Raw genomic sequence first — 70,773 nt, 5'->3', positions numbered from 1 at the left:
GAGATGCAAGACGAGCCTGCATTCAAGTCACTGCAGGGATATCCGGCCTTATTTCGAGTCAGGGCATCGCAATGTCCATTACACTTGAGGCCGCAAACTCAGGGTCACTCTCACATACCTAGAGCTGCGAGAAGCCTCCTCTTGAGGTGCTTGTGGTTAGGTTGTATTCCTCTGGAGTCGAAGCCAGGGACTAACCTCTCATCTCGAGTTGATTTTTGCTCCACGGAGCTCTTTCGTGTTGCTACAGTGACCTCAGGATCGCTCTAGCCTTGAAACAGTGTTCTTGGGGTTTCTCTGGAGTGCCATCAAGGAAATCAAGACTCCTTTCATGTGTGATGTGCAACACGGAATTACTCTGCACGCAGTGCAGGGGAATCGGGCCTCATCTCGCGGCGAGGGGGAAGTCTCATGGTTTTTCTCGAGTTGCGGAGGGAAACTGGGGTATATTCTCGAGTTACGACGGGGATGGCCCTTACAGCCACGTGTGTGTTCAGCGACGTCAGGACTCCTGCCTAGTTGCGAGGGACATCTCGGGATTTTCCTCGAGGCTTGGCAGGGCAATTGGGACCCTTCTCCAGCTGAGGCGGGAGACCAAGGGTCCCTTTCCCCGTGCCACAGGAATCCTGGGACTCCTATCAAGTTTCACGAGGAGTCAGGCATCGTCTCCTTTGGAGGCACTGATCTCCGGGTACCTCTGGAGTTTTCAAAGGATGTGAGGCCTCCGGTCGCGATGAGGTGGGGAACTAGGTCTTTCTCTGTGGTCTCCACAGGGGATTCAGACAGCCTTTCGTTTTGGGATATGCAAGACGAGCCTGCATTTAAGTCAGTGCAGGGATATCCGGCCTTATTTCGAGTCAGGGCATTGCAATGTCTATTCCACTTGAGCCCGCAAACTCAGGGTCCCTCTCACATAGCTAGAGCTGAGAGAAGCCTCCTCTTGAGGTGCTTGTGGTAAGGTTGTATTCCTCTGGAGTCGAAGCCAGGGACTAACCTCTCATCTCGAGTTGATTTTTGGTCCACGGAGCTCTTTCGTGTTGCTACAGTGACCTCAGGATCGCTCTAGCCTTAAAACAGTGTTCATGGGGATTCTCTGGAGTGCCATCAAGGAAATCAAGACTCCTTTCACGTGTGATGTGCAACACGGAATTGCTCTGCACGCAGGGCAGGGTAATCGGGCCTCATCTCGCGGCGAGGGGGAAGTCTCATGGTTTTTCTCGAGTTGCGGCGGGAACCTGGGGTATAACTCGAGTTACAACCGGGATGGCCCTTCCAGCCACGTGTTTGTTCAGCGACGTCAGGACTCCTGCCTAGTTGCGAGGGAAAACTCGGGATTCTCCTCGAGGCTTGGCAGGGCAATTGGGACGCTTCACCAGCTGAGGCGGAAGACCAAGGGTCCCTTTCCTCGTGCCACAGGAATCCTGGGACTCCTATGAAGTTTCACGAGGAGTCAGGCATCGTGTCCTTTGTAGGCACTGATCTCCGCATACCTCTGGAATTTCAAAGGATGTGAGGCCTCCGGTCGCGATGAGGTGGGGAACTAGGTCTTTCTCTGTGGTCTCCACAGGGGATGCAGACATCCTTTCCTCTTGGGAGATGCAAGACGAGCCTGCATTCAAGTCACTGCAGGGATATCCGGCCTTATTTCGAGTCAGGGCATCTCGGTGTCCATTCCACTTGAGGCCGCAAACTCAGGGTCCCTCTCACATACCTAGAGCTGAGAGAAGCCTCCTCTTGAGGTGCTGGTGGTAAGGTGGTATTCCTCTGGAGTCGAAGCCAGGGACTCACCTCTCATCTCGAGTTGATTTTTGGTCCACGGAGCTTTTTCGTGTTGCTACAGTGACCTCAGGATCGCTCTAGCCTTGAAACAGTGTTCTTGGGGTTTCTCTGGAGTGCCATCAAGGAAATCAAGGCTCCTTTCACGTGTGATGTGCAACACGGAATTGCTCTGCACGCATTGCAGGGGAATCGGGCCTCATCTCACGGCGAGGGGGAAGTCTCATGGTTTCTCTCGAGTTGCCGCGGGAACCTGGGGTATATTCTCGAGTTACGACGGGGATGGTCCTTCCACCCACGTGTTTGTTCAGCGACGTCAGGACCCCTGCCTAGTTGCGAGGGACAACTCGGGATTCTCCTCGAGGCTTGGCAGGGCAATTGGGACCCCTCTCCAGGTGAGGCGGTAGGCCAAGGGTCCCTTTCCACGTGCCACAGGAATCCTGGGACTCCTATCAAGTTTCACGAGGAGTCAGGCATCCTCTCCTTTGGAGGCACTGATCTCCGCGTACCTCTGGAGTTTTCAAAGGATGTGAGGCCTCCGGTCGCCATGAGGGGGGAACTAGGCTTTTCTCTGTGTTCTCCACAGGGGATTCAGACATCCTTTCATCTTGGGAGATGCAAGACGAGCCTGCATTCAAGTCACTGCAGGGATATCCGGCCTTATTTCGCGTAAGGGCATCGCAGTGTCCATTCCACTTGAGGCCGCAAAATCAGGGTCCCTCTCACATACCTAGAGCTGAGAGAAGCTTCCTCTTGAGGTGCTTGTGGTAAGGTGGTATTCCTCTGGAGTCGAAGCCAGGGACTAACCTCTCATCTCGAATTGATTTTTGGGCCACGGAGCTCTGTCGTGTTGCTACAGTGACCTCAGGATCCCTCTAGCCTTGAAACAGTGTTCTTGGGGTTTCTCTGGAGTGCCATCAAGGAAATCAAGGCTCCTTTCATGTGTGATGTGCAACACGGAATTGCTCTGCAAGCAGTGCAGGGGAATCGCGCCTCATCTCGCGGCGAGGGGGAAGTCTCATGGTTTCTCTCGAGTTGCGGCGGGAACCTTGGGTATATTCTCGAGTTACGACGGAGATGGCCCTTCCACCCACGTGTTTGTTCAGCAACGTCAGGACTCCTGCCTAGTTGCGAGGGACAACTCGGGATTCTCCTCGAGGCTTGGCAGGGCAATTGGGACACCTCTCCAGCTGAGCCGGGAGACCAAGAGTACCTTTCCATGTGCCACAGGAATCTTGGGACTCCTATCAAGTTTCACGAGGAGTCAGGCATCGTCTCCTTTGGAGGCACTGATCTACGCGTACCTCTGGAGTTTTCAAAGGATGTGAGGCCTCCGGTCGCGATGAGGTGGGGAACTAGGTCTTTCTCTGTGGTCTCCACAGGGGATTCAGACATCCTTTCGTCTTGGGAGATGCAAGACGAGCCTGCATTCAAGTCACTGCAGGGATATCCGGCCTTATTTCAAATCAGGGCATCGCGGTGTCCATTCCACTTGAGGCCACAAACTCAGGGTCCCTCTCACATACCTAGAGCTGAGAGAAGCCTCCTCTTGAGGTGCTTGTGGTAAGGTGGTATTCCTCTGGAGTCGAAGCCAGGGACTAACCTCTCATCTCGAGTTGATTTTTGGTCCACGGAGCTCTTTCGTGTTGCTACAGTGACCTCAGGATCCCTCTAGCCTTGAAACAGTGTTCTTGGGGTTTCTCTGGAGTGCCATTAAGGAAATCAAGGCTCCTTTCTTGTGTGATGTGCAACACGGAATTGCTCTGCACGCAGTGCAGGGGAATCGGTCCTCATCTCGCGGCGAGGTGGAAGTCTCATGGTTTTTCTCGAGTTGCGGTGGGAACCTGGGGTATATTCTCGAGTTACGACGGAGATGGCCCTTCCACCCACGTGTTTGTTCAGCGACGTCAGGACGCCTGCCTAGTTGTGAGGGACAACTCGGGATTCTCCTCGAGGCTTGGCAGGGCAATTGGGACGCCTCTCCAGCTGAGGCGGGAGAACAAGTGTCCCTTTCCACGTACCACAGGAATCCTGGGACTCCTATCAAGTTTCACGAGGAGTCAGGCATCGTCTCCTTTGGAGGCACTGATTTCTGCATACCTCTGGAGTTTTCAAAGGATGTGAGGCCCCCTGTCGCGATGAGGTGGGGAACTAGGTCTTTCTCTGTGGTCTCCACAGGGGATTCAGACATCCTTTCGTCTTGGGAGATGCAAGACGAGCCTGCATTCAAGTCACTGCAGGGATATCCGGCCTTATTTCGAGTCAGGGCATCGCGGTGTCCATTCCACTTGAGGCCGCAAACTCAGGGTCCCTCTCACATACCTAGAGCTGAGAGAAGCCTCCTCTTGAGGTGCTTGTGGTAAGGTGGTATTCCTCTGGAGTCGAAGCCAGGGACTAACCTCTCATCTCGAGTTGATTTTTGGTCCACGGAGCTCTTTCGTGTTACTACAGTGACCTCAGGATCGCTCTAGCCTTGAAACAGTGTTCTTGGGGTTTCTCTGGAGTGCCATCAAGGAAATCAAGACTTCTTTCATGTGTGATGTGCAACACGGAATTGCTCTGCACGCAGTGCAGGGGAATCGGGCCTCATCTCGCGGCGAGGTGGAAGTCTCATGGTTTTTCTCGAGTTGCGGCGGGAACCTGGGTTATATTCTCGAGTTACGACGGGGATGGCCCTTCCAGCCACGTGTTTGTTCAGCGACGTCAGGACTCCTGCCTAGTTGCGAGGGACAACTCGGGATTCTCCTCGAGGCTTGGCAGAGCAATTGGGACGCCTCTCCAGCTGAGGCGGGAGACCAAGGGTCCCTTTCCACGTGCCACAGGAATCGTGGGACTCCTATCAAGTTTCACGAGGAGTCAGGCATCGTTTCCTTTGGAGGCACTGATCTCCACGTACCTCTGGAGTTTTCAAAGGATGTGAGGCCTCCGGTCGCGATGAGGTGGGGAACTAGGCTTTTCTCTGTGGTCTCCACAGGGGATTCAGACATCCTTTCGTCTTGGGAGATGCAAGACGAGCCTGCATTCAAGTCACTGCAGGGATATCCGGCCTTATTTCGAGTCAGGGCATCGCAGTGTCGATTCCATTTGAGGCTGCAAACTCAGGTTCCCTCTCACATAGCTAGAGCTGAGAGAAGCCTCCTCTTGAGGTGCTTGTGGTAAGGTTGTATTCCTCTGGAGTCGAAGCCAGGGACTAACCTCTCATCTCGAGTTGATTTTTGCTCCACGGAGCTCTTTCGTGTTGCTACAGTGACCTCAGGATCGCTCTAGCCTTGAAACAGTGTTCTTGGGGTTTCTCTGGAGTGCCATCAAGGAAATCAAGACTCCTTTCATGTGTGATGTGCAACACGGAATTGCTCTGCACGCAGTGCAGGGGAATCGGGCCTCATCTCGCGGTGAGGGGGAAGTCTCATGGTTTTTCTCGAGTTGCGGCGGGAACCTGGGGTATATTCTCGAGTTACGACGGGGATGGTCCTTCCAGCCACGTGTTTGTTCAGCGACGTAAGGACTCCTGCCTAGTTGCGAGGGACAACTCGGGATTCTCCTCGAGGCTTGGCAGAGCAATTGGGACGCCTCTCCAGCTGAGGCGGGAGACCATAGGTCTCTTTCCACGTGCCACAGGAATCCTGGGACTCCTATCAAGTTTCACGAGGAGTCAGGCATCGTCTCCTTTGGAGGCACTGATCTCCGCGTACCTCTGGAGTTTTCAAAGGATGTGAGGCCTCCGGTCGCCATGAGGGGGGAACTAGGCTTTTCTCTGTGGTCTCCACATGGGATTCAGACATCCTTTCATCTTGGGAGATGCAAGACGAGCCTGCATTCAAGTCACTGCAGGGATATCCGGCCTTATTTCGCGTAAGGGCATCGCAGTGTCCATTCCACTTGAGGCCGCAAAATCAGGGTCCCTCTCACATACCTAGAGCTGAGAGAAGCTTCCTCTTGAGGTGCTTGTGGTAAGGTGGTATTCCTCTGGAGTCGAAGCCAGGGACTAACCTCTCATCTCGAATTGATTTTTGGGCCACGGAGCTCTTTCGTGTTGCTACAGTGACCTCAGGATCCCTCTAGCCTTGAAACAGTGTTCTTGGGGTTTCTCTGGAGTGCCATCAAGGAAATCAAGGCTCCTTTCATGTGTGATGTGCAACACGGAATTGCTCTGCACGCACTGCAGGGGAATCGCGCCTCATCTCGCGGCGAGGGGGAAGTCTCATGGTTTCTCTCGAGTTGCGGCGGGAACCTGGGGTATATTCTCGAGTTACGACGGAGATGGCCCTTCCACCCACGTGTTTGTTCAGCAACGTCAGGACTCCTGCCTAGTTGCGAGGGACAACTCGGGATTCTCCTCGAGGCTTGGCAGGGGAATTGGGACACCTCTCCAGCTGAGCCGGGAGACCAAGAGTACCTTTCCATGTGCCACAGGAATCTTGGGACTCCTATCAAGTTTCACGAGGAGTCAGGCATCGTCTCCTTTGGAGGCACTGATCTACGCGTACCTCTGGAGTTTTCAAAGGATGTGAGGCCTCCGGTCGCGATGAGGTGGGGAACTAGGTCTTTCTCTGTGGTCTCCACAGGAGATTCAGACATCCTTTCGTCTTGGGAGATGCAATACGAGCCTGCATTCAAGTCACTGCAGGAATATCCGGCCTTATTTCGAGTCAGGGCATCGCGGTGTCCATTCCACTTGAGGCCACAAACTCAGGGTCCCTCTCACATACCTAGAGCTGAGAGAAGCCTCCTCTTGAGGTGCTTGTGGTAAGGTGGTATTCCTCTGGAGTCGAAGCCAGGGACTAACCTCTCATCTCGAGTTGATATTTGGTCCACGGAGCTCTTTCGTGTTGCTACAGTGACCTCAGGATCCCTCTAGCCTTGAAACAGTGTTCTTGGGGTTTCTCTGGAGTGCCATCAAGGAAATCAAGGCTCCTTTCATGTGTGATGTGCAACACGGAATTGCTCTGCACGCAGTGCAGGGGAATCGGGCCTCATCTCCCGGCGAGTGTGAAGTCCCATGGTTTTCCTCGAGTTGCGGCGGGAACCTGGGGTATATTCTCGAGTTACAACGGGAATGGCCCTTTCACCCACGTGTTTGTTCAGCGACGTCAGGACTCCTGCCTAGTTGCGAGGGACAACTCGGGATTCTCCTCGAGGCTTGGCAGGGCAATTGGGACGCCTCTCCAGCTGAGGCGGGAGACCAAGGGTCCCTTTTCACGTGCCACAGGAATCCTGGGACTCCTATCAAGTTTCACAAGAAGTCAGGCATCGTCTCCTTTGGAGGCACTGATCTCCACGTACCTCTGGAGTTTTCAAAGGATGTGAGGCCTCCGGTCGCGAAGAGGTGGAGAACTAGGCTTTTCTCTGTGGTCTCCACAGGGGATTCAGACATCCTTTCGTCTTGGGAGATGCAAGACGAGCATGCATTCAAGTCACTGCAGGGATATCCGGCCTTATTTCGAGTCAGGGCATCGCAATGTCCATTCCACTTGAGGCCGCAAACTCAGGGTCCCTCTCACATAGCTAGAGCTGAGAGACGCCTCCTCTTGAGGTGCTTGTGGTAAGGTTGTATTCCTCTGGAGTCGAAGCCAGGGACTAACCTCTCATCTCGAGTTGATTTTTGGTCCACGGAGCTCTTTCGTGTGGCTACAGTGACCTCAGGATCCCCTAGCCTTGAAACAGTGTTCTTTGGGTTTCTCTGGAGTGCCATCAAGGAAATCAAGACTCCTTTCATGTGTGATGTGCAACCCGGAATTGCTCTGCACGCAGTGCAGGGGAATCGGGCCTCATCTCGCGGCGAGGGGGAAGTCTCATGGTTTTTCTCGAGTTGAGGCGGGAACCTGGGGTATATTCTCGAGTTACGACGGGGATGGCCCTTCCAGCCACGTGTGTGTTCAGCGACGTCAGGACTCCTGCCTAGTTGCGAGGGACAACTCGGGATTCTCCTCGAGGCTTGGCCGGGCAATTGGGACCCCTCTCCAGGTGAGGCGGGAGGCCAAGGGTCCCTTTCCACATGCCACAGGAATCCTGGGACTCCTATCAAGTTTCACGAGGAGTCAGGCATCGTCTCCTTTGGAGGCACTGATCTCCGCGTACCTCTGGAGTTTTCAAAGGATGTGAGGCCTCCGGTCGCCATGAGGGGGGAACTAGGTCTTTCTCTGTGGTCTCCACAGGGGATGCAGACATCCTTTCGTCTTGGGAGATGCAAGACAAGCCTGCATTCAAGTCACTGCAGGGATATCCGGCCTTATTTCGCGTCAGGGCATCGCAGTGTCGATTCCACTTGAGGCCGCAAAATCAGGGTCCCTCTCACATACCTAGAGCTGAGAGATGCCTCCTCTTGAGGTGCTTGTGGTAAGGTGGTATTCCTCTGGAGTAGAAGCCAGGGACTAACCTCTCATCTCGAGTTGATTTTTGTCCACGGAGCACTTTCGTGTTGCTACAGTGACCTCAGGAACCCTCTAGCCTTGAAACAGTGTTCTTGGGGTTTCTCTGGAGTGCCATTAAGGAAATCAAGGCTCCTTTCATGTGTGATGTGCAAAACGGAATTGCTCTGCACACAGTGCAGGGGAATCGGGCCTCATCTCGCGGCGAGGGGGAAGTCTCATGGTTTTTCTCGATTTGCGGTTGGAACCTGGGGTATATTCTCGAGTTACGACGGGGATGGCCCTTCCACCCACGTGTTTGTTCAGCGACGTCAGGATTCCTGCCTAGTTGCGAGGGAAACTCGGGATTCTCCTCGAGGCTTGGCAGGGCAATTGGGACGCCTCTCCAGATGAGGCGGGAGACCAAGGGTCCCTTTCCACATGCCACAGGAATCCTGGGACTCCTATCAAGTTTCACGAGGAGTCAGGCATCGTCTCCTTTGGAGGCACTGATCTCCACGTACCTCTGGAGTTTTCAAAGGATGTGAGGCCTCCAGTCGCGATGAGGTGGGGAACTAGGTCTTTCTCTGTGGTCTCCACAGGGGATTCAGACATCCTTTCGTCTTGGGATATGCAAGACGAGCCTGCATTTAAGTCAGTGCAGGGATATCCGGCCTTATTTCGAGTCAGGGCATTGCAATGTCTATTCCACTTGAGGCCGCAAACTCAGGGTCCCTCTCACATACATAGAGCTGCGAGAAGCCTCCTCTTGAGGTGCTTGTGGTAAGGTTGTATTCCTCTGGAGTCGAAGCCAGGGACTAACCTGTCATCTCGAGTTGATTTTTCGTCCACGGAGCTCTTTCGTGTTGCTACAGTGACCTCAGGATCGCTCTAGCCTTAAAACAGTTTTCTTGGGGATTCTCTGGAGTGCCATCAAGGAAATCAAGACTCTTTTCACGTGTGATGTGCAACACAGAATTGCTCTGCACGCAGTGCAGGAGAATCGGGCCTCATCTTGCGGCGAGGGGGAAGTCTCATGGTTTTTCTCGAGTTGAGGCGGGAACCTGGGGTATATTCTCGAGTTACGACGGGGATGGCCCTTCCACACACGTGTTTGTTCAGCAACATCAGGACTCCTACCTAGTTGCGAGGGACAACTCGGGATTCTCCTCGAGGCTTGGCAGGGAAATTGGGACGACTCTCCAGCTGAGGCGGGAGACCAAGGGTCCCTTTCCACGTGCCACAGGAATCCTGGGACTCCTATCAAGTTTCACGAGGAGTCAGGCATCGTCTCCTTTGGAGGCACTGATCTCCACGTACCTCTGGAGTTTTCAAAGGATTTGAGGCCTCCGGTCGCGATGAGGTGGGGAACTAGGCTTTTCTCTGTGGTCTCCACAGGGGATTCAGACATCCTTTCGTCTTGCGAGATGCAAGACGAGCCTGCATTCAAGTCACTGCAGGGATATCCGGCCTTATTTCGAGTCAGGGCATCGCAGTGTCGATTCCACTTGAGGCCGCAAACTCAGGGTCCCTCTCACATACCTAGAGCTGAGAGAAGCCTCCTCTTGAGGTGCTTGTGGTAAGGTTGTATTCCTCTGGAGTCGAAGCCAGGGACTAACCTCTCATCTCGAGTTGATTTTTGGTTCCCGGAGCTCTTTCGTGTTGCTACAGTGACCTCAGGATCGCTCTAGCCTTAAAACAGTGTTCTTGCGGTTTCTCTGGAGTGCCATCAAGGAAATCAAGACTCCTTTAATGTGTGATGTGCAACACGGAATTGCTCTGCATGCAGTGCAGGGGAATCGGGCCTCATCTCGCGGCGAGGGGGAAGTCTCATGGTTTTTCTCGACTTGCGGCGGGAACCTGGGGTATATTCTCGAGTTACAACGGGGATGGCCCTTCCAGCCACGTGTTTGTTCAGCGACGTCAGGACTCCTGCCTAGTTGCGAGGGACAACTCGGGATTCTCCTCGAGGCTTGGCAGGGCAATTGGGACGCTTCACCAGCTGAGGCGGAAGAACAAGGGACACTTTCCTCGTGCCACAGGAATCCTGGGACTCCTATGAAGTTTCACGAGGAGTCAGGCATCGTGTCCTTTGGAGGCACTGATCTCCGGGTACCCCTGGAGTTTCAAAGGATGTGAGGCCTCCCGTCCCGATGAGTTGGGGAACTAGGTCTTTCTCTGTGGTCTCCACAGGGGATTCAGACATCCTTTCGTCTTGGGAGATGCAAGACGAGCCTGCATTCAAGTCACTGCAGGGATATCCGGCCTTATTTCGAGTCAGGGCATCGCGGTGTCCATTCCACTTGAGGCCGCAAACTCAGGGTCCCTCTCACATACCTAGAGTTGAGAGAAGCCTCCTCTTGAGGTGCTTGTGGTAAGGTGGTATTCCACTGGAGTCGAAGCGAGGGACTAACCTCTCATCTCGAGTTGATTTTTGGTCCACGGAGCTCTTTCGTGTGGCTACAGTGACCTCAGGATGCCTCTAGCCATGAAACTGTGTTCTTGGGGTTTCTCTGGAGTGCCATCAAGGAAATCAAGACTCCTTTCATGTGTGATGTGCAACCCGGAATTGCTCTGCACGCAGTGCAGGGGAATCGGGCCTCATCTCGCGGCGAGGGGGAAGTCTCATGGTTTTTCTCGAGTTGCGGCGGGAACCTGGGGTATATTCTCGAGTTACGACGGGGATGGCCCTTCCAGCCACGTGTGTGTTCAGCGACGTCAGGACTCCTGCCTAGTTGCGAGGGACAACTCGGGATTCTCCTCGAGGCTTGGCCGGGCAATTGGGACCCCTCTCCAGGTGAGGCGGGAGGCCAAGGGTCCCTTTCCACGTGCCACAGGAATCCTGGGACTCCTATCAAGTTTCACGAGGAGTCAGGCATCGTCTCCTTTGGAGGCACTGATCTCCGCGTACCTCTGGAGTTTTCAAAGGATGTGAGGCCTCCGTTCGCGATGAGGGGGGAACTAGGTCTTTCTCTGTGGTCTCCACAGGGGATGCAGACATCCTTTCGTCTTGGGAGATGCAAGGAAAGCCTGCATTCAAGTCACTGCAGGGATATCCGGCCTTATTTCGCGTCAGGGCATCGCAGTGCCGATTCCACTTGAGGCCGCAAAATCAGGGTCCCTCTCACATACCTAGAGCTGAGAGATGCCTCCTCTTGAGGTGCTTGTGGTAAGGTGGTATTCCTCTGGAGTTGAAGCCAGGGACTAACCTCTCATCTCGAGTTGATTTTTGTCCACGGAGCACTTTCGTGTTGCTACAGTGACCTCATGAACCCTCTAGCCTTGAAACAGTGTTCTTGGGGTTTCTCTGGAGTGCCATCAAGGAAATCAAGGCTCCTTTCACGTGTGATGTGCAACACGGAATTGCTCTGCACACATTGCAGGGGAATCGGGCCTCATCTCGCGGCGAGGGGGAAGTCTCATGGTTTTTCTCGAGTTGCGGCGGGAACCTGGGGTATATTCTCGAGTTACGACGGGGATGGCCCTTCCACATACGTGTTTGTTCAGCGACGTCAGGACTCCTGCCTAGTTGTGAGGGAAACTCGGGATTCTCCTCGAGGCTTGGCAGGGCAATTGGGACGCCTCTCCAGCTGAGGCGGGAGACCAAGGGTCCCTTTCCATGTGCCACAGGAATCCTGGGACTCCTATCAAGTTTCACAAGGAGTCAGGCATCGTCTCCTTTGGAGGCACTGATCTCCGCGTACCTCTGGAGTTTTCAAAGGATGTGAGGCCTCCGGTCGCGATGAGGTGGGGAACTAGGTCTTTCTCTGTGGTCTCCACAGGGGATTCAGACATCCTTTCGTCTTGGGAGATGCAAGACGAGCCTGCATTCAAGTCACTGCAGGGATATCCGGCCTTACTTCGAGTCAGGGCATCGCAGTGTCCATTCCACTTGAGGCCGCAAACTCAGGGTCCCTCTCACATACCTAGAGCTGAGAGAAGCTTCCTCTTGAGGTGCTTGTGGTAAGGTGGTATTCCTCTGGAGTCGAAGCCAGGGACTACCCTCTCATCTCGAGTTGATTTTTGGGCCACGGAGCTCTTTCGTGTTGCTACAGTGACCTCAGGATCCCTTTAGCCTTGAAACAGTGTTCTTGGGGTTTCTCTGGAGTGCCATCAAGGAAATCAAGTCTCCTTTCATGTGTGATGTGCAACACGGAATTGCTCTGAACGCAGTGCAGGGGAATCGCGCCTCATCTCGCGGCGAGGGGGAAGTCTCATGGTTTTTCTCGAGTTGCGGCGGGAACCTGGGGTATATTCTCGAGTTACGACGGGGATGGCCCTTCCAGCCACATGTGTGTTCAGCGACGTCAGGACTCCTGCCTAGTTGCGAGGGACAACTCGGGATTCTCATCGAGGCTTGGCAGGGCAATTGGGACGCCTCTCCAGCTGAGGCGGGAGACCATGGTTCCCTTTCCACGTGCCACAGGAATCCTGGGACTCCTATCAAATTTCACGAGGAGTCAGGCATCGTCTCCTTTGGAGACACTGATCTCCGCGTACCTCTGGAGTTTTCAAAGGATGTGAGGCCTCCGGTCGCGATGAGGTGGGGAACTAGGTCTTTCTCTGTGGTCTCCACAGGGGATTCAGACATCCTTTCGTCTTGGGAGATGCAAGACGAGCCTGCATTCAAGTCACTGCAGGGATATCCGGCCTTATTTTGAGTCAGGGCATCGCAATGTCCATTCCACTTGAGGCCGCAAACTCAGGGTCCCTCTCACATAGCTAGAGCTGAGAGAAGCCTCCTCTTGAGGTGCTTGTGGTAAGGTGGTATTCCTCTGGAGTCGAAGCCAGGGACTAACCTCTCATCTCGAGTTGATTTTTGGTCCACGGAGCACTTTCGTGTTGCTACAGTGACCTCAGGATCGCTCTAGCCTTGAAACAGTGTTCTTGGGGATTCTCTGGAGTGCCATCAAGGAAATCAAGACTCCTTTCATGTGTGATGTGCAACACGGAATTGCTCTGCACGCAGTGCAGGGGAATCGGGCCTCATCTCCCGGCGAGTGTGAAGTCCCATGGTTTTTCTCGAGTTGCGGCGGGAACCTGGGGTATATTCTCGAGTTACAACGGGAATGGCCCTTCCAGCCACGTGTGTGTTCAGCGACGTCAGGACTCCTGCCTAGTTGCGAGGGACAACTCGGGATTCTCCTCGAGGCTTGGCAGGGCAATTGGGACGCCTCTCAGCTGAGGCGGGAGACCAAGGGTCCCTTTCCACGTGCCACAGGAATCCTGGGACTCCTATCAAGGTTCACGAGGAGTCAGGCATCGTCTCCTTTGGAGGCACTGATCTCCACGTACCTCTGGAGTTTTCAAAGGATGTGAGGCCTCCGGTCGCCATGTGGTGGGGAACTAGGTCTTTCTCTGTGGTCTCCACAGGGGATTCAGACATCCTTTCGTCTTGGGAGATGCAAGACGAGCCTGCATTCAAGTCACTGCAGGGATATCCGGCCTTATTTCGAGTCAGGGCATCGCAATGTCCATTCCACTTGAGGCCGCAAACTCAGGGTCCCTCTCACATACCTAGAGCTGAGAGAAGCCTCCTCTTGAGGTGCTTGTGGTAAGGTGGTATTCCTCTGGAGTCGAAGCCAGGGACTAACCTCTCATCTCGAGTTGATTTTTGGTCCACGGAGCACTTTCGTGTTGCTACAGTGACCTCAGGATCCCTCTAGCCTTGAAACAGTGTTCTTGGGGTTTCTCTGGAGTGCCATCAAGGAAATCAAGACTCCTTTCATGTGTGATGTGCAACACGGAATTGCTCTGCACGCAGTGCAGGGGAATCGGGCCTCATCTCGCGGCGAGGGGGAAGTCTCATGGTTTTTCTCGAGTTGGGTCGGGAACCTGGGGTATATTCTCGAGTTGCGACGGGGATGGCCCTTCCAGCCACGTGTTTGTTCAGCGACGTCAGGACTCCTGCCTAGTTGCGAGGGACAACTCGGGATTCTCCTCGAGGCTTGGCAGGGCAATTGGGACGCTTCACCAGCTGAGACGGAAGAACAAGGGACCCTTTCCTCGTGCCACAGGAATCCTGGGACTCCTATGAAGTTTCACGAGGAGTCAGGCATCGTGTCCTTTGGAGGCACTGATCTCCGGGTACCTCTGGAGTTTCAAAGGATGTGAGGCCTCCCGTCGCGATGAGTTGGGGAACTAGGTCTTTCTCTGTGGTCTCCACAGGGGATTCAGACATCCTTTCGTCTTGGGAGATGCAAGACGAGCCTGCATTCAAGTCACTGCAGGGATATCCGGCCTTATTTCGAGTCAGGGCATCGCGGTGTCCATTCCACTTGAGGCCGCAAACTCAGGGTCCCTCTCACATACCTAGAGTTGAGAGAAGCCTCCTCTTGAGGTGCTTGTGGTAAGGTGGTATTCCACTGGAGTCGAAGCGAGGGACTAACCTCTCATCTCGAGTTGATTTTTGGTCCACGGAGCTCTTTCGTGTGGCTACAGTGACCTCAGGATGCCTCTAGCCATGAAACTGTGTTCTTGGGGTTTCTCTGGAGTGCCATCAAGGAAATCAAGACTCCTTTCATGTGTGATGTGCAACCCGGAATTGCTCTGCACGCAGTGCAGGGGAATCGGGCCTCATCTCGTGGCGAGGGGGAAGTCTCATGGTTTTTCTCGAGTTGCGGCGGGAACCTGGGGTATATTCTCGAGTTACGACGGGGATGGCCCTTCCAGCCACGTGTGTGTTCAGCGACGTCAGGACTCCTGCCTAGTTGCGAGGGACAACTCGGGATTCTCCTCGAGGCTTGGCCGGGCAATTGGGACCCCTCTCCAGGTGAGGCGGGAGGCCAAGGGTCCCTTTCCACGTGCCACAGGAATCCTGGGACTCCTATCAAGTTTCACGAGGAGTCAGGCATCGTCTCCTTTGGAGGCACTGATCTCCGCGTACCTCTGGAGTTTTCAAAGGATGTGAGGCCTCCGGTCGCCATGAGGGGGAAACTAGGTCTTTCTCTGTGGTCTCCACAGGGGATGCAGACATCCTTTCGTCTTGGGAGATGCAAGACAAGCCTGCATTCAAGTCACTGCAGGGATATCCGGCCTTATTTCGCGTCAGGGCATCGCAGTGTCGATTCCACTTGAGGCCGCAAAATCAGGGTCCCTCTCACATACCTAGAGCTGAGAGATGCCTCCTCTTGAGGTGCTTGTGGTAAGGTGGTATTCCTCTGGAGTAGAAGCCAGGGACTAACCTCTCATCTCGAGTTGATTTTTGTCCACGGAGCACTTTCGTGTTGCTACAGTGACCTCAGGAACCCTCTAGCCTTGAAACAGTGTTCTTGGGGTTTCTCTGGAGTGCCATCAAGGAAATCAAGGCTCCTTTCACGTGTGATGTGCAACACGGAATTGCTCTGCACACAGTGCAGGGGAATCGGGCCTCATCTCGCGGCGAGGGGGAAGTCTCATGGTTTTTCTCGAGTTGCGGCGGGAACCTGGGGTATATTCTCGAGTTACGACGGGGATGGCCCTTCCAGCCACGTGTGTGTTCAGCGACGTCAGGACTCATGCCTAGTTGCGAGGGACAACTCGGGATTCTCCTCGAGGCTTGGCCGGGCAATTGGGACCCCTCTCCAGGTGAGGCGGGAGGCCAAGGGTCCCTTTCCACGTGCCACAGGAATCCTGGGACTCCTATCAAGTTTCACGAGGAGTCAGGCATCGTCTCCTTTGGAGGCACTGATCTCCGCGTACCTCTGGAGTTTTCAAAGGATGTGAGGCCTCCGGTCGCCATGAGGGGGGAACTAGGTCTTTCTCTGTGGTCTCCACAGGGGATGCAGACATCCTTTCTTCTTGGGAGATGCAAGACAAGCCTGCATTCAAGTCACTGCAGGGATATCCGGCCTTATTTCACGTCAGGGCATCGCAGTGTCGATTCCACTTGAGGCCGCAAAATCAGGGTCCCTCTCACATACCTAGAGCTGAGAAATGCCTCCTCTTGAGGTGCTTGTGGTAAGGTGGTATTCCTCTGGAGTAGAAGCCAGGGACTAACCTCTCATCTCGAGTTGATTTTTGTCCACGGAGCACTTTCGTGTTGCTACAGTGACCTCAGGAACCCTCTAGCCTTGAAACAGTGTTCTTGGGGTTTCTCTGGAGTGCCACCAAGGAAATCAAGGCTTCTTTCACGTGTGATGTGCAACACGGAATTGCTCTGCACGCAGTGCAGGGGAATCGGGCCTCATCTCCCGGCCAGTGTGAAGTCCCATGGTTTTTCTCGAGTTGCGGCGGGAACCTGGGGTATATTCTCGAGTTACAACGGGAATGGCCCTTCCAGCCACGTGTGTGTTCAGCGACGTCAGGACTCCTGCCTAGTTGCGAGGGACAACTCGGGATTCTCCTTGAGGCTTGGCAGGGCAATTGGGACGCCTCTCCAGCTGAGGCGGGAGACCAAGGGTCCCTTTCCACGTGCCACAGGAATCCTGGGACTCCTATCAAGGTTCACGAGGAGTCAGGCATCGTCTCCTTTGGAGGCACTGATCTCCACGTACCTCTGGAGTTTTCAAAGGATGTGAGGCCTCCGGTCGCCATGTGGTGGGGAACTAGGTCTTTCTCTGTGGTCTCCACAGGGGATTCAGACATCCTTTCGTCTTGGGAGATGCAAGACGAGCCTGCATTCAAGTCACTGCAGGGATATCCGGCCTTATTTCGAGTCAGGGCATCGCAATGTCCATTCCACTTGAGGCCGCAAACTCAGGGTCCCTCTCACATACCTAGAGCTGAGAGAAGCCTCCTCTTGAGGTGCTTGTGGTAAGGTGGTATTCCTCTGGAGTCGAAGCCAGGGACTAACCTCTCATCTCGAGTTGATTTTTGGTCCACGGAGCACTTTCGTGTTGCTACAGTGACCTCAGGATCCCTCTAGCCTTGAAACAGTGTTCTTGGGGTTTCTCTGGAGTGCCATCAAAGAAATCAAGACTCCTTTCATGTGTGATGTGCAACACGGAATTGCTCTGCACGCAGTGCAGGGGAATCGGGCCTCATCTCGCGGCGAGGGGGAAGTCTCATGGTTTTTCTCGAGTTGGGTCGGGAACCTGGGGTATATTCTCGAGTTACGACGGGGATGGCCCTTCCAGCCACGTGTTTGTTCAGCGACGTCAGGACTCCTGCCTAGTTGCGAGGGACAACTCGGGATTCTCCTCGAGGCTTGGCAGGGCAATTGGGACGCCTCTCCAGCTGAGGTGGGAGACCAAGGGTCCCTTTCCACGTGCCACTGGAATCCTGGGACTCCTATCAACTTTCACGAGGAGTCAGGCATCGTCTCCTTTGGAGGCACTGATCTCCACGCACCTCTGGAGTTTTCAAAGGATGTGAGCCCTCCGGTCGCGATGAGGTGGGGAACTAGGCTTTTCTCTGTGGTCTCCACAGGGGATTCAGACATCCTTTCGTCTTGGGAGATGCAAGACGAGCATGCATTCAAGTCACTGCAGGGATATCCGGCCTTATTTCGAGTCAGGGCATCGCAATGTCCATTCCACTTGAGGCCGCAAACTCAGGGTCCCTCTCACATACCTAGAGCTGAGAGATGCCTCCTCTTGAGGTGCTTGTGGTAAGGTTGTATTCCTCTGGAGTCGAAGCCAGGGACTAACCTCTCATCTCGAGTTGATTTTTGGTCCACGGAGCTCTTTCTTGTTGCTACAGTGACCTCAGGATCGCTCTAGCCTTAAAGCAGTATTCTTGGGGTTTCTCTGGAGTGCCATCAAGGAAATCAAGACTCCTTTAATGTGTGATGTGCAACAGGGAATTGCTCTGCACGCAGTGCAGGGGAATCGGGCCTCATCTCGCGGCGAGGGGGAAGTCTCATGGTTTTTCTCGAGTTGCGGCGGGAACCTGGTGTATATTCTCGAGTTACGACGGGGATGGCCCTTCCAGCCACGTGTGTGTTCAGCGACGTCAGGACTCCTGCCTAGTTGCGAGGGACAACTCGGGATTCTCCTCGAGGCTTGGCCGGGCAATTGGGACCCCTCTCCAGGTGAGGCGGGAGGCCAAGGGTCCCTTTCCACGTGCCACAGGAATCCTGGGACTCCTATCAAGTTTCACGAGGAGTCAGGCATCGTCTCCTTTGGAGGCACTGATCTCCGCGTACCTCTGGAGTTTTCAAAGGATGTGAGGCCTCCGGTCGCGATGAGGGGGGAACTAGGTCTTTCTCTGTGGTCTCCACAGGGGATGCAGACATCCTTTCGTCTTGGGAGATGCAAGACAAGCCTGCATTCAAGTCACTGCAGGGATATCCGGCCTTATTTCGAGTCAGGGCATCGCAGTGCCGATTCCACTTGAGGCCGCAAAATCAGGGTCTCTCTCACATACCTAGAGCTGAGAGATGCCTCCTCTTGAGGTGCTTGTGGTAAGGTGGTATTCCTCTGGAGTTGAAGCCAGGGACTAACCTCTCATCTCGAGTTGATTTTTGTCCACGGAGCACTTTCGTGTTGCTACAGTGACCTCAGGAACCCTCTAGCCTTGAAACAGTGTTCTTGGGGTTTCTCTGGAGTGCCATCAAGGAAATCAAGGCTCCTTTCACGTGTGATGTCCAACACGGAATTGCTCTGCACACAGTGCAGGGGAATCGGGCCTCATCTCGCGGCGAGGGGGAAGTCTCATGGTTTTTCTCGACTTGCGGCGGGAACCTGGGGTATATTCTCGAGTTACGACGGGGATGGCCCTTCCACATACGTGTTTGTTCAGCGACGTCAGGACTCCTGCCTAGTTGCGAGGGAAACTCGGGATTCTCCTCGAGGCTTGGCAGGGCAATTGGGACGCCTCTCCAGCTGAGGCGGGAGACCAAGGGTCCCTTTCCATGTGCCACAGGAATCCTGGGACTCCTATCCAGTTTCACGAGGAGTCAGGCATCGTCTCCTTTGGAGGCACTGATCTCCGCGTACCTCTGGAGTTTTCAAAGGATGTGAGGCCTCCGGTCGCCATGAGGTGGGGGACTAGGTCTTTCTCTGTGGTCTCCCCAGGGGATTCAGACATCCTTTCGTCTTGGGAGATGCAAGACGAGCCTGCATTCAAGTCACTGCAGGGATATCCGGCCTTACTTCGAGTCAGGGCATCGCAGTGTCCATTCCACTTGAGGCCGCAAACTCAGGGTCCCTCTCACATACCTAGAGCTGAGAGAAGCCTCCTCTTGAGGTGCTTTTGGTAAGGTGGTATTCCTCTGCAGTCGAAGCCAGGGACTAACCTCTCATCTCGAGTTGATTTTTGGTCCACAGAACTCTTACGTGTTGCTCCAGTGACCTCAGGATCGCTCTAGCCTTGAAACAGTATTCTTGGGGTTTCTCTGGAGTGCCATCAAGGAAATCAAGGCTCCTTTCATGTGTGATGTGCAACACGGAATTGCTTTGCACGCAGTGCAGGGGAATCGGGCCTCATCTCGCGGCGAGGGGGAAGTCTCATGGTTTTTCTCGAGTTGCGGCGGGAACCTGGGGTATATTCTCGAGTTACGACGGGGATGGCCCTTCCAGCCACGTGTGTGTTCAGCGACGTCAGGACTCCTGCCTAGTTGCGAGGGACAACTCGGGATTCTCCTCGAGGCTTGGCAGGGCAATTGGGACGCCTCTCCAGCTGAGGCGGGAGACCAAGGGTCCCTTTCCACGTGCCACAGGAATCCTGGGACTCCTATCAAGTTTCACGAGGAGTCAGGCATCGTCTCCTTTGGAGGCACTGATCTCCGCGTACCTCTGGAGTTTTCAAAGGATGTGAGGCCTCCGGTCGCCATGAGGTGGGGAACTAGGCTTTTCTCTGTGGTCTCCACAGGGGATTCAGACATCCTTTCGTCTTGGGAGATGCAAGACGAGCCTGCATTCAAGTCACTGCAGGGATATCCGGCCTTATTTCGAGTCAGGGCATCGCAATGTCCATTCCACTTGAGGCCGCAAACTCAGGGTCCCTCTCACATAACTAGAGCTGAGAGAAGCCTTCTCTTGAGGTGCTTGTGGTAAGGTTGTATTCCTCTGGAGTCGAAGCCAGGGACTAACCTCTCATCTCGAGTTGATTTTTGGTCCACGGAGCACTTTCGTGTTGCTACAGTGACCTCAGGATCGCTCTAGCCTTGAAACAGTGTTCTTGGGGATTCTCTGGAGTGCCATCAAGGAAATCAAGACTCCTTTCATGTGTGATGTGCAACACGGAATTGCTCTGCACGCAGTGCAGGGTAATCGGGCCTCATCTCCCGGCGAGTGTGAAGTCCCATGGTTTTTCTCGAGTTGCGGCGGGAGCCTGGGGTGTATTCTCGAGTTACGACGGGAATGGCCCTTCCAGCCACGTGTGTGTTCAGCGACGTCAGGACTCCTGCCTCGTTGCGAGGGACAACTCGGGATTCTCCTCGAGGCTTGGCAGGGCAATTGGGACGCCTCTCCAGCTGAGGCGGGAGACCAAGGGTCCCTTTCCACGTGCCACAGGAATCCTGGGACTCCTATCAAGGTTCACGAGGAGTCAGGCATCGTCTCCTTTGGAGGCACTCATCTCAGTGTACCTCTGGAGTTTTCAAAGGATGTGAGGCCTCCGGTCGCCATGTGGTGGGGAACTAGGTCTTTCTCTGTGGTCTCCACAGGGGATTCAGACATCCTTTCGTCTTGGGAGATGCAAGACGAGCCTGCATTCAAGTCACTGCAGGGATATCCGGCCTTATTTCGAGTCAGGGCATCGCAATGTCCATTCCACTTGAGGCCGCAAACTCAGGGTCCCTCTCACATAGCTAGAGCTGAGAGAAGCCTCCTCTTGAGGTGCTTGTGGCAAGGTTGTATTCCTCTGGAGTCGAAGCCAGGGACTAACCTCTCATCTCGAGTTGATTTTTGGTCCACGGAGCACTTTCGTGTTGCTACAGTGACCTCAGGATCCCTCTAGCCTTGAAACAGTGTTCTTGGGGTTTCTCTGGAGTGCAATCAAGGAAATCAAGACTCCTTTCATGTGTGATGTGCAACACGGAATTGCTCTGCACGCAGTGCAGGGGAATCGGGCCTCATCTCGCGGCGAGGGGGAAGTCTCATGGTTTTTCTCGAGTTGGGTCGGGAACCTGGGGTATATTCTCGAGTTACGACGGGGATGGCCCTTCCACACACGTGTTTGTTCAGCGACGTCAGGACTCCTGCCTAGTTGCGAGGGACAACTCGGGATTCTCCTCGAGGCTTGGCAGGGCAATTGGTACGCCTCTCCAGCTGTGGCGGGAGACCAAGGGTCCCTTTCCACGTGCCACTGGAATCCTGGGACTCCTATCAAGTTTCACGAGGAGTCAGGCATCGTCTCCTTTGGAGGCACTGATCTCCACGTACCTCTGGAGTTTTCAAAGGATGTGAGCCCTCCGGTCGCGATGAGGTGGGGAACTAGGCTTTTCTCTGTGGTCTCCACAGGGGATGCAGACATCCTTTCGTCTTGGGAGATGCAAGACGAGCCTGCATTCAAGTCACTGCAGGGATATCCGGCCTTATTTCGCGTCAGGGCATCGCGGTGTCCATTCCACTTGAGGCCGCAAACTCAGGGTCACTCTCACATACCTAGAGCTGAGAGAAGCCTCCTCTTGAGGTGCTTGTGGTAAGGTGGTATTCCTCTGGAGTCGAAGCCAGGGACTAACCTCTCATCTCGAGTTGATTTTTGGTCCACGGAGCTCTTTCGTGTGGCTACAGTGACCTCAGGATCCCTCTAGCCTTGAAACAGTGTTCTTGGGGTTTCTCTGGAGTGCCATCAAGGAAATCAAGACTCCTTTCATGTGTGATGTGCAACCCGGAATTGCTCTGCACGCAGTGCAGGGGAATCGGGCCTCATCTCGCGGCGAGGGGGAAGTCTCATGGTTTTTCTCGAGTTGCGGCGGGAACCTGGGGTATATTCTCGAGTTACGACGGGGATGGCCCTTCCACACACGTGTGTGTTCAACGACGTCAGGACTCCTGCCTAGTTGCGAGGGACAACTCGGGATTCTCCTCGAGGCTTGGCCGGGCAATTGGGACCCCTCTCCAGGTGAGGCGGGAGGCCAAGGGTCCCTTTCCACGTGCCACAGGAATCCTGGGACTCCTATCAAGTTTCACGAGGAGTCAGGCATCGTCTCCTTTGGAGGCACTGATCTCCGCGTACCTCTGGAGTTTTCAAAGGATGTGAGGCCTCCGGTCGCCATGAGGGGGAAACTAGGTCTTTCTCTGTGGTCTCCAAAGGGGATGCAGACATCCTTTCGTCTTGGGAGATGCAAGACAAGCCTGCATTCAAGTCACTGCAGGGATATCCGGCCTTATTTCGAGTCAGGGCATCGCAGTGTCGATTCCACTTGAGGCCGCAAAATCAGGGTCCCTCTCACATACCTAGAGCTGAGAGATGCCTCCTCTTGAGGTGCTTGTGGTAAGGTGGTATTCCTCTGGAGTAGAAGCCAGGGACTAACCTCTCATCTCGAGTTGATTTTTGTCCACGGAGCACTTTCGTGTTGCTACAGTGACCTCAGGAACCCTCTAGCCTTGAAACAGTGTTCTTGGGGTTTCTCTGGAGTGCCATCAAGGAAATCAAGGCTCCTTTCACGTGTGATGTGCAACACGGAATTGCTCTGCACACAGTGCAGGGGAATCGAGCCTCATCTCGCGGCGAGGGGGAAGTCTCATGGTTTTTCTCGAGTTGCGGCGGTAACCTGGGGTATATTCTCGAGTTACGACGGGGATGGCCCTTCCACACACGTGTTTGTTCAGCGACGTCAGGACTCCTGCCTAGTTGCGTGGGAAACTCGGGATTCTCCTCGAGGCTTGGCAGGGCAATTGGGACGCCTCTTCAGATGAGGCGGGAGACCAAGGGTCCCTTTCCATGTGCCACAGGAATCTTGGGACTCCTATCAAGTTTCACGAGGAGTCAGGCATCGTCTCCTTTGGAGGCACTGATCTCCGCGTACCTCTGGAGTTTTCAAAGGATGTGAGGCCTCCGGTCACGATGAGGTGGGGAACTAGGTCTTTCTCTGTGGTCTCGACAGGGGATTCAGACATCCTTTCGTCTTGGGAGATGCAAGACGAGCCTGCATTCAAGTCACTGCAGGGATATCCGGCCTTACTTCGCGTCAGGGCATCGCAGTGTCCATTCCACTTGAGGCCGCAAACTCAGGGTCCCTCTCACATACCTAGAGCTGAGAGAAGCCTCCTCTTGAGGTGCTGGTGGTAAGGTGGTATTCCTCTGGAGTCGAAGCCAGGGACTAACCTCTCATCTCGAGTTGATTTTTGGTCCACGGAGCTCTTTCGTGTGGCTACAGTGACCTCAGGATCCCTCTAGCCTTGAAACAGTGTTCTTGGGGTTTCTCTGGAGTGTCATTAAGGAAATCAAGGCTCCTTTCATGTGTGATGTGCAACACGGAATTGCTCTGCACGCAGTGCAGGGGAATCGGGCCTCATCTCGCGGCGAGGGGGAAGTCTCATGGTTTTTCTCGAGTTGCGGCGGGAACCTGGGGTATATTCTCGAGTTACGACGGGGATGGCCCTTCCACACACGTGTGTGTTCAACGACGTCAGGACTCCTGCCCAGTTGCGAGGGACAACTCGGGATTCTCCTCGAGGCTTGGCCGGGCAATTGGGACCCCTCTCCAGGTGAGGCGGGAGGCCAAGTGTCCCTTTCCACGTGCCACAGGAATCCTGGGACTCCTATCAAGTTTCACGAGGAGTCAGGCATCGTCTCCTTTGGAGGCACTGATCTCCGCGTACCTCTGGAGTTTTCAAAGGATGTGAGGCCTCCGGTCGCCATGAGGGGGAAACTAGGTCTTTCTCTGTGGTCTCCAAAGGGGATGCAGACATCCTTTCGTCTTGGGAGATGCAAGACAAGCCTGCATTCAAGTCACTGCAGGGATATCCGGCCTTATTTCGAGTCAGGGCATCGCAGTGTCGATTCCACTTGAGGCCGCAAAATCAGGGTCCCTCTCACATACCTAGAGCTGAGAGATGCCTCCTCTTGAGGTGCTTGTGGTAAGGTGGTATTCCTCTGGAGTAGAAGCCAGGGACTAACCTCTCATCTCGAGTTGATTTTTGTCCACGGAGCACTTTCGTGTTGCTACAGTGACCTCAGGAACCCTCTAGCCTTGAAACAGTGTTCTTGGGGTTTCTCTGGAGTGCCATCAAGGAAATCAAGGCTCCTTTCACGTGTGATGTGCAACACGGAATTGCTCTGCACACAGTGCAGGGGAATTGGGCCTCATCTCGCGGCGAGGGGGAAGTCTCATGGTTTTTCTCGAGTTGCGGCGGGAACCTGGGGTATATTCTCGAGTTACGACGGGGATGGCCCTTCCACACACGTGTTTGTTCAGCGACGTCAGGACTCCTGTCTAGTTGCGTGGGAAACTCGGGATTCTCCTCGAGGCTTGGCAGGGCAATTGGGACGCCTCTTCAGATGAGGCGGGAGACCAAGGGTCCCTTTCCATGTGCCACAGGAATCTTGGGACTCCTATCAAGTTTCACGAGGAGTCAGGCATCGTCTCCTTTGGAGGCACTGATCTCCGCGTACCTCTGGAGTTTTCAAAGGATGTGAGGCCTCCGGTCACGATGAGGTGGGGAACTAGGTCTTTCTCTGTGGTCTCGACAGGGGATTCAGACATCCTTTCATCTTGGGAGATGCAAGACGAGCCTGCATTCAAGTCACTGCAGGGATATCCGGCCTTACTTCGCGTCAGGGCATCGCAGTGTCCATTCCACTTGAGGCCGCAAACTCAGGGTCCCTCTCACATACCTAGAGCTGAGAGAAGCCTCCTCTTGAGGTGCTGGTGGTAAGGTGGTATTCCTCTGGAGTCGAAGCCAGGGACTAACCTCTCATCTCGAGTTGATTTTTGGTCCACGGAGCTCTTTCGTGTGGCTACAGTGACCTCAGGATCCCTCTAGCCTTGAAACAGTGTTCTTGGGGTTTCTCTGGAGTGTCATTAAGGAAATCAAGGCTCCTTTCATGTGTGATGTGCAACACGGAATTGCTCTGCACGCAGTGCAGGGGAATCGGGCCTCATCTCGCGGCGAGGGGGAAGTCTCATGGTTTTTCTCGATTTGCGGTTGGAACCTGGGGTATATTCTCGAGTTACGACGGGGATGGCCCTTCCACCCACGTGTTTGTTCAGCGACGTCAGGACTCCTGCCTAGTTGCGAGGGACAACTCGGGATTCTCCTCGAGGCTTGGCAGGGAAATTGGGACGCCTCTCCAGCTGAGGCGGGAGACCAAGTGTCCCTTTCCACGTGCCACAGGAATCCTGGGACTCCTATCAAGTTTCACGAGGAGTCAGGCATCGTCTCCTTTGGAGGCACTGATCTCCACGTACCTCTGGAGTTTTCAAAGGATGTGAGGCCTCCGGTCGCGATGAGGTGGGGAACTAGGTCTTTCTCTGTGGTCTCCACAGGGGATTCAGACAGCCTTTCGTTTTGGGATATGCAAGACGAGCCTGCATTTAAGTCAGTGCAGGGATATCCGGCCTTATTTCGAGTCAGGGCATTGCAATGTCTATTCCACTTGAGGCCGCAAACTCAGGGTCCCTCTCACATATCTAGAGCTGAGAGAAGCCTCCTCTTGAGGTGCTTGTGGTAAGGTTGTATTCCTCTGGAGTCGAAGCCAGGGACTAACCTCTCATCTCGAGTTGATTTTTGGTTCCCGGAGCTCTTTCGTGTTGCTACAGTGACCTCAGGATCCCTCTTGCCTTAAAACAGTGTTCTTGCGGTTTCTCTGGAGTGCCATCAAGGAAATCAAGACTCCTTTAATGTGTGATGTGCAACACGGAATTGCTCTGCATGCAGTGCAGGGGAATCGGGCCTCATCTCGCGGCAAGGGGGAAGTCTCATGGTTTTTCTCGACTTGCGGCGGGAACCTGGGGTATATTCTCGAGTTACAACGGGGATGGCCCTTCCAGCCACGTGTTTGTTCAGCGACGTCAGGACTCCTGCCTAGTTGCGAGGGACAACTCGGGATTCTCCTCGAGGCTTGGCAGGGCAATTGGGACGCTTCACCAGCTGAGGCGGAAGAACAAGGGACCCTTTCCTCGTGCCACAGGAATCCTGGGACTCCTATGAAGTTTCACGAGGAGTCAGGCATCGTGTCCTTTGGAGGCACTGATCTCCGCGTACCTCTGGAGTTTCAAAGGATGTGAGGCCTCCGGTCGCAATGAGGTGGGGAACTAAGTCTTTCTCTGTGGTCTCCACAGGGGATGCAGACATCCTTTCGTCTTGGGAGATGCAAGACGAGCCTGCATTCAAGTCACTGCAGGGATATCCGGCCTTATTTCGAGTCAGGGCATCGCGGTGTCCATTCCACTTGAGGCCGCAAACTCAGGGTCCCTCTCACATACCTAGAGCTGAGAGAAGCCTCCTCTTGAGGTGCTTGTGGTAAGGTGGTATTCCACTGGAGTCGAAGCCAGTGACTAACGTCTCATCTCGAGTTGATTTTTGGTCCACGGAGCTCTTTCTTGTGGCTACAGTGACCTCAGGATGCCTCTAGCCTTGAAACAGTGTTCTTTGGGTTTCTCTGGAGTGCCATCAAGGAAATCAAGACTCCTTTCATGTGTGATATGCAACCCGGAATTGCTCTGCACGCAGTGCAGGGGAATCGGGCCTCATCTCGCGGCGAGGGGGAAGTCTCATGGTTTTTCTCGAGTTGCGGCGGGAACCTGGGGTATATTCTCGAGTTACGACGGGGATGGCCCTTCCAGCCACGTGTGTGTTCAGCGATGTCAGGACTCCTGCCTAGTTGCGAGGGACAACTCGGGATTCTCCTCGAGGCTTGGCCGGGCAATTGGGACCCCTCTCCAGGTGAGGCGGGAGGCCAAGGGTCCCTTTCCACGTGCCACAGGAATCCTGGGACTCCTATCAAGTTTCACAAGGAGTCAGGCATCGTCTCCTTTGGAGGCACTGATCTCCGCGTACCTCTGGAGTTTTCAAAGGATGTGAGGCCTCCGGTCGCCATGAGGGGGCAACTAGGTCTTTCTCTGTGGTCTCCACAGGGGATTCAGACATCCTTTCGCCTTGGGAGATGCAAGACGAGCCTGCATTCAAGTCACTGCAGGGATATCCGGCCTTATTTCGAGTCAGGGCATCGCAATGTCCATTCCACTTGAGGCCGCAAACTCAGGGTCCCTCTCACATACCTGGAGCTGAGAGAAGCCTCCTCTTGAGGTGCTGGTGGTAAGGTGGTATTCCTCTGGAGTCGAAGCCAGGGACTAACCTCTCATCTCGAGTTGATTTTTGGTCCACGGAGCTCTTTCGTGTTGCTACAGTGACCTCAGGATCCCTCTAGCCTTGAAACAGTGTTCTTGGGGTTTCTCTGGAGTGCCATCAAGGAAATCCAGGCTCCTTTCCTGTCTGATGTGCAACACGGCATTGCTCTGCACGCAGTGCAGGGGAATCGGGCCTCATCTCGCGGCGAGGGGGAAGTCTCATGGTTTTAATCGAGATGCCTCGGGAACCTGAGGTATATTCTCGAGTTACGACGGGGATGGTCCTTCCACCCATGTGTTTGTTCAGCGACGTCAGGACCCCTGCCTAGTTGCGAGGGACAACTCGGGATTCTCCTCGAGGCTTGGCAGGGCAATTGGGACGCCTCTCCAGCTGAGGCGGGAGACCAGAGTCCCTTTCCACGTGCCGCAGGAATCCTGGGACTCCTATCAAGTTTCACGAGGAGTTAGGCATCGTCTCCTTTGGAGGCACTGATCTCCGCGTAACTCTGGAGTTTTCAAAGGATGTGAGGCCTCCGGTCGCGATGAGGTGGGGAACTAGGTCTTTCTCTGTGGTCTCCACAGGGGATTCAGACAGCCTTTCGTCTTGGGAGATGCAAGACGAGCCTGCATTCAAGTCACTGCAGGGATATCCGGCCTTATTTCGAGTCAGGGCATCGCGGTGTCCATTCCACTTGAGATCGCAAACTCAGGGTCCCTCTCACATACCTAGAGCTGAGAGAAGCCTCCTCTTGAGGTGCTTGTGGTAAGGTGGTATTCCTCTGGAGTCGAAGCCAGGGACTAACCTCTCATCTCGAGTTGATTTTTGGTCCACGGAGCACTTTCGTGGGGCTACAGTGACCTCAGGATCCCTCTAGCCTTGAAACAGGGTTCTTGGGGTTTTTCTGGAGTGCCATTAAGGAAATCAAGGCTCCTTTCATGTTTGATGTGCAACACGGAATTGCTCTGCACGCAGTCCAGGGGAATCGGGCCTCATCTCGCGGCGAGGGGGAAGTCTCATGGTTTTTTTCGAGTTGCGGCGGGAACCTGGGGTATATTCTCGAGTTACGACGGGGATGGCCCGTCCACCCACGTGTTTGTTCAGCGACGTCAGGATTCCTGCCTAGTTGCGAGGGACAACTCGGAATTCTCCTCGAGGCTTGGCAGGGCAATTGGGACCCCTCTCCAGGTGATGCGGGAGGCCAAGGGTCCCTTTCCATGTGCCACAGGAATCCTGGGACTCCTATCCAGTTTCACGAGGAGTCAGGCATCGTCTCCTTTGGAGGCACTGATCTCCGCGTACCTCTGGAGTTTTCAAAGGATGTGAGGCCTCCTGTCGCCATGAGGGGGGAACTAGGTCTTTCTCTGTGGTCTCCACAGGGTATTCAGACATCCTTTCGTCTTGGGAGATGCAAGACGAGCCTGCATTCAAGTCACTACAGGGATATTCGGCCTTATTTCGAGTCAGGGCATCGCAGTGTCCATTCCACTTGAGGCCGCAAATTCAGGGTCCCTCTCTCATACCTAGAGCTGAGAGAAGCCTCCTCTTGAGGTGCTTGTGGTAAGGTTGTATTCCTCTGGAGTCGAAGCCAGGGACTACCCTCTCATCTCGAGTTGATTTTTGGTCCACGGAGCTCTTTCGTGTTGCTACAGTGACCTCAGGAACCCTCTAGCCTTGAAACAGTGTTCTTGGGGTTTCTCTGGAGTGCCATCAAGGAAATCAAGGCTCCTTTCATGTGTGATGTGCAACACGGAATTGCTCTGCACGCAGTGCAGGGGAATCGGGCCTCATCTCGCGGCGAGGGGGAAGTCTCATGGTTTTTCTCGAGTTGCGGCGGGAACCTGGGGTATATTCTCGAGTTACGACGGGGATGGCCCTTCCACCCACGTGTTTGTTCAGCGACGTCAGGACTCCTGCCTAGTTGCGAGGGACAACTCGGGATTCTCCTCGAGGCTTGGCAGGGCAATTGGGACGCCTCTCCAGCTGAGGCGGGAGACCAAGGGTCCCTTTCCACGTGCCACAGGAATCCTGGGACTCTTATAAAGTTTCACGAGGAGTCAGGCATCGTCTCCTTTGGAGGCACTGATCTCCACGTACCTCTGGAGTTTTCAAAGGATGTGAGGCCTCCGGTCGCCATGATGTGGGAAACTTGGTCTTTCTCTGTGGTCTCGACAGGGGATTCAGACATCCTTTCGTCTTGGGAGATGCAAGACGAGACTGCATTCAAGTCACTGCAGGGATATCCGGCCTTACTTCGCGTCAGGGCATCGCAGTGTCCATTTCACTTGAGGCCGCAAACTCAGGGTCCCTCTCACATACCTAAAGCTGAGAGAAGCCTCCTCTTGAGGTGCTTGTGGTAAGGTGGTATTCCTCTGGAGTCGAAGCCAGGGACTACCCTCTCATCTCGAGTTGATTTTTGGTCCACGGAGCTCTTTCGTGTGGCTACAGTGACCTCAGGATCCCTCTAGCCTTGAAACAGTGTTCTTGGGGTTTCTCTGGAGTGTCATTAAGGAAATCAAGGCTCCTTTCATGTTTGATGTGCAACACGGATTTGCTATGCACACAGTGCAGGGGAATCGGGCCTCATCTCGCGGCGAGGGGGAAGTCTCATGGTTTTTCTCGATTTGCGGTGGGAACCTGGGGTATATTCTCGAGTTACGACGGGGATGGCCCTTCCACCCACGTGTTTGTTCAGCGACGTCAGGACTCCTGCCTAGTTGCGAGGGACAACTCGGGATTCTCCTCGAGGCTTGGCAGGGAAATTGGGACGCCTCTCCAGCTGAGGCGGGAGACCAAGGGTCCCTTTCCACGTGCCACAGGAATCCTGGGACTCCTATCAAGTTTCACGAGGAGTCAGGCATCGTCTCCTTTGGAGGCACTGATCTCCACGTACCTCTGGAGTTTTCAAAGGATGTGAGGCCTCCGGTCGCGATGAGGTGGGGAACTAGGTCTTTCTCTGTGGTCTCCACAGGGGATTCAGACAGCCTTTCGTTTTGGGATATGCAAGACGAGCCGACATTTAAGTCAGTGCAGGGATATCCGGCCTTATTTCGAGTCAGGGCATTGCAATGTCTATTCCACTTGAGGCCGCAAACTCAGGGTCCCTCTCACATACATAGAGCTGCGAGAAGCCTTCTCTTGAGGTGCTTGTGGTAAGGTTGTATTCCTCTGGAGTCGAAGCCAGGGACTAACCTCTCATCTCGAGTTGATTATTGGTCCACGGAGCTCTTTCGTGTTGCTACAGTGACCTCAGGATCGCTCTAGCCTTAAAACAGTGTTCTTGGGGATTCTCTGGAGTGCCATCAAGGAAATCAAGGCTCCTTTCACGTGTGATGTGCAACACAGAATTGCTCTGCACGCAGTGCAGGAGAATCGGGCCTCATCTCGCGGCGAGGGGGAAGTCTCATGGTTTTTCTCGAGTTGCGGCGGGAACCTGGGGTATATTCTCGAGTTACGACGGGGATGGCCCTTCCACACACGTGTTTGTTCAGCGACGTCTGGACTCCTGCCTAGTTGCGAGGGACAACTCGGGATTCTCCTCGAGGCTTGGCAGGGCAATTGGGACGCCTCTCCAGCTGAGGCGGGAGACCAAGGGTCCCTTTCCACGTGCCACAGGAATCCTGGGACTCCTATCAAGTTTCACGAGGAGTCAGGCATCGTCTCCTTTGGAGGCACTGATCTCCACGTACCTCTGGAGTGTTCAAAGGATTTGAGGCCTCCGGTCGCGATGAGGTGGGGAACTAGGCTTTTCTCTGTGGTCTCCACAGGGGATTCAGACATCCTTTCGTCTTGGGAGATGCAAGACGAGCCTGCATTCAAGTCACTGCAGGGATATCCGGCCTTATTTCGAGTCAGGGCATCGCAGTGTCGATTCCACTTGAGGCCGCAAACTCAGGGTCCCTCTCACATAGCTAGAGCTGAGAGAAGCCTCCTCTTGAGGTGCTTGTGGTAAGGTTGTATTCCTCTGGAGTCGAAGCCAGGGACTACCCTCTCATCTCGAGTTGATTTTTGGTCCACGGAGCTCTTTCGTGTTGCTACAGTGACCTCAGGATCGCTCTAGCCTTAAAACAGTGTTCTTGGGGTTTCTCTGGAGTGCCATCAAGGAAATCAAGGCTCCTTTAATGTGTGATGTGCAACACGGAATTGCTTTGCACGCAGTGCAGGGTAATCGGGCCTCATCTCGCGGCGAGGGGGAAGTCTCATGGTTTTTCTCGAGTTGCGGCGGGAACCTGGGGTATATTCTCGAGTTACAAAGGGGATGGCACTTCCAGCCACGTGTTTGTTCAGCGACGTCAAGACTCCTGCCTAGTTGCGAGGGACAACTCGGGATTCTCCTCGAGGCTTGGCAGGGCAATTGGGACACTTCACCAGCTGAGGCGGAAGACCAAGCGTCCCTTTCCTCGTGCCACAGGAATCCTGGGACTCCTATGAAGTTTCACGAGGAGTCAGGCATCGTGTCCTTTGGAGGCACTGATCTCCGCGTACCTCTGGAATTTCAAAGGATGTGAGGCCTCCGGTCGCGATGAGGTGGGGAACTAGGTCTTTCTCTGTGGTCTCCACAGGGGATGCAGACATCCTTTCGTCTTGGGAGATGCAAGACGAGCCTGCATTCAAGTCACTGCAGGGATATCCGGCCTTATTTCGCGTCAGGGCATCGCGGTGTCCATTCCACTTGAGGCCGCAAACTCAGGGTCCCTCTCACATACCTAGAGCTGAGAGAAGCCTCCTCTTGAGGTGCTTGTGGTAAGGTGGTATTCCTCTGGAGTCGAAGCCAGGGACTAACCTCTCATCTCGAGTTGATTTTGGGTCCACGGAGCTCTTTCGTGGGGCTACAGTGACCTCAGGATCCCTCTAGCCTTGAAACAGTGTTCTTGGGGATTCTCTGGAGTGCCATCAAGGAAATCAAGACTCCTTTCATGTGTGATGTGCAACCCGGAATTGCTCTGCACGCAGTGCAGGGGAATCGGGCCTCATCTCCCGGCGAGGGGGAAGTCTCATGGTTTTTCTCGAGTTGCGGCGGGAACCTGGGGTATATTCTCGAGTTACGACGGGGATGGCCCGTCCACCCACGTGTTTGTTCAGCGACGTCAGGACTCCTGCCTAGTTGCGAGGGACAACTCGGAATTCTCCTCGAGGCTTGGCAGGGCAATTGGGACCCCTCTCCAGGTGAGGCGGGAGACCAAGGGTCCCTTTCCACGTGCCACAGGAATCCTGGGACTCCTATCAAGTTTCATGAGGAGTCAGGCATCGTCTCCTTTGGAGGCACTGATCTCCGCGTACCTCTGGAGTTTTCAAAGGATGTGAGGCCTCCGGTCTCCATGAGGGGGGAACTAGGTCTTTCTCTGTGGTCTCCACAGGGTATTCAGACATCCTTTCGTCTTGGGAGATGCAAGACGAGCCTGCATTCAAGTCACTGCAGGGATATCCGGCCTTACTTTGCGTCAGGGCATCACAGTGTCCATTCCACTTGAGGCCGCAAACTCAGGGTCCCTCTCACATACCTAGAGCTGAGAGAAGCCTCCTCTTGAGGTGCTTGTGGTAAGGTGGTATTCCTCTGGAGTCGAAGCCAGGGACTACCCTCTCATCTCGAGTTGATTTTTGGTCCACGGAGCTCTTTCGTGTGGCTACAGTGACCTCAGGATCTCTCTAGCCTTGAAACAGTGTTCTTGGGGTTTCTCTGGAGTGCCATTAAGGAAATCAAGGCTCCTTTCATGTGTGATGTGCAACACGGAATTGCTCTGCACGCAGTGCAGGGGAATCGGGCCTCATCTCGCGGCGAGGGGGAAGTCTCATGGTTTTACTCGATTTGCGGTGGGAACCTTGGGTATATTCTCGAGTTTCGACGGGGATGGCCCTTCCACACACGTGTTTGTTCAGTGACGTCAGGACTCCTGCCTAGTTGCGAGGGACATCTCGGGATTCTCCTCGAGGCTTGGCAGGGCAATTGGGACGCCTCTCCAGCTGAGGCGGGAGACCAAGGGTCCCTTTCCACGTGCCACAGGAATCCTGGGACTCCTATCAAGTTTCACGAGGAGTCAGGCATCGTCTCCTTTGGAGGCACTGATCTCCGCGTACCTCTGGAGTTTTCAAAGGATGTGAGGCCTCCGGTCGCGATGAGGTGGGGAACTAGTTCTTTATCTGTGGTGTCCACAGGGTATTCAGACATCCTTTCGTCTTGGGAGATGCAAGACGAGCCTGCATTCAAGTCACTGCAGGGATATCCGGCCTTATTTCGAGTCAGGGCATCGTGGTGTCCATTCCACTTTAGGCCGCAAACTCAGGGTCCCTCTCACATACCTAGAGCTGAGAGAAGCCTCCTCTTGAGGTGCTTGTGGTAAGGTGGTATTCCTCTGGAGTCGAAGCCAGGGACTAACCTCTCATCTCGAGTTGATTTTTGGTCCACGGAGCTCTTTCGTGTTGCTACAGTGACCTCAGGATCCCTCTAGCCTTGAAACAGTGTTCTTGGGGTTTCTCTGGAGTGCCATCAAGGAAATCAAGGCTCCTTTCATGTGTGATGTGCAACACGGAATTGCTCTGCACGCAGTGCAGGGGAATCGGGCCTCATTTTGCAGCGAGGGGGAAGTCTCATGGTTTTTCTCGATTTGCGGTGGGAACCTGGGGTATATTCTCGAGTTACGACGGGGATGTCCCTTCCACCCAAGTTTTTGTTCAGCAACGTCAGGACTCCTGCCTAGTTGCGAGGGACAACTCGGGATTCTCCTCGAGGCTTGGCAGGGCAATTGGGACGCCTCTCCAGCTGAGGCGGGAGACCAAGTGTCCCTTTACACGTGCCACAGGAATCCTGGGACTCCTATCAAGTTTCACGAGGAGTCAGGCATCGTCTCCTTTGGAGGCACTGATCTCTGCGTACCTCTGGAGTTTTCAAAGGATGTGAGGCCTCCGGTCGCGATGAGGTGGGGATCTAGGTCTTTCTCTGTGGTCTCCACAGGGGATTCAGACATCCTTTCGTCTTGGGAGATGCAAGACGAGCCTGCATTCAAGTCACTGCAGGGAAAACCGGTCTTATTTCGAGTCAGGGTATCGCGGTGTCCATTCCACTTGAGGCCGCAAACTCAGGGTCCCTCTCACATACCTAGAGCTGAGAGAAGCCTCCTCTTGAGGTGCTTGTGGTAAGGTGGTATTCCTCTGGAGTCGAAGCCAGGGACAAACCTCTCATCTCGAGTTGATTTTTGGTCCACGGAGCTCTTTCCTGTGGCTACAGTGACCTCAGGATCCCTCTAGCCTTGAAACAGTGTTCTTGGGGTTTCTCTGGAGTGCCATCAAGGAAATCAAGGCTCCTTTCATGTGTGTTGTGCAACATGGAATTGCTCTGCATGCAGTGCTGGGTATCGGGCCTCATTTCGCGGCGAGGGGTAAGTCTCATTGTTTTTCTCGAGTTGCGATGGGAACCTGGGGTATATTCTCGAGTTACAACGGGAATGGCCCTTCCAGCCACGTGTGTGTTCAGCGACGTCAGGACTCCTGCCTAGTTGCGAGGGACAACTCGGGATTCTCCTCGAGGCTTGGCAGGGCAATTGGGACGCCTCTCAGCTGAGGCGGGAGACCAAGGGTCCCTTTCCACGTGCCACAGGAATCCTGGGACTCCTATCAAGGTTCACGAGGAGTCAGGCATCGTCTCCTTTGGAGGCACTGATCTCCACGTACCTCTGGAGTTTTCAAAGGATGTGAGGCCTCCGGTCGCCATGTGGTGGGGAACTAGGTCTTTCTCTGTGGTCTCCACAGGGGATTCAGACATCCTTTCGTCTTGGGAGATGCAAGACGAGCCTGCATTCAAGTCACTGCAGGGATATCCGGCCTTATTTCGAGTCAGGGCATCGCAATGTCCATTCCACTTGAGGCCGCAAACTCAGGGTCCCTCTCACATACCTAGAGCTGAGAGAAGCCTCCTCTTGAGGTGCTTGTGGTAAGGTGGTATTCCTCTGGAGTCGAAGCCAGGGACTAACCTCTCATCTCGAGTTGATTTTTGGTCCACGGAGCACTTTCGTGTTGCTACAGTGACCTCAGGATCCCTCTAGCCTTGAAACAGTGTTCTTGGGGTTTCTCTGGAGTGCCATCAAGGAAATCAAGACTCCTTTCATGTGTGATGTGCAACACGGAATTGCTCTGCACGCAGTGCAGGGGAATCGGGCCTCATCTCGCGGCGAGGGGGAAGTCTCATGGTTTTTCTCGAGTTGGGTCGGGAACCTGGGGTATATTCTCGAGTTGCGACGGGGATGGCCCTTCCAGCCACGTGTTTGTTCAGCGACGTCAGGACTCCTGCCTAGTTGCGAGGGACAACTCGGGATTCTCCTCGAGGCTTGGCAGGGCAATTGGGACGCTTCACCAGCTGAGACGGAAGAACAAGGGACCCTTTCCTCGTGCCACAGGAATCCTGGGACTCCTATGAAGTTTCACGAGGAGTCAGGCATCGTGTCCTTTGGAGGCACTGATCTCCGGGTACCTCTGGAGTTTCAAAGGATGTGAGGCCTCCCGTCGCGATGAGTTGGGGAACTAGGTCTTTCTCTGTGGTCTCCACAGGGGATTCAGACATCCTTTCGTCTTGGGAGATGCAAGACGAGCCTGCATTCAAGTCACTGCAGGGATATCCGGCCTTATTTCGAGTCAGGGCATCGCGGTGTCCATTCCACTTGAGGCCGCAAACTCAGGGTCCCTCTCACATACCTAGAGTTGAGAGAAGCCTCCTCTTGAGGTGCTTGTGGTAAGGTGGTATTCCACTGGAGTCGAAGCGAGGGACTAACCTCTCATCTCGAGTTGATTTTTGGTCCACGGAGCCCTTTCGTGTGGCTACAGTGACCTCAGGATGCCTCTAGCCATGAAACTGTGTTCTTGGGGTTTCTCTGGAGTGCCATCAAGGAAATCAAGACTCCTTTCATGTGTGATGTGCAACCCGGAATTGCTCTGCACGCAGTGCAGGGGAATCGGGCCTCATCTCGTGGCGAGGGGGAAGTCTCATGGTTTTTCTCGAGTTGCGGCGGGAACCTGGGGTATATTCTCGAGTTACGACGGGGATGGCCCTTCCAGCCACGTGTGTGTTCAGCGACGTCAGGACTCCTGCCTAGTTGCGAGGGACAACTCGGGATTCTCCTCGAGGCTTGGCCGGGCAATTGGGACCCCTCTCCAGGTGAGGCGGGAGGCCAAGGGTCCCTTTCCACGTGCCACAGGAATCCTGGGACTCCTATCAAGTTTCACGAGGAGTCAGGCATCGTCTCCTTTGGAGGCACTGATCTCCGCGTACCTCTGGAGTTTTCAAAGGATGTGAGGCCTCCGGTCGCCATGAGGGGGAAACTAGGTCTTTCTCTGTGGTCTCCACAGGGGATGCAGACATCCTTTCGTCTTGGGAGATGCAAGACAAGCCTGCATTCAAGTCACTGCAGGGATATCCGGCCTTATTTCGCGTCAGGGCATCGCAGTGTCGATTCCACTTGAGGCCGCAAAATCAGGGTCCCTCTCACATACCTAGAGCTGAGAGATGCCTCCTCTTGAGGTGCTTGTGGTAAGGTGGTATTCCTCTGGAGTAGAAGCCAGGGACTAACCTCTCATCTCGAGTTGATTTTTGTCCACGGAGCACTTTCGTGTTGCTACAGTGACCTCAGGAACCCTCTAGCCTTGAAACAGTGTTCTTGGGGTTTCTCTGGAGTGCCATCAAGGAAATCAAGGCTCCTTTCACGTGTGATGTGCAACACGGAATTGCTCTGCACACAGTGCAGGGGAATCGGGCCTCATCTCGCGGCGAGGGGGAAGTCTCATGGTTTTTCTCGAGTTGCGGCGGGAACCTGGGGTATATTCTCGAGTTACGACGGGGATGGCCCTTCCAGCCACGTGTGTGTTCAGCGACGTCAGGACTCATGCCTAGTTGCGAGGGACAACTCGGGATTCTCCTCAAGGCTTGGCCGGGCAATTGGGACCCCTCTCCAGGTGAGGCGGGAGGCCAAGGGTCCCTTTCCACGTGCCACAGGAATCCTGGGACTCCTATCAAGTTTCACGAGGAGTCAGGCATCGTCTCCTTTGGAGGCACTGATCTCCGCGTACCTCTGGAGTTTTCAAAGGATGTGAGGCCTCCGGTCGCCATGAGGGGGGAACTAGGTCTTTCTCTGTGGTCTCCACAGGGGATGCAGACATCCTTTCTTCTTGGGAGATGCAAGACAAGCCTGCATTCAAGTCACTGCAGGGATATCCGGCCTTATTTCACGTCAGGGCATCGCAGTGTCGATTCCACTTGAGGCCGCAAAATCAGGGTCCCTCTCACATACCTAGAGCTGAGAAATGCCTCCTCTTGAGGTGCTTGTGGTAAGGTGGTATTCCTCTGGAGTAGAAGCCAGGGACTAACCTCTCATCTCGAGTTGATTTTTGTCCACGGAGCACTTTCGTGTTGCTACAGTGACCTCAGGAACCCTCTAGCCTTGAAACAGTGTTCTTGGGGTTTCTCTGGAGTGCCACCAAGGAAATCAAGGCTTCTTTCACGTGTGATGTGCAACACGGAATTGCTCTGCACGCAGTGCAGGGGAATCGGGCCTCATCTCCCGGCCAGTGTGAAGTCCCATGGTTTTTCTCGAGTTGCGGCGGGAACCTGGGGTATATTCTCGAGTTACAACGGGAATGGCCCTTCCAGCCACGTGTGTGTTCAGCGACGTCAGGACTCCTGCCTAGTTGCGAGGGACAACTCGGGATTCTCCTTGAGGCTTGGCAGGGCAATTGGGACGCCTCTCCAGCTGAGGCGGGAGACCAAGGGTCCCTTTTCACGTGCCACAGGAATCCTGGGACTCCTATCAATGTTCACGAGGAGTCAGGCATCGTCTCCTTTGGAGGCACTGATCTCCACGTACCTCTGGAGTTTTCAAAGGATGTGAGGCCTCCGGTCGCCATGTGGTGGGGAACTAGGTCTTTCTCTGTGGTCTCCACAGGGGATTCAGACATCCTTTCGTCTTGGGAGATGCAAGACGAGCCTGCATTCAAGTCACTGCAGGGATATCCGGCCTTATTTCGAGTCAGGGCATCGCAATGTCCATTCCACTTGAGGCCGCAAACTCAGGGTCCCTCTCACATACCTAGAGCTGAGAGAAGCCTCCTCTTGAGGTGCTTGTGGTAAGGTGGTATTCCTCTGGAGTCGAAGCCAGGGACTAACCTCTCATCTCGAGTTGATTTTTGGTCCACGGAGCACTTTCGTGTTGCTACAGTGACCTCAGGATCCCTCTAGCCTTGAAACAGTGTTCTTGGGGTTTCTCTGGAGTGCCATCAAAGAAATCAAGACTCCTTTCATGTGTGATGTGCAACACGGAATTGCTCTGCACGCAGTGCAGGGGAATCGGGCCTCATCTCGCGGCGAGGGGGAAGTCTCATGGTTTTTCTCGAGTTGGGTCGGGAACCTGGGGTATATTCTCGAGTTACGACGGGGATGGCCCTTCCAGCCACGTGTTTGTTCAGCGACGTCAGGACTCCTGCCTAGTTGCGAGGGACAACTCGGGATTCTCCTCGAGGCTTGGCAGGGCAATTGGGACGCCTCTCCAACTGAGGCGGGAGACCAAGGGTCCCTTTCCACGTGCCACTGGAATCCTGGGACTCCTATCAACTTTCACGAGGAGTCAGGCATCGTCTCCTTTGGAGGCACTGATCTCCACGCACCTCTGGAGTTTTCAAAGGATGTGAGCCCTCCGGTCGCAATGAGGTGGGGAACTAGGCTTTTCTCTGCGGTCTCCACAGGGGATTCAGACATCCTTTCGTCTTGGGAGATGCAAGACGAGCCTGCATTCAAGTCACTGCAGGGATATCCGGCCTTATTTCGAGTCAGGGCATCGCAATGTCCATTCCACTTGAGGCCGCAAACTCAGGGTCCCTCTCACATACCTAGAGCTGAGAGATGCCTCCTCTTGAGGTGCTTGTGGTAAGGTTGTATTCCTCTGGAGTCGAAGCCAGGGACTAACCTCTCATCTCGAGTTGATTTTTGGTCCACGGAGCTCTTTCTTGTTGCTACAGTGACCTCAGGATCGCTCTAGCCTTAAAGCAGTATTCTTGGGGTTTCTCTGGAGTGCCATCAAGGAAATCAAGACTCCTTTAATGTGTGATGTGCAACAGGGAATTGCTCTGCACGCAGTGCAGGGGAATCGGGCCTCATCTCGCGGCGAGGGGGAAGTCTCATGGTTTTTCTCGAGTTGCGGCGGGAACCTGGTGTATATTCTCGAGTTACGACGGGGATGGCCCTTCCAGCCACGTGTGTGTTCAGCGACGTCAGGACTCCTGCCTAGTTGCGAGGGACAACTCGGGATTCTCCTCGAGGCTTGGCCGGGCAATTGGGACCCCTCTCCAGGTGAGGCGGGAGGCCAAGGGTCCCTTTCCACGTGCCACAGGAATCCTGGGACTCCTATCAAGTTTCACGAGGAGTCAGGCATCGTCTCCTTTGGAGGCACTGATCTCCGCGTACCTCTGGAGTTTTCAAAGGATGTGAGGCCTCCGGTCGCGATGAGGGGGGAACTAGGTCTTTCTCTGTGGTCTCCACAGGGGATGCAGACATCCTTTCGTCTTGGGAGATGCAAGACAAGCCTGCATTCAAGTCACTGCAGGGATATCCGGCCTTATTTCGCGTCAGGGCATCGCAGTGCCGATTCCACTTGAGGCCGCAAAATCAGGGTCTCTCTCACATACCTAGAGCTGAGAGATGCCTCCTCTTGAGGTGCTTGTGGTAAGGTGGTATTCCTCTGGAGTTGAAGCCAGGGACTAACCTCTCATCTCGAGTTGATTTTTGTCCACGGAGCACTTTCGTGTTGCTACAGTGACCTCAGGAACCCTCTAGCCTTGAAACAGTGTTCTTGGGGTTTCTCTGGAGTGCCATCAAGGAAATCAAGGCTCCTTTCACGTGTGATGTCCAACACGGAATTGCTCTGCACACAGTGCAGGGGAATCGGGCCTCATCTCGCGGCGAGGGGGAAGTCTCATGGTTTTTCTCGACTTGCGGCGGGAACCTGGGGTATATTCTCGAGTTAGGACGGGGATGGCCCTTCCACATACGTGTTTGTTCAGCGACGTCAGGACTCCTGCCTAGTTGCGAGGGAAACTCGGGATTCTCCTCGAGGCTTGGCAGGGCAATTGGGACGCCTCTCCAGCTGAGGCGGGAGACCAAGGGTCCCTTTCCATGTGCCACAGGAATCCTGGGACTCCTATCCAGTTTCACGAGGAGTCAGGCATCGTCTCCTTTGGAGGCACTGATCTCCGCGTACCTCTGGAGTTTTCAAAGGATGTGAGGCCTCCGGTCGCCATGAGGTGGGGAACTAGGTCTTTCTCTGTGGTCTCCCCAGGGGATTCAGACATCCTTTCGTCTTGGGAGATGCAAGACGAGCCTGCATTCAAGTCACTGCAGGGATATCCGGCCTTATTTCGAGTCAGGGCATCGCAATGTCCATTCCACTTGAGGCCGCAAACTCAGGGTCCCTCTCACATACCTAGAGCTGAGAGAAGCCTCCTCTTGAGGTGCTTGTGGTAAGGTGGTATTCCTCTGGAGTCGAAGCCAGGGACTAACCTCTCATCTCGAGTTGATTTTTGGTCCACGGAGCACTTTCGTGTTGCTACAGTGACCTCAGGATCCCTCTAGCCTTGAAACAGTGTTCTTGGGGTTTCTCTGGAGTGCCATCAAAGAAATCAAGACTCCTTTCATGTGTGATGTGCAACACGGAATTGCTCTGCACGCAGTGCAGGGGAATCGGGCCTCATCTCGCGGCGAGGGGGAAGTCTCATGGTTTTTCTCGAGTTGGGTCGGGAACCTGGGGTATATTCTCGAGTTACGACGGGGATGGCCCTTCCAGCCACGTGTTTGTTCAGCGACGTCAGGACTCCTGCCTAGTTGCGAGGGACAACTCGGGATTCTCCTCGAGGCTTGGCAGGGCAATTGGGACGCCTCTCCAACTGAGGCGGGAGACCAAGGGTCCCTTTCCACGTGCCACTGGAATCCTGGGACTCCTATCAACTTTCACGAGGAGTCAGGCATCGTCTCCTTTGGAGGCACTGATCTCCACGCACCTCTGGAGTTTTCAAAGGATGTGAGCCCTCCGGTCGCAATGAGGTGGGGAACTAGGCTTTTCTCTGCGGTCTCCACAGGGGATTCAGACATCCTTTCGTCTTGGGAGATGCAAGACGAGCCTGCATTCAAGTCACTGCAGGGATATCCGGCCTTATTTCGAGTCAGGGCATCGCAATGTCCATTCCACTTGAGGCCGCAAACTCAGGGTCCCTCTCACATACCTAGAGCTGAGAGATGCCTCCTCTTGAGGTGCTTGTGGTAAGGTTGTATTCCTCTGGAGTCGAAGCCAGGGACTAACCTCTCATCTCGAGTTGATTTTTGGTCCACGGAGCTCTTTCTTGTTGCTACAGTGACCTCAGGATCGCTCTAGCCTTAAAGCAGTATTCTTGGGGTTTCTCTGGAGTGCCATCAAGGAAATCAAGACTCCTTTAATGTGTGATGTGCAACAGGGAATTGCTCTGCACGCAGTGCAGGGGAATCGGGCCTCATCTCGCGGCGAGGGGGAAGTCTCATGGTTTTTCTCGAGTTGCGGCGGGAACCTGGTGTATATTCTCGAGTTACGACGGGGATGGCCCTTCCAGCCACGTGTGTGTTCAGCGACGTCAGGACTCCTGCCTAGTTGCGAGGGACAACTCGGGATTCTCCTCGAGGCTTGGCCGGGCAATTGGGACCCCTCTCCAGGTGAGGCGGGAGGCCAAGGGTCCCTTTCCACGTGCCACAGGAATCCTGGGACTCCTATCAAGTTTCACGAGGAGTCAGGCATCGTCTCCTTTGGAGGCACTGATCTCCGCGTACCTCTGGAGTTTTCAAAGGATGTGAGGCCTCCGGTCGCGATGAGGGGGGAACTAGGTCTTTCTCTGTGGTCTCCACAGGGGATGCAGACATCCTTTCGTCTTGGGAGATGCAAGACAAGCCTGCATTCAAGTCACTGCAGGGATATCCGGCCTTATTTCGCGTCAGGGCATCGCAGTGCCGATTCCACTTGAGGCCGCAAAATCAGGGTCTCTCTCACATACCTAGAGCTGAGAGATGCCTCCTCTTGAGGTGCTTGTGGTAAGGTGGTATTCCTCTGGAGTTGAAGCCAGGGACTAACCTCTCATCTCGAGTTGATTTTTGTCCACGGAGCACTTTCGTGTTGCTACAGTGACCTCAGGAACCCTCTAGCCTTGAAACAGTGTTCTTGGGGTTTCTCTGGAGTGCCATCAAGGAAATCAAGGCTCCTTTCACGTGTGATGTCCAACACGGAATTGCTCTGCACACAGTGCAGGGGAATCGGGCCTCATCTCGCGGCGAGGGGGAAGTCTCATGGTTTTTCTCGACTTGCGGCGGGAACCTGGGGTATATTCTCGAGTTAGGACGGGGATGGCCCTTCCACATACGTGTTTGTTCAGCGACGTCAGGACTCCTGCCTAGTTGCGAGGGAAACTCGGGATTCTCCTCGAGGCTTGGCAGGGCAATTGGGACGCCTCTCCAGCTGAGGCGGGAGACCAAGGGTCCCTTTCCATGTGCCACAGGAATCCTGGGACTCCTATCCAGTTTCACGAGGAGTCAGGCATCGTCTCCTTTGGAGGCACTGATCTCCGCGTACCTCTGGAGTTTTCAAAGGATGTGAGGCCTCCGGTCGCCATGAGGTGGGGAACTAGGTCTTTCTCTGTGGTCTCCCCAGGGGATTCAGACATCCTTTCGTCTTGGGAGATGCAAGACGAGCCTGCATTCAAGTCACTGCAGGGATATCCGGCCTTACTTCGAGTCAGGGCATCGCAGTGTCCATTCCACTTGAGGCCGCAAACTCAGGGTCCCTCTCACATACCTAGAGCTGAGAGAAGCCTCCTCTTGAGGTGCTTTTGGTAAGGTGGTATTCCTCTGCAGTCGAAGCCAGGGACTAACCTCTCATCTCGAGTTGATTTTTGGTCCACAGAGCTCTTACGTGTTGCTCCAGTGACCTCAGGATCGCTCTAGCCTTGAAACAGTATTCTTGGGGTTTCTCTGGAGTGCCATCAAGGAAATCAAGGCTCCTTTCATGTGTGATGTGCAACACGGAATTGCTTTGCACGCAGTGCAGGGGAATCGGGCCTCATCTCGCGGCGAGGGGGAAGTCTCATGGTTTTTCTCGAGTTGCGGCGGGAACCTGGGGTATATTCTCGAGTTACGACGGGGATGGCCCTTCCAGCCACGTGTGTGTTCAGCGACGTCAGGACTCCTGCCTAGTTGCGAGGGACAACTCGGGATTCTCCTCGAGGCTTGGCAGGGCAATTGGGACGCCTCTCCAGCTGAGGCGGGAGACCAAGGGTCCCTTTCCACGTGCCACAGGAATCCTGGGACTCCTATCAAGTTTCACGAGGAGTCAGGCATCGTCTCCTTTGGAGGCACTGATCTCCGCGTACCTCTGGAGTTTTCAAAGGATGTGAGGCCTCCGGTCGCCATGAGGTGAGGAACTAGGCTTTTCTCTGTGGTCTCCACAGGGGATTCAGACATCCTTTCGTCTTGGGAGATGCAAGACGAGCCTGCATTCAAGTCACTGCAGGGATATCCGGCCTTATTTCGAGTCAGGGCATCGCAATGTCCATTCCACTTGAGGCCGCAAACTCAGGGTCCCTCTCACATAACTAGAGCTGAGAGAAGCCTTCTCTTGAGGTGCTTGTGGTAAGGTTGTATTCCTCTGGAGTCGAAGCCAGGGACTAACCTCTCATCTCGAGTTGATTTTTGGTCCACGGAGAACTTTCGTGTTGCTACAGTGACCTCAGGATCGCTCTAGCCTTGAAACAGTGTTCTTGGGGATTCTCTGGAGTGCCATCAAGGAAATCAAGACTCCTTTCATGTGTGATGTGCAACACGGAATTGCTCTTCACGCAGTGCAGGGTAATCGGGCCTCATCTCCCGGCGAGTGTGAAGTCCCATGGTTTTTCTCGAGTTGCGGCGGGAGCCTGGGGTGTATTCTCGAGTTACGACGGGAATGGCCCTTCCAGCCACGTGTGTGTTCAGCGACGTCAGGACTCCTGCCTCGTTGCGAGGGACAACTCGGGATTCTCCTCGAGGCTTGGCAGGGCAATTGGGACGCCTCTCCAGCTGAGGCGGGAGACCAAGGGTCCCTTTCCACGTGCCACAGGAATCCTGGGACTCCTATCAAGGTTCACGAGGAGTCAGGCATCGTCTCCTTTGGAGGCACTCATCTCAGTGTACCTCTGGAGTTTTCAAAGGATGTGAGGCCTCCGGTCGCCATGTGGTGGGGAACTAGGTCTTTCTCTGTGGTCTCCACAGGGGATTCAGACATCCTTTCGTCTTGGGAGATGCAAGACGAGCCTGCATTCAAGTCACTGCAGGGATATCCGGCCTTATTTCGAGTCAGGGCATCGCAATGTCCATTCCACTTGAGGCCGCAAACTCAGGGTCCCTCTCACATAGCTAGAGCTGAGAGAAGCCTCCTCTTGAGGTGCTTGTGGCAAGGTTGTATTCCTCTGGAGTCGAAGCCAGGGACTAACCTCTCATCTCGAGTTGATTTTTGGTCCACGGAGCACTTTCGTGTTGCTACAGTGACCTCAGGATCCCTCTAGCCTTGAAACAGTGTTCTTGGGGTTTCTCTGGAGTGCAATCAAGGAAATCAAGACTCCTTTCATGTGTGATGTGCAACACGGAATTGCTCTGCACGCAGTGCAGGGGAATCGGGCCTCATCTCGCGGCGAGGGGGAAGTCTCATGGTTTTTCTCGAGTTGGGTCGGGAACCTGGGGTATATTCTCGAGTTACGACGGGGATGGCCCTTCCACACACGTGTTTGTTCAGCGACGTCAGGACTCCTGCCTAGTTGCGAGGGACAACTCGGGATTCTCCTCGAGGCTTGGCAGGGCAATTGGGACGCCTCTCCAGCTGTGGCGGGAGACCAAGGGTCCCTTTCCACGTGCCACTGGAATCCTGGGACTCCTATCAAGTTTCACGAGGAGTCAGGCATCGTCTCCTTTGGAGGCACTGATCTCCACGTACCTCTGGAGTTTTCAAAGGATGTGAGCCCTCCGGTCGCGATGAGGTGGGGAACTAGGCTTTTCTCTGTGGTCTCCACAGGGGATGCAGACATCCTTTCGTCTTGGGAGATGCAAGACGAGCCTGCATTCAAGTCACTGCAGGGATATCCGGCCTTATTTCGCGTCAGGGCATCGCGGTGTCCATTCCACTTGAGGCCGCAAACTCAGGGTCACTCTCACATACCTAGAGCTGAGAGAAGCCTCCTCTTGAGGTGCTTGTGGTAAGGTGGTATTCCTCTGGAGTCGAAGCCAGGGACTAACCTCTCATCTCGAGTTGATTTTTGGTCCACGGAGCTCTTTCGTGTGGCTACAGTGACCTCAGGATCCCTCTAGCCTTGAAACAGTGTTCTTGGGGTTTCTCTGGAGTGCCATCAAGGAAATCAAGACTCCTTTCATGTGTGATGTGCAACCCGGAATTGCTCTGCACGCAGTGCAGGGGAATCGGGCCTCATCTCGCGGCGAGGGGGAAGTCTCATGGTTTTTCTCGAGTTGCGGCGGGAACCTGGGGTATATTCTCGAGTTACGACGGGGATGGCCCTTCCACACACGTGTGTGTTCAACGACGTCAGGACTCCTGCCTAGTTGCGAGGGACAACTCGGGATTCTCCTCGAGGCTTGGCCGGGCAATTGGGACCCCTCTCCAGGTGAGGCGGGAGACCAAGGGTCCCTTTCCACGTGCCACAGGAATCCTGGGACTCCTATCAAGTTTCACGAGGAGTCAGGCATCGTCTCCTTTGGAGGCACTGATCTCCGCGTACCTCTGGAGTTTTCAAAGGATGTGAGGCCTCCGGTCACGATGAGGTGGGGAACTAGGTCTTTCTCTGTGGTCTCGACAGGGGATTCAGACATCCTTTCGTCTTGGGAGATGCAAGACGAGCCTGCATTCAAGTCACTGCAGGGATATCCGGCCTTACTTCGCGTCAGGGCATCGCAGTGTCCATTCCACTTGAGGCCGCAAACTCAGGGTCCCTCTCACATACCTAGAGCTGAGAGAAGCCTCCTCTTGAGGTGCTGGTGGTAAGGTGGTATTCCTCTGGAGTCGAAGCCAGGGACTAACCTCTCATCTCGAGTTGATTTTTGGTCCACGGAGCTCTTTCGTGTGGCTACAGTGACCTCAGGATCCCTCTAGCCTTGAAACAGTGTTCTTGGGGTTTCTCTGGAGTGTCATTAAGGAAATCAAGGCTCCTTTCATGTGTGATGTGCAACACGGAATTGCTCTGCACGCAGTGCAGGGGAATCGGGCCTCATCTCGCGGCGAGGGGGAAGTCTCATGGTTTTTCTCGAGTTGCGGCGGGAACCTGGGGTATATTCTCGAGTTACGACGGGGATGGCCCTTCCACACACGTGTGTGTTCAACGACGTCAGGACTCCTGCCCAGTTGCGAGGGACAACTCGGGATTCTCCTCGAGGCTTGGCCGGGCAATTGGGACCCCTCTCCAGGTGAGGCGGGAGGCCAAGGGTCCCTTTCCACGTGCCACAGGAATCCTGGGACTCCTATCAAGTTTCACGAGGAGTCAGGCATCGTCTCCTTTGGAGGCACTGATCTCCGCGTACCTCTGGAGTTTTCAAAGGATGTGAGGCCTCCGGTCGCCATGAGGGGGAAACTAGGTCTTTCTCTGTGGTCTCCAAAGGGGATGCAGACATCCTTTCGTCTTGGGAGATGCAAGACAAGCCTGCATTCAAGTCACTGCAGGGATATCCGGCCTTATTTCGCGTCAGGGCATCGCAGTGTCGATTCCACTTGAGGCCGCAAAATCAGGGTCCCTCTCACATACCTAGAGCTGAGAGATGCCTCCTCTTGAGGTGCTTGTGGTAAGGTGGTATTCCTCTGGAGTAGAAGCCAGGGACTAACCTCTCATCTCGAGTTGATTTTTGTCCACGGAGCACTTTCGTGTTGCTACAGTGACCTCAGGAACCCTCTAGCCTTGAAACAGTGTTCTTGGGGTTTCTCTGGAGTGCCATCAAGGAAATCAAGGCTCCTTTCACGTGTGATGTGCAACACGGAATTGCTCTGCACACAGTGCAGGGGAATCGGGCCTCATCTCGCGGCGAGGGGGAAGTCTCATGGTTTTTCTCGAGTTGCGGCGGGAACCTGGGGTATATTCTCGAGTTACGACGGGGATGGCCCTTCCACACACGTGTTTGTTCAGCGACGTCAGGACTCCTGCCTAGTTGCGTGGGAAACTCGGGATTCTCCTCGAGGCTTGGCAGGGCAATTGGGACGCCTCTTCAGATGAGGCGGGAGACCAAGGGTCCCTTTCCATGTGCCACAGGAATCTTGGGACTCCTATCAAGTTTCACGAGGAGTCAGGCATCGTCTCCTTTGGAGGCACTGATCTCCGCGTACCTCTGGAGTTTTCAAAGGATGTGAGGCCTCCGGTCACGATGAGGTGGGGAACTAGGTCTTTCTCTGTGGTCTCGACAGGGGATTCAGACATCCTTTCGTCTTGGGAGATGCAAGACGAGCCTGCATTCAAGTCACTGCAGGGATATCCGGCCTTACTTCGCGTCAGGGCATCGCAGTGTCCATTCCACTTGAGGCCGCAAACTCAGGGTCCCTCTCACATACCTAGAGCTGAGAGAAGCCTCCTCTTGAGGTGCTGGTGGTAAGGTGGTATTCCTCTGGAGTCGAAGCCAAGGACTAACCTCTCATCTCGAGTTGATTTTTGGTCCACGGAGCTCTTTCGTGTGGCTACAGTGACCTCAGGATCCCTCTAGCCTTGAAACAGTGTTCTTGGGGTTTCTCTGGAGTGTCATTAAGGAAATCAAGGCTCCTTTCATGTGTGATGTGCAACACGGAATTGCTCTGCACGCAGTGCAGGGGAATCGGGCCTCATCTCGCGGCGAGGGGGAAGTCTCATGGTTTTTCTCGATTTGCGGTTGGAACCTGGGGTATATTCTCGAGTTACGACGGGGATGGCCCTTCCACCCACGTGTTTGTTCAGCGACGTCAGGACTCCTGCCTAGTTGCGAGGGAAAACTCGGGATTCTCCTCGAGGCTTGGCAGGGAAATTGGGACGCCTCTCCAGCTGAGGCGGGAGACCAAGGGTCCCTTTCCACGTGCCACAGGAATCCTGGGACTCCTATCAAGTTTCACGAGGAGTCAGGCATCGTCTCCTTTGGAGGCACTGATCTCCACGTACCTCTGGAGTTTTCAAAGGATGTGAGGCCTCCGGTCGCGATGAGGTGGGGAACTAGGTCTTTCTCTGTGGTCTCCACAGGGGATTCAGACAGCCTTTCGTTTTGGGATATGCAAGACGAGCCTGCATTTAAGTCAGTGCAGGGATATCCGGCCTTATTTCGAGTCAGGGCATCGCGGTGTCCATTCCACTTGAGGCCGCAAACTCAGGGTCCCTCTCACATATCTAGAGCTGAGAGAAGCCTCCTCTTGAGGTGCTTGTGGTAAGGTTGTATTCCTCTGGAGTCGAAGCCAGGGACTAACCTCTCATCTCGAGTTGATTTTTGGTTCCCGGAGCTCTTTCGTGTTGCTACAGTGACCTCAGGATCCCTCTTGCCTTAAAACAGTGTTCTTGCGGTTTCTCTGGAGTGCCATCAAGGAAATCAAGACTCCTTTAATGTGTGATGTGCAACACGGAATTGCTCTGCATGCAGTGCAGGGGAATCGGGCCTCATCTCGCGGCGAGGGGGAAGTCTCATGGTTTTTCTCGACTTGCGGCGGGAACCTGGGGTATATTCTCGAGTTACAACGGGGATGGCCCTTCCAGCCACGTGTTTGTTCAGCGACGTCAGGACTCCTGCCTAGTTGCGAGGGACAACTCGGGATTCTCCTCGAGGCTTGGCAGGGCAATTGGGACGCTTCACCAGCTGAGGCGGAAGAACAAGGGACCCTTTCCTCGTGCCACAGGAATCCTGGGACTCCTATGAAGTTTCACGAGGAGTCAGGCATCGTGTCCTTTGGAGGCACTGATCTCCGCGTACCTCTGGAGTTTCAAAGGATGTGAGGCCTCCGGTCGCAATGAGGTGGGGAACTAAGTCTTTCTCTGTGGTCTCCACAGGGGATGCAGACATCCTTTCGTCTTGGGAGATGCAAGACGAGCCTGCATTCAAGTCACTGCAGGGATATCCGGCCTTATTTCGAGTCAGGGCATCGCGGTGTCCATTCCACTTGAGGCCGCAAACTCAGGGTCCCTCTCACATACCTAGAGCTGAGAGAAGCCTCCTCTTGAGGTGCTTGTGGTAAGGTGGTATTCCACTGGAGTCGAAGCCAGTGACTAACGTCTCATCTCGAGTTGATTTTTGGTCCACGGAGCTCTTTCTTGTGGCTACAGTGACCTCAGGATGCCTCTAGCCTTGAAACAGTGTTCTTTGGGTTTCTCTGGAGTGCCATCAAGGAAATCAAGACTCCTTTCATGTGTGATATGCAACCCGGAATTGCTCTGCACGCAGTGCAGGGGAATCGGGCCTCATCTCGCGGCGAGGGGGAAGTCTCATGGTTTTTCTCGAGTTGCGGCGGGAACCTGGGGTATATTCTCGAGTTACGACGGGGATGGCCCTTCCAGCCACGTGTGTGTTCAGCGATGTCAGGACTCCTGCCTAGTTGCGAGGGACAACTCGGGATTCTCCTCGAGGCTTGGCCGGGCAATTGGGACCCCTCTCCAGGTGAGGCGGGAGGCCAAGGGTCCCTTTCCACGTGCCACAGGAATCCTGGGACTCCTATCAAGTTTCACGAGGAGTCAGGCATCGTCTCCTTTGGAGGCACTGATCTCCGCGTACCTCTGGAGTTTTCAAAGGATGTGAGGCCTCCGGTCGCCTTGAGGGGGGAACTAGGTCTTTCTCTGTGGTCTCCACAGGGGATTCAGACATCCTTTCCTCTTGGGAGATGCAAGACGAGCCTGCATTCAAGTCACTGCAGGGATATCCGGCCTTATTTCGAGTCAGGGCATCGCAATGTCCATTCCACTTGAGGCCGCAAACTCAGGGTCCCTCTCACATACCTAGAGCTGAGAGAAGCCTCCTCTTGAGGTGCTGGTGGTAAGGTGGTATTCCTCTGGAGTCGAAGCCAGGGACTAACCTCTCATCTCGAGTTGATTTTTGGTCCACGGAGCTCTTTCGTGTTGCTACAGTGACCTCAGGATCCCTCTAGCCTTGAAACAGTGTTCTTGGGGTTTCTCTGGAGTGCCATCAAGGAAATCCAGGCTCCTTTCCTGTCTGATGTGCAACACGGCATTGCTCTGCACGCAGTGCAGGGGAATCGGGCCTCATCTCGCGGCGAGGGGGAAGTCTCATGGTTTTAATCGAGATGCCTCGGGAACCTGAGGTATATTCTCGAGTTACGACGGGGATGGTCCTTCCACCCATGTGTTTGTTCAGCGACGTCAGGACCCCTGCCTAGTTGCGAGGGACAACTCGGGATTCTCCTCGAGGCTTGGCAGGGCAATTGGGACGCCTCTCCAGCTGAGGCGGGAGACCAGAGTCCCTTTCCACGTGCCGCAGGAATCCTGGGACTCCTATCAAGTTTCACGAGGAGTTAGGCATCGTCTCCTTTGGAGGCACTGATCTCCGCGTAACTCTGGAGTTTTCAAAGGATGTGAGGCCTCCGGTCGCGATGAGGTGGGGAACTAGGTCTTTCTCTGTGGTCTCCACAGGGGATTCAGACATCCTTTCGTCTTGGGAGATGCAAGACGAGCCTGCATTCAAGTCACTGCAGGGATATCCGGCCTTATTTCGAGTCAGGGCATCGCGGTGTCCATTCCACTTGAGATCGCAAACTCAGGGTCCCTCTCACATACCTAGAGCTGAGAGAAGCCTCCTCTTGAGGTGCTTGTGGTAAGGTGGTATTCCTCTGGAGTCGAAGCCAGGGACTAACCTCTCATCTCGAGTTGATTTTTGGTCCACGGAGCACTTTCGTGGGGCTACAGTGACCTCAGGATCCCTCTAGCCTTGAAACAGGGTTCTTGGGGTTTTTCTGGAGTGCCATTAAGGAAATCAAGGCTCCTTTCATGTTTGATGTGCAACACGGAATTGCTCTGCACGCAGTCCAGGGGAATCGGGCCTCATCTCGCAGCGAGGGGGAAGTCTCATGGTTTTTTTCGAGTTGCGGCGGGAACCTGGGGTATATTCTCGAGTTACGACGGGGATGGCCCGTCCACCCACGTGTTTGTTCAGCGACGTCAGGATTCCTGCCTAGTTGCGAGGGACAACTCGGAATTCTCCTCGAGGCTTGGCAGGGCAATTGGGACCCCTCTCCAGGTGAGGCGGGAGGCCAAGGGTCCCTTTCCATGTGCCACAGGAATCCTGGGACTCCTATCCAGTTTCACGAGGAGTCAGGCATCGTCTCCTTTGGAGGCACTGATCTCCGCGTACCTCTGGAGTTTTCAAAGGATGTGAGGGCTCCTGTCGCCATGAGGGGGGAACTAGGTCTTTCTCTGTGGTCTCCACAGGGTATTCAGACATCCTTTCGTCTTGGGAGATGCAAGACGAGCCTGCATTCAAGTCACTACAGGGATATCCGGCCTTATTTCGAGTCAGGGCATCGCAGTGTCCATTCCACTTGAGGCCGCAAATTCAGGGTCCCTCTCTCATACCTAGAGCTGAGAGAAGCCTCCTCTTGAGGTGCTTGTGGTAAGGTTGTATTCCTCTGGAGTCGAAGCCAGGGACTACCCTCTCATCTCGAGTTGATTTTTGGTCCACGGAGCTCTTTCGTGTTGCTACAGTGACCTCAGGAACACTCTAGCCTTGAAACAGTGTTCTTGGGGTTACTCTGGAGTGCCATCAAGGAAATCAAGGCTCCTTTCATGTGTGATGTGCAACACGGAATTGCTCTGCACGCAGTGCAGGGGAATCGGGCCTCATCTCGCGGCGAGGGGGAAGTCTCATGGTTTTTCTCGATTTGCGGCGGGAACCTGGGGTATATTCTCGAGTTACGACGGGGATGGCCCTTCCACCCACGTGTTTGTTCAGCGACGTCAGGACTCCTGCCTAGTTGCGAGGGACAACTCGGGATTCTCCTCGAGGCTTGGCAGGGCAATTGGGACGCCTCTCCAGCTGAGGCGGGAGACCAAGGGTCCCTTTCCACGTGCCACAGGAATCCTGGGACTCTTATAAAGTTTCACGAGGAGTCAGGCATCGTCTCCTTTGGAGGCACTGATCTCCACGTACCTCTGGAGTTTTCAAAGGATGTGAGGCCTCCGGTCGCCATGATGTGGGAAACTTGGTCTTTCTCTGTGGTCTCGACAGGGGATTCAGACATCCTTTCGTCTTGGGAGATGCAAGACGAGACTGCATTCAAGTCACTGCAGGGATATCCGGCCTTACTTCGCGTCAGGGCATCGCAGTGTCCATTTCACTTGAGGCCGCAAACTCAGGGTCCCTCTCACATACCTAAAGCTGAGAGAAGCCTCCTTTTGAGGTGCTTGTGGTAAGGTGGTATTCCTCTGGAGTCGAAGCCAGGGACTACCCTCTCATCTCGAGTTGATTTTTGGTCCACGGAGCTCTTTCGTGTGGCTACAGTGACCTCAGGATCCCTCTAGCCTTGAAACAGTGTTCTTGGGGTTTCTCTGGAGTGTCATTAAGGAAATCAAGGCTCCTTTCATGTTTGATGTGCAACACGGATTTGCTATGCACACAGTGCAGGGGAATCGGGCCTCATCTCGCGGCGAGGGGGAAGTCTCATGGTTTTTCTCGATTTGCGGTGGGAACCTGGGGTATATTCTCGAGTTACGACGGGGATGGCCCTTCCATCCACGTGTTTGTTCAGCGACGTCAGGACTCCTGCCTAGTTGCGAGGGACAACTCGGGATTCTCCTCGAGGCTTGGCAGGGAAATTGGGACGCCTCTCCAGCTGAGGCGGGAGACCAAGGGTCCCTTTCCACGTGCCACAGGAATCCTGGGACTCCTATCAAGTTTCACGAGGAGTCAGGCATCGTCTCCTTTGGAGGCACTGATCTCCACGTACCTCTGGAGTTTTCAAAGGATGTGAGGCCTCCGGTCGCGATGAGGTGGGGAACTAGGTCTTTCTCTGTGGTCTCCACAGGGGATTCAGAAAGCCTTTCGTTTTGGGATATGCAAGACGAGCCGACATTTAAGTCAGTGCAGGGATATCCGGCCTTATTTCGAGTCAGGGCATTGCAATGTCTATTCCACTTGAGGCCGCAAACTCAGGGTCCCTCTCACATACATAGAGCTGCGAGAAGCCTTCTCTTGAGGTGCTTGTGGTAAGGTTGTATTCCTCTGGAGTCGAAGCCAGGGACTAACCTCTCATCTCGAGTTGATTATTGGTCCACGGAGCTCTTTCGTGTTGCTACAGTGACCTCAGGATCGCTCTAGCCTTAAAACAGTGTTCTTGGGGATTCTCTGGAGTGCCATCAAGGAAATCAAGGCTCCTTTCACGTGTGATGTGCAACACAGAATTGCTCTGCACGCAGTGCAGGAGAATCGGGCCTCATCTCGCGGCGAGGGGGAAGTCTCATGGTTTTTCTCGAGTTGCGGCGGGAACCTGGGGTATATTCTCGAGTTACGACGGGGATGGCCCTTCCACACACGTGTTTGTTCAGCGACGTCTGGACTCCTGCCTAGTTGCGAGGGACAACTCGGGATTCTCCTCGAGGCTTGGCAGGGCAATTGGGACGCCTCTCCAGCTGAGGCGGGAGACCAAGGGTCCCTTTCCACGTGCCACAGGAATCCTGGGACTCCTATCAAGTTTCACGAGGAGTCAGGCATCGTCTCCTTTGGAGGCACTGATCTCCACGTACCTCTGGAGTGTTCAAAGGATTTGAGGCCTCCGGTCGCGATGAGGTGGGGAACTAGGCTTTTCTCTGTGGTCTCCACAGGGGATTCAGACATCCTTTCGTCTTGGGAGATGCAAGACGAGCCTGCATTCAAGTCACTGCAGGGATATCCGGCCTTATTTCGAGTCAGGGCATCGCAGTGTCGATTCCACTTGAGGCCGCAAACTCAGGGTCCCTCTCACATAGCTAGAGCTGAGAGAAGCCTCCTCTTGAGGTGCTTGTGGTAAGGTTGTATTCCTCTGGAGTCGAAGCCAGGGACTACCCTCTCATCTCGAGTTGATTTTTGGTCCACGGAGCTCTTTCGTGTTGCTACAGTGACCTCAGGATCGCTCTAGCCTTAAAACAGTGTTCTTGGGGTTTCTCTGGAGTGCCATCAAGGAAATCAAGGCTCCTTTAATGTGTGATGTGCAACACGGAATTGCTTTGCACGCAGTGCAGGGTAATCGGGCCTCATCTCGCGGCGAGGGGGAAGTCTCATGGTTTTTCTCGAGTTGCGGCGGGAACCTGGGGTATATTCTCGAGTTACAAAGGGGATGGCACTTCCAGCCACGTGTTTGTTCAGCGACGTCAAGACTCCTGCCTAGTTGCGAGGGACAACTCGGGATTCTCCTCGAGGCTTGGCAGGGCAATTGGGACACTTCACCAGCTGAGGCGGAAGACCAAGCGTCCCTTTCCTCGTGCCACAGGAATCCTGGGACTCCTATGAAGTTTCACGAGGAGTCAGGCATCGTGTCCTTTGGAGGCACTGATCTCCGCGTACCTCTGGAATTTCAAAGGATGTGAGGCCTCCGGTCGCGATGAGGTGGGGAACTAGGTCTTTCTCTGTGGTCTCCACAGGGGATGCAGACATCCTTTCGTCTTGGGAGATGCAAGACGAGCCTGCATTCAAGTCACTGCAGGGATATCCAGCCTTATTTCGCGTCAGGGCATCGCGGTGTCCATTCCACTTGAGGCCGCAAACTCAGGGTCCCTCTCACATACCTAGAGCTGAGAGAAGCCTCCTCTTGAGGTGCTTGTGGTAAGGTGGTATTCCTCTGGAGTCGAAGCCAGGGACTAACCTCTCATCTCGAGTTGATTTTGGGTCCACGGAGCTCTTTCGTGTGGCTACAGTGACCTCAGGATCCCTCTAGCCTTGAAACAGTGTTCTTGGGGTTTCTCTGGAGTGCCATCAAGGAAATCAAGACTCCTTTCATGTGTGATGTGCAACCCGGAATTGCTCTGCACGCAGTGCAGGGGAATCGGGCCTCATCTCGCGGCGAGGGGGAAGTCTCATGGTTTTTTTCGAGTTGCGGCGGGAACCTGGGGTATATTCTCGAGTTACGACGGGGATGGCCCATCCACCCACGTGTTTGTTCAGCGACGTCAGGACTCCTGCCTAGTTGCGAGGTACAACTCGGGATTCTCCTCAAGGCTTGGCAGGGCAATTGGGACGCCTCTCCAGCTGAGGCGGGAGATCAAGGGTCCCTTTCCACGTGCCACAGGAATCCTGGGACTCCTATCAAGTTTCACGAGGAGTCAGGCATCGTCTCCTTTGGAGGCACTGATCTCCGCGTACCTCTGGAGTTTTCAAAGGATGTGAGGCCTCCGGTCGCGATGAGGTGGGGAACTATGTCTTTCTCTGTGGTCTCCACAGGGGATTCAGTCATCCTTTCGTCTTGGGAGATGCAAGACGAGCCTGCATTCAAGTCACTGCAGGGATATCCGGCCTTATTTCGCGTCAGGGCATCGCAGTGTCCATTCCACTTGAGGCCGCAAACTCAGGGTCCCTCTCACATACCTAGAGCTGAGAGAAGCCTCCTCTTGAGGTGCTTGTGGTAAGGTGGTATTCCTCTGGAGTCGAAGCCAGGGACTAACCTCTCATCTCGAGTTGATTTTTGGTCCACGGAGCTCTTTTGTGTTGCTACAGTGACCTCAGGATCGCTCTAGCCTTGAAACAGTGTTCTTGGGGTTTCTCTGGAGTGCCATCAAGGAAATCAAGGCTCCTTTCATGTGTGATGTGCAACACAGAATTGCTCTGCACGCAGTCCAGGGTAATCGGGCCTCATCTCGCGGCGAGGGGGAAGTCTCTTGGTTTTTCTCGAGTTGCGGCGGGGACCTGGGGTATATTCTCGAGTTACAACGGGGATGGCCCTTCCAGCCACGTGTTTGTTCAGCGACGTCAGGACTCCTGCCTAGTTGCGAGGGACAACTCGGGATTCTCCTCGAGGCTTGGCAGGGCAATTGGGACACTTCACCAGCTGAGGCGGAAGACCAAGCGTCCCTTTCCTCGTGCCACAGGAATCCTGGGACTCCTATGAAGTTTCACGAGGAGTCAGGCATCGTGTCCTTTGGAGGCACTGATCTCCGCGTACCTCTGGAGTTTCAAAGAATGTGAGGCCTCCGGTCGCGATGAGGTGGGGAACTAGGTCTTTCTCTGTGGTCTCCACAGGGGATGCAGACATTCTTTCCTCTTGGGAGATGCAAGACAAGCCTACATTCAAGTCACTGCAGGGATATCCGGCCTTATTTCGAGTCAGGGCATCGTGGTGTCCATTCCACTTGAGGCCGCAAACTCAGGGTCCCTCTCACATACCTAGAGCTGAGAGAAGCCTCCTCTTGAGGTGCTTGTGGTAAGGTGGTATTCCTCTGGAGTCGAAGCCAGGGACTAACCTCTCATCTCGAGTTGATTTTTGGTCCACGGAGCTCTTTCGTGTTGCTACAGTGACCTCAGGATCCCTTTAGCCTTGAAACAGTGTTCTTGGGGTTTCTCTGGAGTGCCATCAAGGAAATCAAGGCTCCTTTCATGTTTGATATGCAATACGGAATTGCTCTGCATGCAGTGCAGGGGAATCGGGCCTCATCTCGCGGCGAGGGGGAAGTCTCATGGTTTTACTCGAGTTCCGGCGAGAACCTGGGGTATATTCACGAGTTACGACGGGGATGGCCCTTCCACCCACGTGTTTATTCAGCGACGTCAGGCCTCCTGCCTACTTGCTATTGACAGCTCGGAATTCTCCTCGAGGCTTGGCAGGGCAACTGGGACGCCTCTCCAGCTGAGGCGGGAGACCAAGGGTCTCTTTCCACGTGCCACAGGAATCCTGGGACTCCTATGAAGTTTCACGAGGAGTCAGGCATCGTCTCCTTTGGAGGCACTGATCTCCGCGTACCTCTGGAGTTTTCAAAGGATGTGAGGCCTCCGGTCGCGATGAGGTGGGGAACTAGGTCTTTCTCTGTGGTCTCCACAGGGTATTCAGACATCCTTTCGTCTTGGGAGATGCAAGACGAGCCTGCATTCAAGTCACTGCAGGGATATCCGGCCTTACTTTGCGTCAGGGCATCACAGTGTCCATTCCACTTGAGGCCGCAAACTCAGGGTCCCTCTCACATACCTAGAGCTGAGAGAAGCCTCCTCTTGAGGTGCTTGTGGTAAGGTGGTATTCCTCTGGAGTCGAAGCCAGGGACTACCCTCTCATCTCGAGTTGATTTTTGGTCCACGGAGCTCTTTCGTGTGGCTACAGTGACCTCAGGATCTCTCTAGCCTTGAAACAGTGTTCTTGGGGTTTCTCTGGAGTGCCATTAAGGAAATCAAGGCTCCTTTCATGTGTGATGTGCAACACGGAATTGCTCTGCACGCAGTGCAGGGGAATCGGGCCTCATCTCGCGGCGAGGGGGAAGTCTCATGGTTTTACTCGATTTGCGGTGGGAACCTTGGGTATATTCTCGAGTTTCGACGGGGATGGCCCTTCCACACACGTGTTTGTTCAGTGACGTCAGGACTCCTGCCTAGTTGCGAGGGACATCTCGGGATTCTCCTCGAGGCTTGGCAGGGCAATTGGGACGCCTCTCCAGCTGAGGCGGGAGACCAAGGGTCCCTTTCCACGTGCCACAGGAATCCTGGGACTCCTATCAAGTTTCACGAGGAGTCAGGCATCGTCTCCTTTGGAGGCACTGATCTCCGCGTACCTCTGGAGTTTTCAAAGGATGTGAGGCCTCCGGTCGCGATGAGGTGGGGAACTAGTTCTTTATCTGTGGTGTCCACAGGGTATTCAGACATCCTTTCGTCTTGGGAGATGCAAGACGAGCCTGCATTCAAGTCACTGCAGGGATATCCGGCCTTATTTCGAGTCAGGGCATCGTGGTGTCCATTCCACTTTAGGCCGCAAACTCAGGGTCCCTCTCACATACCTAGAGCTGAGAGAAGCCTCCTCTTGAGGTGCTTGTGGTAAGGTGGTATTCCTCTGGAGTCGAAGCCAGGGACTAACCTCTCATCTCGAGTTGATTTTTGGTCCACGGAGCTCTTTCGTGTTGCTACAGTGACCTCAGGATCCCTCTAGCCTTGAAACAGTGTTCTTGGGGTTTCTCTGTAGTGCCATCAAGGAAATCAAGGCTCCTTTCATGTGTGATGTGCAACACGGAATTGCTCTGCACGCAGTGCAGGGGAATCGGGCCTCATATCGCAGCGAGGGGGAAGTCTCATGGTTTTTCTCGATTTGCGGTGGGAACCTGGGGTATATTCTCGAGTTACGACGGGGATGTCCCTTCCACCCAAGTTTTTGTTCAGCAACGTCAGGACTCCTGCCTAGTTGCGAGGGACAACTCGGGATTCTCCTCGAGGCTTGGCAGGGCAATTGGGACGCCTCTCCAGCTGAGGCGGGAGACCAAGTGTCCCTTTACACGTGCCACAGGAATCCTGGGACTCCTATCAAGTTTCACGAGGAGTCAGGCATCGTCTCCTTTGGAGGCACTGATCTCTGCGTACCTCTGGAGTTTTCAAAGGATGTGAGGCCTCCGGTCGCGATGAGGTGGGGATCTAGGTCTTTCTCTGTGGTCTCCACAGGGGATTCAGACATCCTTTCGTCTTGGGAGATGCAAGACGAGCCTGCATTCAAGTCACTGCAGGGAAAACCGGTCTTATTTCGAGTCAGGGTATCGCGGTGTCCATTCCACTTGAGGCCGCAAACTCAGGGTCCCTCTCACATACCTAGAGCTGAGAGAAGCCTCCTCTTGAGGTGCTTGTGGTAAGGTGGTATTCCTCTGGAGTCGAAGCCAGGGACAAACCTCTCATCTCGAGTTGATTTTTGGTCCACGGAGCTCTTTCCTGTGGCTACAGTGACCTCAGGATCCCTCTAGCCTTGAAACAGTGTTCTTGGGGTTTCTCTGGAGTGCCATCAAGGAAATCAAGGCTCCTTTCATGTGTGTTGTGCAACATGGAATTGCTCTGCATGCAGTGCTGGGTATCGGGCCTCATTTCGCGGCGAGGGGTAAGTCTCATTGTTTTTCTCGAGTTGCGATGGGAACCTGGGGTATATTCTCGAGTTACGACGGGGATGGCAGTTCCACCTACGTGTTTGTTCAGCGACGTCGGGACTCCTGCCTAGTTGCGAGGGACAACTCGGGATTCTCCTCGAGGCTTGGCAGGGCAATTGGGACGCCTCTCCAGCTGAGGCGGGAGACCAAGGGTCCCTTTCCACGTGCCACAGGAACCCTGGGACTCCTTTCAAGTTTCACGAGGAGTCAGGCATCGTCTCCTTTGGAGGCACTGATCTCCGCGTACCTCTGGAGTTTTCAAAGGATGTGAGGCCTCCGGTCGCGATGAGGTGGGGAACTAGGTCTTTCTCTGTGGTCTCCACAGGGGATTCAGAAATCCTTTCATCTTGGGAGATGGAGGACAAGCCTTCTTTCAAGTCACTGCAGGGATATCCGTCCTTATTTCGAGTCAGGGCATCGCAGTGTCCATTCCACTTGAGGCCGCAAAATCAGGGTCCCTCTCACATACCTAGAGCTGAGAGAAGCCTCCTCTTGAGGTGCTTGTGGTAAGGTGGTATTCCTCTGGAGTCGAAGCCAGGGACTAACCTCTCATCTCGAGTTGATTTTTGGTCCACGGAGCTCTTTCGTGTGGCTACAGTGACCTCAGGATCCCTCTAGCCTTGAAACAGTGTTCTTGGGGTTTCTCTGGAGTGCCATCAAGGAAATCAAGGCTCCTTTCATGTTTGATGTGCAACTCGGAATTGTTTTTCATGCAGTGCAGGGGAATCGGGCCTCATCTCCCGCCGAGGAGGAAGTCTCAGGGTTTTTCTCGAGTTGCGGCGGGAACCTGGTGTATATTCTCGAGTTACGACGGGGATGGCCCTTCCACTCACGTGTTTGTTCAGCGACGTCAGGACTCCTGCCTAGTTGCGAGGGACAACTCGGGATTCTCCTCGAGGCTTGGCAGGGCAATTGGGACGCCTCTCCAGCTGAGGTGGGAGACCAAGTGTCCCTTTCCACGTGCCACAGGAATCCTGGGACTCCTATCAAGTTTCACTAGGAGTCAGGCATCGTCTCCTTTGGAGGCACTTATCTCCGCGTACCTCTGGAGTTTTCAAAGGATGTGAGGCCTCCGGTCACGATGAGGTGGGGAACTAGGTCTTTCTCTGTGGTCTCCACAGGGGATTCAGTCATCCTTTCGTCTTAGGAGATGCAGGACGAGCCTGCATAAAAGTCACTGCAGGGCTATCCGGCCTTATTTCGAGTCAGGGCATCGCGGTGTCCATTCCACTTGAGGCCGCAAACTCAGGGTCCCTCTCACATACCTAGAGCTGAGAGAAGCCTCCTCTTGAGGTGCTTGTGGTAAGGTGGTATTCCTCTGGAGTCGAAGCCAGGGACTAACCTCTCATCTCGAGTTGATTTTTGGTCCACGGAGCTCTTTCGTGTTGCTACAGTGACCTCAGGATCCCTCTAGCCTTGAAACAGTGTTCTTGGGGTTTCTCTGGAGTGCCATCAAGGAAATCAAGGCTCCTTTCATGTGTGATGTGCAACACGGAATTGCTCTGCACGCAGTGCAGGGGAATCGGGCCTCATTTTGCAGCGAGGGGGAAGTCTCATGGTTTTTCTCGATTTGCGGTGGGAACCTGGGGTATATTCTCGAGTTACGACGGGGATGTCCCTTCCACCCAAGTTTTTGTTCAGCGACGTCAGGACTCCTGCCTAGTTGCGAGGGACAACTCGGGATTCTCCTCGAGGCTTGGCAGGGCAATTGGGACGCCTCTCCAGCTGAGGCGGGAGACCAAGTGTCCCTTTACACGTGCCACAGGAATCCTGGGACTCCTATCAAGTTTCACGAGGAGTCAGGCATCGTCTCCTTTGGAGGCACTGATCTCCGCGTACCTCTGGAGTTTTCAAAGGATGTGAGGCCTCCGGTCGCGATGAGGTGGGGAACTAGGTCTTTCTCTGTGGTCTCCACAGGGGATTCAGACATCCTTTCGTCTTGGGAGATGCAAGACGAGCCTGCATTCAAGTCACTGCAGGGAAAACCGGTCTTATTTCGAGTCAGGGTATCGCGGTGTCCATTCCACTTGAGGCCGCAAACTCAGGGTCCCTCTCACATACCTAGAGCTGAGAGAAGCCTCCTCTTGAGGTGCTTGTGGTAAGGTGGTATTCCTCTGGAGTCGAAGCCAGGGACTAACCTCTCATCTCGAGTTGATTTTTGGTCCATGGAGCTCTTTCGTGTTGCTAAAATGACCTCAGGATCCCTCTAGCCTTGAAACAGTGTTCTTGGGGTTTCTCTGGAGTGCCATCAAGGAAATCAAGGCTCCTTTCATGTGTGATGTGCAACATGGAATTACTCTGCATGCAGTGCTGGGTATCGGGCCTCATTTCGCGGCGAGGGGTAAGTCTCATTGTTTTTCTCGAGTTGCGATGGGAACCTGGGGTATATTCTCGAGTTACGACGGGGATGGCAGTTCCACCTACGTGTTTGTTCAGCGACGTCGGGACTCCTGCCTAGTTGCGAGGGACAACTCGGGATTCTCCTCGAGGCTTGGCAGGGCAATTGGGACGCCTCTCCAACTGAGGCGGGAGACCAAGGGTCCCTTTCCACGTGCCACAGGAATCCTGGGACTCCTTTCAAGTTTCACGAGGAGTCAGGCATCGTCTCCTTTGGAGGCACTGATCTCCGCGTACCTCTGGAGTTTTCAAAGGATGTGAGGCCTCCGGTCGCGATGAGGTGGGGAACTAGGTCTTTCTCTGTGGTCTCCACAGGGGATTCAGAAATCCTTTCATCTTGGGAGATGGAGGACAAGCCTTCTTTCAAGTCACTGCAGGGATATCCGTCCTTATTTCGAGTCAGGGCATCGCAGTGTCCATTCCACTTGAGGCCGCAAAATCAGGGTCCCTCTCACATACCTAGAGCTGAGAGAAGCCTCCTCTTGAGGTGCTTGTGGTAAGGTGGTATTCCTCTGGAGTCGAAGCCAGGGACTAACCTCTCATCTCGAGTTGATTTTTGGTCCACGGAGCTCTTTCGTGTTGCTACAGTGACCTCAGGATCCCTCTAGCCTTGAAACAGTGTTCTTGGGGTTTCTCTGGAGTGCCATCAAGGAAATCAAGGCTCCTTTCATGTGTGATGTGCAACACGGAATTGTTCTGCACGCAGTGCAGGGTATCGGGCCTCATTTTGCGGCGAGGGGGAAGTCTCATGGTTTTTCTCGAGTTGCGATGGGAACCTGGGGTATATTCTCGAGTTACGACGGGGATGGCCCTTCCACCCACGTGTTTGTTCAGCGACGTCAGGACTCCTGCCTAGTTGCGAGGGACAACTCGGGATTCTCCTCGAGGCTTGGCAGGGCAATTGGGACGCCTCTCCAGCTGAGGCGGGAGACCAAGGGTCCCTTTCCACGTGCCACAGGAATCCTGGGACTCCTATGAAGTTTCACGAGGAGTCAGGCATCGTCTCCTTTGGAGGCACTGATCTACGCGTACCTCTGGAGTTTTCAAAGGATGTGAGGCCTCCGGTCGCGATGAGGTGGGGAACTAGGTCTTTCTCTGTGGTCTCCACAGGGGATTCAGACATCCTTTCATCTTGGCAGATGCAAGACGAGCCTGCATTTAAGTCACTGCAGGGATAACCGGCCTTATTTCGCGTCAGGGCATCGCAGTGTCCATTCCACTTGAGGCCGCAAATTCAGGGTCCCTCTCACATACCTAGAGCTGAGAGAAGCCTCCTTTTGAGGTGGTTGTGGTAAGGTGCTATTCCTCTGGAGTCGAAGCCAGGGACTAACCTCTCATCTCGAGTTGATTTTTGGTCCACGGAGCTCTTTCGTGTTGCTACAGTGACCTCCGGATCCCTCTAGCCTTGATACAGTGTTCTTGGGGTTTCTCTGGAGTGCCATCAAGGAAATCAAGGCTCCTTTCATGTGTGATGTGCAACACGGAATTGTTCTGCATGCAGTGCAGGGGATACGGGCCTTATCTCTCGGCGAGGGGGAAGTCTCATGGTTTTTCTCGAGTTGCGGCGGGAACCTGGGGTATATTCTCGAGTTACGACGGGGATGGCCCTTCCACCCACGTTTTTGTTCAGCGACGTCAGGACGCCTGCCTAGTTGTGAGGGACAACTCGGGATTCTCCTCTAGGCTTGGCAGGGCAATTGGGATGCCTCTCCAGCTGAGGTGGGAGACCAATGGTCCCTTTCCACGTGCCACAGGAATCCTGGGACTCCTATCAAGTTTCACGAGGAGTCAGGCATTTTCTCCTTGGGAGGCACTGATATCTGCATACCTCTGGTGTTTTCAAAGGATGTGAGGCCCCCTGTCACGATTAGGTGGGGAACTAGGTCTTTCTCTGTGGTCTCCACAGGGGATTCAGACATCCTTTCGTCTTGGGAGATGCAAGACGAGCCTGCATTCAAGTCACTGCAGGGATATCCAGCCTTATTTCGAGTCAGGGCATCACGGTGTCCATTCCACTTGAGGCCGCAAACTCAGGGTCCCACTCACATACCTAGAGCTGAGAGAAGCCTCCTCTTGAGGTGCGTGTGGTAAGGTGATATTCCTCTGGAGTCGAAGTCAAGGACTAACCTCTCATCTCTAGTTGATTTTTGGTCCACGGAGCTCTTTCGTGTGGCTACAGTGACCTCAGGATCCCTCTAGCCTTGAAACAGTGTTCTTGGGGTTTCTCTGGAGTGCCATCAAGGAAATCAAGGCTCCTTTCATGTTTGATGTGCAACTCGGAATTGTTTTTCATGCAGTGCAGGGGAATCGGGCCTCATCTCGCGCCGAGGAGGAAGTCTCAGGGTTTTTCTCGAGTTGCGGCGGGAACCTGGTGTATATTCTCGAGTTACGACGGGAATGGCCCTTCCACTCACGTGTTTGTTCAGCGACGTCAGGACTCCTGCCTAGTTGCGAGGGACAACTCGGGATTCTCCTCGAGGCTTGACAGGGCAATTGGGACGCCTCTCCAGCTGAGGTGGGAGACCAAGTGTCCGTTTCCACGTGCCACAGGAATCCTGGGACTCCTATCAAGTTTCACTAGGAGTCAGGCATCGTCTCCTTTGGAGGCACTTATCTCCGCGTACCTCTGGAGTTTTCAAAGGATGTGAGGCCTCCGGTCACGATGAGGTGGGGAACTAGGTCTTTCTCTGTGGTCTCCACAGGGGATTCAGTCATCCTTTCGTCTTAGGAGATGCAGGACGAGCCTGCATAAAAGTCACTGCAGGGCTATCCGGCCTTATTTCGAGTCAGAGCATCGCGGTGTCCATTCCACTTGAGGCCGCAAACTCAGGGTCCCTCTCACATACCTAGAGCTGAGAGAAGCCTCCTCTTGAGGTGCTTGTGGTAAGGTGGTATTCCTCTGGAGTCGAAGCCAGGGACTAACCTCTCATCTCGAGTTGATTTTTGGTCCACGGAGCTCTTTCGTGTTGCTACAGTGACCTCAGGATCCCTCGAGCCTTGAAACAGTGTTCTTGGGGTTTCTCTGGAGTGCCATCAAGGAAATCAAGGCTCCTTTCATGTGTGATGTGCAACACGGAATTGCTCTGCACGCAGTGCAGGGGAATCGGGCCTCATCTCGCAGCGAGGGGGATGTCTCATGGTATTTCTCGAGTTGCGGCGGGAACCTGGGGTATATTCTCGAGTTACGACGGGGATGGCCCTTCCACCCACGTGTTTGTTCAGCGACGTCAGGACTCCTGCCTAGTTGCGAGGGACAACTTGGGATTCTCCTCGAGGCTTGGCAGGGCAATTGGGACGCCTCTCCAGCTGAGGCGGGAGACCAAGGGTCCCTTTCCACGTGCCACAGGAATCCTGGGACTCCTATCAAGTTTCTCGAGGAGTCAGGCATCGTCTCCTTTGGAGGCACTGATCTACGCGTACCTCTGGAGTTTTCAAAGGATGTGAGGCCTCCGGTCGCGATGAGGTGGGGAACTAGGTCTTTCTCTGTGGTCTCCACAGGGGATTCAGACATCCTTTCGTCTTGTGAGATGAAAGACGAGCCTGCATTCAAGTCACTGCAGGGATAACCGGCCTTATTTCGAGTCAGGGCATAGCGGTGTCCATTCCACTTGAGGCCCCAAACTCAGGGTCGCTCTCACATACCTAGAGCTGAGAGAAGCCTCCTCTTGAGGTGCTTGTGGTAAGGTGGTATTCCTCTGGAGTCGAAGCCAGGGACTAACCTCTCATCTCGAGTTGATTTTTGGTCCACGGAGCTCTTTCGTGTTGCTACAGTGACCTCAGGATCCCTCTAGCCTTGAAACAGTGTTCTTGGGGTTTCTCTGGAGTGCCATCAAGGAAATCAAGGCTCCTTTCATGTGTGATGTGCAACACGGAATTGTTCTGCATGCAGTGCAGGGTATCGGGCCTCATTTTGCGGCGAGGGGGAAGTCTCATGGTTTTTCTCGAGTTGCAATGGGAACCTGGGGTATATTCTCGAGTTACGACGGCTATGGCCCTTCCACCCACGTGTTTGTTCAGCGACGTCAGACTCCTGCCTAGTTGCGAGGGACAACTCGGGATTCTCCTCGAGGCTTGGCAGGGCAATTGGGACGCCTCTCCAGCTGAGGCGGGAGACCAAGGGTCCCTTTACTCGTGCCACAGGAATCCTGGGACTCCTATCAAGTTTCACGAGGAGTCAGGCATCATCTCCTTTGGAGGCACTGATCTCCGCGTACCTCTGGAGTTTTCAAAGGATGTGAGGCCTCCGGTCCCGATGAGGTGGGGAACTAGGTCTTTCTTTGTGGTCTCCACAGGGAATTCAGACACCCTTTCGTCTTGGGAGATGCAGGACGAGCCTGCATAAAAGTCACTGCAGGGATATCCGGCCTTATTTCGAGTCAGGGCATTGCGGTGTCCATTCCACTTGAGGCTGTAAACTCAGGGTCCCTCTCACATACCTAGAGCTGAGAGAAGCCTCCTCTTGAGGTGCTTGTGGTAAGGAGGTATTCCTCTGGAGTCGAAGCCAGGGACGAACCTCTCATCTCGAGTTGATTTATGGTCCACAGAGCTCTTTCGTGTTGCTCCAGTGACCTCAGGATCCCTCTAGCCTTGAAACAGTGTTCTTGGGGTTTCTCTGGAGTGCCATCAAGGAAATCAAGGCTCCTTTCATGTTTGATATGCAATACGGAATTGCTCTTCATGCAGTGCAGGGGAATCGGGCCTCATCTCACGGCGAGGGGGAAGTCTCATGGTTTTTCTCGAGTTCCGGCGAGAACCTGGGGTATATTCACGAGTTACGACGGGGATGGCCCTTCCACCCACGTGTTTATTCAGCGACGTCAGGCCTCCTGCCTACTTGCTATTGACAGCTCGGGATTCTCCTCGAGGCTTGGCAGGGCAACTGGGACGCCTCTCCAGCTGAGGCGGGAGACCAAGGGTCCCTTTCCACGTGCCACAGGAATCCTGGGACTCCTATGAAGTTTCACGAGGAGTCAGGCATCGTCTCCTTTGGAGGCACTGATCTCCGCGTACCTCTGGAGTTTTCAAAGGATGTGAGGCCTCCGGTCGCGATGAGGTGGGGAACTAGGTCTTTCTCTGTGGTCTCCACAGGGTATTCAGACATCCTTTCGTCTTGGGAGATGCAAGACGAGCCTGCATTCAAGTCACTGCAGGGATATCCGGCCTTACTTTGCGTCAGGGCATCACAGTGTCCATTCCACTTGAGGCCGCAAACTCAGGGTCCCTCTCACATACCTAGATCTGAGAGAAGCCTCCTCTTGAGGTGCTTGTGGTAAGGTGGTATTCCTCTGGAGTCGAAGCCAGGGACTAACCTCTCATCTCGAGTTGATTTTTGGTCCACGGAGCTCTTTCGTGTTGCTACAGTGACCTCAGGATCCCTCTAGCCTTGAAACAGTGTTCTTGGGGTTTCTCTGGAGTGCCATCAAGGAAATCAAGGCTCCTTTCATGTGTGATGTGCAACACGGAATTGCTCTGCACGCAGTGCAGGGGAATCGGGCCTCATCTCGCGGCGAGGGGGAAGTCTCATGGTTTTTCTCGAGTTGCGGCGGGAACCTGGGGTATATTCTCGAGTTACGACGGGGATGGCCCTTCTACCCACGTGTTTGTTCAGCGACGTCAGGACTCCTGCCTAGTTGCGAGGGACAACTCGGGATTCTCCTCGAGGTTTGGCAGGGCAATTGGGACGCCTCTCCAGCTGAGGCGGGAGACCAAGGGTCCCTTTCCACGTGCCACAGGAATCCTGGGACTCCTATTAAGTTTCACGTGGAGTCAGGCATCGTCTCCTGTGGAGGCACTGATCTCCGCGTACCTCTGGAGTTTTCAAAGGATGTGAGGCCTCCGGTCGCGATGAGGTGGGGAACTAGGTCTTTCTCTGTGGTCTCCACAGGGGATTCAGACATCCTTTCGTCTTGGGAGATGCAAGACGAGCCTGCATTCAAGTCACTGTAGTGATATCCGGCTTTATTTCCAGTCAGGGCATCGCGGTGTACATTCCACTTGAGGCCGGAAAATCAGGTTCCCTCTCACATACCTAGAGCTGAGAGAAGCCTCCTCTTGAGGTGCTTGTGGTAAGGTGGTATTCCTCTGGAGTCGAAGCCAGGGACTACCCTCTCATCTCGAGTTGATTTTTGGTCCACGGAGCTCTTTCGTGTTGCTACAGTGACCTCAGGATCCCTCTAGCCTTGAAACAGTGTTCTTGGGGTTTCTCTGGAGTGCCATCAAGGAAATCAAGGCTCCTTTCATGTGTGATGTGCAACACGGAATTGCTCTGCATGCAGTGTAGGGTATCGGGCCTCATTTTGCGGCGAGTGGGAAGTCTCATGGTTTTTCTCGAGTTGCGATGGGAACCTGGGGTATATTCTCGAGTTACGACGGGGATGGCCCTTCCACCCACGTGTTTGTTCAGCGACGTCAGGACTCCTGCCTAGTTGCGAGGGACAACTCGGGATTCTCCTCGAGGCTTGGCAGGGCAATTGGGACGCCTCTCCAGCTGAGGCGGGAGACCAAGGGTCCCTTTCCACGTGCCACAGGAATCCTGGGACTCCTATGAAGTTTCACGAGGAGTCAGGCATCGTCTCCTTTGGAGGCACTGATCTACGCGTACCTCTGGAGTTTTCAAAGGATGTGAGGCCTCCGGTCGCGATGAGGTGGGGAACTAGGTCTTTCTCTGTGGTCTCCACAGGGGATTCAGACATCCTTTCATCTTGGCAGATGCAAGACGAGCCTGCATTCAAGTCACTGCAGGGATATCCGGCCTTACTTTGCGTCAGGGCATCACAGTGTCCATTCCACTTGAGGCCGCAAACTCAGGGTCCCTCTCACATACCTAGAGCTGAGAGAAGCCTCCTCTTGAGGTGCTTGTGGTAAGGTGGTATTCCTCTGGAGTCGAAGCCAGGGACTACCCTCTCATCTCGAGTTGATTTTTGGTCCACGGAGCTCTTTCGTGTGGCTACAGTGACCTCAGGATCTCTCTAGCCTTGAAACAGTGTTCTTGGGGTTTCTCTGGAGTGCCATTAAGGAAATCAAGGCTCCTTTCATGTGTGATGTGCAACACGGAATTGCTCTGCACGCAGTGCAGGGGAATCGGGCCTCATCTCGCGGCGAGGGGGAAGTCTCATGGTTTTTCTCGATTTGCGGTGGGAACCTTGGGTATATTCTCGAGTTACGACGGGGATGGCCCTTCCACACACGTGTTTGTTCAGCGACGTCAGGACTCCTGCCTAGTTGCGAGGGACATCTCGGGATTCTCCTCGAGGCTTGGCAGGGCAATTGGAACGCCTCTCCAGCTGAGGCGGGAGACCAAGGGTCCCTTTCCACGTGCCACAGGAATCCTGGGTCTCCTATCAAGTTTCACGAGGAGTCAGGCATCGTCTCCTTTGGAGGCACTGATCTCCGCGTACCTCTGGAGTTTTCAAAGGATGTGAGGCCTCCGGTCGCAATGAGCTGGGGAACTAGTTCTTTATCTGTGGTGTCCACAGGTATTCAGACATCCTTTCGTCTTGGGAGATGCAAGACGAGCCTGCATTCAAGTCACTGCAGGGATATCCGGCCTTATTTCGAGTCAGGGCATCGTGGTGTCCATTCCACTTGAGGCCGCAAACTCAGGGTCCCTCTCACATACCTAGAGCTGAGAGAAGCCTCCTCTTGAGGTGCCTGTGGTAAGGTGGTATTCCTCTGGAGTTGAAGCCAGGGACTAACCTCTCATCTCGAGTTGATTTTTGGTCCACGGAGCTCTTTCGTGTTGCTACAGTGACCTCAGGATCCCTCTACCCTAGAAACAGTGTTCTTGGGGTTTCTCTGGAGTGCCATCAAGGAAATCAAGGCTCCTTTCATGTGTGATGTGCAACACGGAATTGCTCTGCACGCAGTGCAGGGGAATCGGGCCTCATTTTGCAGCGAGGGGGAAGTCTCATGGTTTTTCTCGATTTGCGGTGGGAACCTGGGGTATATTCTCGAGTTACGACGGGGATGGCCCTTCCACCCAAGTTTTTGTTCAGCGACGTCAGGACTCCTGCCTAGTTGCGAGGGACAACTCGGGATTCTCCTCGAGGCTTGGCAGGGCAATTGGGACGCCTCTCCAGCTGAGGCGGGAGACCAAGTGTCCCTTTCCACGTGCCACAGGAATCCTGGGACTCCTATCAAGTTTCACGAGGAGTCAGGCATCGTCTCCTTTGGAGGCACTGATCTCCGCGTACCTCTGGAGTTTTCAAAGGATGTGAGGCCTCCGGTCGCGATGAGGTGGGGAACTAGGTCTTTCTCTGTGGTCTCCACAGGGGATTCAGACATCCTTTCGTTTGGGAGATGCAAGACGGGCCTGCATTCAAGTCACTGCAGGGATATTCGGCCTTATTTCGAGTCAGGTAATCGCGGTCTCCATTCCACTTGAGGCCGCAAACTCAGGGTCCCTCCCACATACCTAGAGCTGAGATAAGCCTGCTCTTGAGGTGCTTGTAGTAAGGTGGTATTCCTCTGGAGTCGAAGCCAGGGACTAACCTCTCATCTCGAGTAGATTTTTGGTCCACCGAGCTCTTTCTTGTTGCTACAGTGACCTCAGGATCCCTCTAGCCTTGAAACAGTGTTCTTGGGGTTTCTCTGGAGTGCCATCAAGGAAATCAAGGCTTCTTTCATGTGTGATGTGCAACATGGAATTGCTCTGCTCGCACTGTAGGGGAATCCGGCCTCATCTCGCGGCGAGGGGGAAGTCTCATGGTTTTTCTCGAGTTGCGGCGGGAACCTGGGGTATATTCTCGAGTTACGACGGGGATGGCCCTTCCACACACGTGCTTGTTCAGCGACGTCAGGACTCCTGCCTAGTTGCGAGGGACAACTCGGGATTCTCCTCGAGGCTTGGCAGGGCAATTGGGACGCCTCTCCAGCTGAGGGGGGAGACCAAGTGTCCCTTTCCACGTGCCACAGGAATCTTGGGACTCCTATCAAGTTTCACGAGGAGTCAGGAATCGTCTCCTTTGGAGGCACTGATCTCCGCGTACCTCTGGAGTTTTCAAAGGATGTGAGGCCTCCGGTCGCGATGAAGTGTGGAACTATGTCTTTCTCTTTGGTCTCCACAGGGGATTCAGACATCCTTT

The sequence above is a fragment of the Cervus elaphus genome, chromosome 22, assembly GCF_910594005.1.
Source record: "Cervus elaphus chromosome 22, mCerEla1.1, whole genome shotgun sequence".
NCBI lineage: Eukaryota > Metazoa > Chordata > Mammalia > Artiodactyla > Cervidae > Cervus > Cervus elaphus.
The sequence above is the reverse complement of the archived record's forward strand: the minus strand, read 5'-3'. Positions refer to the sequence as shown.